This window comes from Schistosoma haematobium, chromosome 4 (genome assembly GCF_000699445.3).
Source record: "Schistosoma haematobium chromosome 4, whole genome shotgun sequence".
Lineage (NCBI taxonomy): Eukaryota > Metazoa > Platyhelminthes > Trematoda > Strigeidida > Schistosomatidae > Schistosoma > Schistosoma haematobium.
This window is the reverse complement of record NC_067199.1, coordinates 38,614,079-38,664,841: the sequence shown is the minus strand read 5'-3', so window position 1 is coordinate 38,664,841 and position 50,763 is coordinate 38,614,079. Positions and strand designations below refer to the sequence as shown.

General features: G+C 36.4%; 2 protein-coding genes across 3 annotated transcripts; one reads left to right on the top strand and one right to left on the bottom strand.

Annotated features, from left to right (window-relative positions):
* Nucleotides 1-1,905: 1,905 nt before the first annotated feature.
* MS3_00008021 (uncharacterized protein) lies at nt 1,906-14,137 on the bottom strand. The gene is made up of 5 exons (XM_051216358.1): nt 14,082-14,137; nt 10,550-10,767; nt 9,090-10,501; nt 4,822-4,927; nt 1,906-2,194 (listed from the first exon to the last, which is right to left on the bottom strand). Exons 3-5 carry the CDS (start codon nt 9,168-9,170, stop codon nt 2,064-2,066), a joined length of 318 nt encoding a protein of 105 aa, XP_051066938.1. The 5' UTR covers nt 9,171-10,501; nt 10,550-10,767; nt 14,082-14,137; the 3' UTR covers nt 1,906-2,063.
* Nucleotides 14,138-28,720: 14,583 nt separating this feature from the next.
* ACVR1C_1 (Activin receptor type-1C) lies at nt 28,721-48,164 on the top strand. 2 transcript variants are annotated; one of them, XM_051216356.1, is made up of 6 exons: nt 28,721-29,023; nt 29,055-29,281; nt 30,581-31,118; nt 38,306-38,546; nt 39,649-39,975; nt 46,312-48,164. In XM_051216356.1, the coding sequence occupies exons 1-6, from the start codon at nt 28,761-28,763 to the stop codon at nt 47,083-47,085; spliced, it is 2,370 nt and encodes a 789-aa protein (XP_051066936.1). In that variant the 5' UTR covers nt 28,721-28,760; the 3' UTR covers nt 47,086-48,164. The 2 variants fall into 2 exon arrangements, with proteins under 2 accessions (XP_051066936.1, XP_051066937.1); XM_051216357.1 differs by lacking the exons at nt 39,649-39,975; nt 46,312-48,164 and adding an exon at nt 40,646-40,771 and having other exon boundaries at nt 38,306-39,539.
* The last annotated feature ends 2,599 nt before the right edge of the window (nt 48,165-50,763 follow it).

Genomic DNA, 50,763 nt, shown 5'->3' with positions numbered 1-50,763 from the left:
AGTTAAAATTAGTATTGGCTATTAATTCCAATAAGTTTCTTAACAATTCACAAACAAACCATACAAGTTTTGATGACAAGAGTTTAACAAAAATCAATGGAATCTCTTATTTATTCATAAGAATTTAAACAGGCTAATCAGAGAGTAATCATTATTATGAACTGACTTCATTCCATAGAGAAATCATCACCATGTGGGTTTTTGTTTCTCTTAGAATTAGGATAAAACAGTCTCTCTAGCTTTCAACCTCCTACATCAGTAAACATAGCGTGTCGAGGTAGAACATATTCGCCTGACCCTTGAGGATAAAGAGTGAATTAAGTTCCTCTTCCTACTCGGTGGGACCCAGCTGTGGAAATTCGTGCATTGCCAATTCCAGGTTGACTTCCTATATATATACCCCTGTAAAAAACCATCCACCCTTATTTCCAATCGGACATCAAGACAATGAAATTCCTCGTTTGCCTCTGATTCTAAGGTGAATTGAATTGAGGAGTGACAATTATTGAAACTATTCAAAATTTCAGTCAGCTTCATATCTTCTTCACAAATAATAAATGTATCAAACATTTGTCTCTTATATAAATGAAATCTTTCAATTATTGGTCGAAGTACGGAATTTTCTAGATTGGCCATGAAACAATCAGCCAATGGAGAACCCATTGCAAGTCCATCTGTTTGTTTATAGAAATCATCATTAAATCTAAATTGCACGTTGACAGTACATCGTAGAAGTGACTCTTTTAGATAATGTTTTGGGATACACATTAAGGTTATTGTTTTCAATATAGTCACATAAAAAACATATAGTTTCTGTGAGAGGGACATTTGTAAAAAGAGAAGTGACATCTAATGAGATCATTCTCCTACCATTTATATTGATATTTCTATTTGAGTCGACAAAGTCAAAGGAATCAAGAGAGTTGCATGTATTGATATGGTTTTTAACGGGTTGTAAAATATCAGAAACGATCCGTCCAATCTCTCATTGTTCCTTGACCCTAATTTCCTTTATCACTATGTTTCGGGTTTTTCTCCTTTCTTCCTCACTTTTATTTGATTATTATTGATTTTTTAAAATCATAGTTTTACAATTTTAGTCTCTAATCAGTTATTATTATTACCTCACAGAGGTTTGCCTGATTATTATTATTATTATGCCATTTATGTTTGTCGTTTCTTTATATCTGTCAATTGAACCTATTACCTGGACCCATAAACGATTTTCTTCCTTACCCCTTGATTATTACGTAACCTCATTTGATATTTAGTCTCTAACCAATTTATGATATAATCTTTCCTATCCTCCTATAGACATACATTTCCCATATAGCTACATATATACGAATGTACAGCTTAAGTGAATGATTACGTCGAAAAGAAAATTTTCTTCGCTGAATTCTCTTTTTCTTATTCAACAGGATTGATTAATTCAGTTTGAATTGCTAATTGAAAATTGAACAAAACCCTAAGATTCCTAAACTTAACAATCAATAGACTATGAATGACAGTATTCATGAATTAGAGATCTCGTTAACATAAATTTCAATGCTATCAATAATCTTTAACATTTTAGAAGTAATGAACATATTATCTTGAATCATTGTAATAATTACCAATTTGCTTTGAATATTTCCATGTTGTTTTATTTGTTTCTCTCCGGTGAACTTGATGATAATATAAGCAAATTTATATGAATTTTGACTTGAATTGATCAGTGATAACATCTCAAACAATTAAACTGGATGATGCGGATCTGAAACCCTAACCTGAAGATAGCAAGTACGCCATGTCTGTCAAATGTCAAATAACATGAGACCTAGGTCAATCAGTGTTTCTTGTCGATATTACTATCAACTATGTAACATAGAAACTAGATATTATAAGTGGAATGACAATAAAATATACAACGATAGTACTTTTCTTTGTATTTATGAAAAAGCAACAAAACAATACAAAAACAAAATAATAACGATAATAATTTAAACCCTGAGTGAAAGTAGAGCAAAATAGGATAAGTAAATCAATAGCAGATAGGTAGGTAGGTAGGTGTATATAATCAATTAGAAATTACTGATATTGTTTAACGTATGTTGATTAGATGATTTCCCTTCCAATTTAGTCACTGTACCATTCAAATTACCAATATAAATTCTACTTGTCATATTGATAAACAGGCCAGTATCAACAATACCTTAATAATAATAATAATAAAATTGGAATGTAGTTAAATATTAATGATATTTGATGAATAAGGAATTAATGAACATAAAACGTTTGATTCTTTCTAACTTATGAAATTCTATTGAATAATAAACTGTATTTTAGTAATAGTGTATAGGTAGGTTAATAATTAAAATATTCACTAACTGAAATTTATCTTGAATATAAAGTGATTATTTGATCTGTCAATATTCAAGAACATGTGTGAAGTTGTCATCTAAAAAGAACATGTCGGTGGATGTTGTTAATCCTGTTTCTAGATGAAGCAGAGTACTCAATTTCATTGGACCAGTGAACTAGGTCAGTCAGTCAGCTACAACGTAGGACTAGGCACATATATGCATCGGTTCAAGTTGCCATACCTCATTAACACAACAAGATGGACACCGGATTCATAAAAGTAGTTAATTCAGAAGTGGTAATATATAAAAGAAACATTGCAATAAGGATATAGCACAGGAAGAAAGAATTAGTTCATAGAAAGATATGAAGCGATTTTAATCTCTTAGTTTAAGGGAAGACAGAGAGCGTATACACCGATGCCATTGTGATCGATTCCAAGCCATGTCACCAAGAGTCCCCAACCATTGGTTACGATAGTCACGCGGACCCCAACCAAGTAGTCTGCATCTACCAACATGGCTCAGATTAGAAGTTAGTGACTTCTAGCACTGATGCCACGTTTTGGTTTGGCCGCCCCTAAATTTCTTCCAACCATCCCGAACACCGGTTAGCATTGGACGTCGTGGTAATCGGTGTTCGGGCATACGTAACACGTAGCCCAACCATCTCAGTCGATGAAGATTCACAACCTCATCAACTGATTTACCATCATTCCCTAATACCCTGCGTCTAACCTCACTATTACTTACACGGCACTTCTCCCCCTCTAAATACAAGCTGCTACTTCAGGACTGGTCTGCGTCAACACCTGAACTAAGGATAGGGAGTGAAGTAGTCGAACGCGTTGACAACTTCACTTATCTTGGAAGTCTGATCAGCCCTAATGGGTTGGTGTCTGACGAAATCTCAGCACGGATTCAGAAAGCTCGCTTAGCTTTTGCCAACTTACGGCACCTATGGTGAACTAGGTGCATGATTCAAGACAGAAATCATTGGACAGTAAGGTAATCAGAAAAGATAAGGATATTAACATGACAATGAAAAAGTAGCATGTTCAAATCAAGAATAGATGGGGATCAGTCATTGTGGAATTCACCAATGAAAATCCTTTACTCTATTTAACATGAAAAGGCGCCAGCTATGGTTGATAATGAGATGGTGGAGAAGATTTGTAGCTCAGGTGGATGATTTTGATAGAGCTTTGTTCTCTGAGCTGAATGGTTTGGTCGTGGAGCTTTCATCGTTCTTCTGAACATCATCAAGTAGAAGTGAAGTGTTCGAATTTCTCCACATATAGCTCACAGCTTGTCCTGTAGACTTCAATGTTGATTGGTTCTTGTTGACTTTAAACCTGTCATTGTTTACATTGTTTTGATTTTATCATTCATTGGTTTGATCTTTGGTAAACACCAGTGGGGACAATCGAATGTGTTTAACACAAAATTACAGGAGTTGTTAATAAAATCTAACAATCATAAAGTAAATGCTTAATTTGCAAAATGTCCATCAATTGTCTCATAATGACTCAGACTTCATTGTTCTTGCATTTTCATACAAATTACATTCTGTTTCCATTATTTACTGTCCGATCCTCTTGTCTCTCTGCTGCCAGACCTTCTGTTCACGACTAACATCATATACTACTTATGTCAGTATAAGTAGCACACACCACACTATGTTTGTCCCTGATTTTCCTGATTGGTTGACAAATTAGATCGATTTCAATGTGTTTGTTGATTGCTGATTGACCTGAGTGCTCCACGACCAAATCATTCAGTTCAGAGAACGAAACTCCATCAAAATATGGTTGATCCTAAGCTGTAGCCAAAGAGTGAAAATTCATCATAATTAACCGGTTTATTATTTAAAATAGACAGAATTGTGGTTAACTGTAAAATCCAGTGCGCATTTCGTCCTACTCGAGACTCGACAACTGGATTTACCTGCACTTCGTTACCGAAGTTCACACTGGGATTCGAACCTAGTACCTTTTGCTCCACTGGGCTACCTGAGTCCCACCCACTTATGCAACAGATATTTTATTTCAGTCATTGTTTAGAAACATTAAAATTATCTCGTTGATACTGTTGACTTAATTCTGATCAGTCTTTGTTGGCATATATGCATCTCGTGCACGTTTTGAATTTCACTGTTATTCACAAATTCATCTGTTTTACAGTAACTTGGGAAAAATGACTATATAGGGGCATTCCGCAAGGCATACACATATAATAAAACTGATCAGAATTTAGCCAAGATTTCTTTCGACATCCTATCATACGTTTCGAGTCCCATCTCACTTAATACTGTAGTTTCTACAGCTGGGTAGCAACACAACCCTCACATATAAAGTGCGGTTTAAAGCCAATCGAGCAGAATCAACTTATATAATGAAAATATATGATAATGGAATGAGCAGTTCACTTTACTAAAATGACAAACTAAGTAAAAATTAAATTAGAAAACAAATTTTACCAGGTATTTGTGACAGTTGAACATTTACATCTGGCCAATAATATTGTTTATTTGTGTCGAATTTCCAGTCTAATAAAAAGTTTCCATTATCTGTTACAACTGGACCCTGTCATAATTATTTAATGAAAGGAGAATACAAGAATATAAAATAAATTAAAATATTTTGAAATATATGCATACAACAATAAATTTCTTTAAAATAGCTAGGTAAAACGATTAATCATTTGCCCTTGTTTTCTTCTCCATCATGTGCTTGTCGATGAATTTCATAGGGTACCCATTCATACTAAGTAAGTTATGATACCTACCGTCCCTAGAAAGTACTGTTCATAAAATTACAATTCATAAACGACATCACTGAAGAAATCGTGACTTAGAAACTAAGAAGAGCTGTACAAAAACCATTTAATGCAGTCAGATTAAATGCTATCTTATACAACCACCCCAAAATAAGAATTACCAATAAAGACAGACTGCCTGAATTCGCCAAATCCATGTGTATCTATCGGTTCAGCCTCTCCTGTGGAGCCAGTTATATAGGGCGTACAATTCGGCAAGTTCGTCATCATATTACAGAGCATCATCCATCGTGGTTAAGCAAAGAACAGGTAAAAGTGATTAAAAGCTCTATTATCTCTCTCTCACTTGGTTGACACAGGTCATCAAGTTGAATTGAATAAAGCTTTTAAGGTTATCTACCATGTCCCATCAAATTTGTCACATGTTTCACGAGTGCACCTTTTGCACATTGCGGAAGCCATCGCAATCCATGTTCACAAACCTAACCTTTGCATTCATATATATATATATATATGATTTGCAATAATGATATAATACTCATCCAGTGGATACGTTACGTAACAATTACATAGTGACATTTAAATTAAGATTGAGTAATTGGAAGAGGATGATGAAAAACTAATTGAAAATAAATCTCTTCGCTCGATTCGTTCCTTCTTTATTTACCGAATAACAATATATTAAATAAATTTATTCATCACACTCTAAGTGTGATGTTTAATAATACTGGTTATTCAAACCGAAGTAGATGGAGTGAGGTTCGAATCCGATACGCAGTAGCTAGTAGGTAGTAATTAAAATGAAAGCTTTTGATTACATTCAGTAAGTGAATTGAAATATAAACACCTTAATTCGATATACTCTGATACACTGTACATTCTACACAGCTAAAATGATCAAAAATAATCAGGTGCCTATACTAACGACTAACTTCAAAAAGGACTTTTTTGAAGTTCAAATGAGAAATAGTGATATACTCATTTATAAATGGATTTTACTGTTATACATAATTAAAGATAATCAGAATGTTATGCTTGAAATTAATACAGAGAATACTGAGTTTTATCCTGAATAAATACCACACTGAATTGAAACTTATTTTTCCCGTCTTAACACAATGGATTCAAACTTAGTGGTCTAAGATTTTATAGCCATTAACATATTTGATAACCCAGTGTCAGGTTTATGGTATTTTTAACGAATCCGGAACCTGGGATAAGCAGCTGTTCATAAATTCTTAAAGTTCCAATATTCTTTTAACTAATATCAGTCTGTAATGAAAACTAAGCTCAACATAGAATAGTTCTGTTATGACCTTGCGTCTCCCAATTATTTTGTTTTTGCCAAAATCCCCGTCGCCAATTGTTATGACCTTGGATGTCTGACTTTTCGATCACACGACTTATCTACCAATCCGAATACGACTTATACGAATCTTCGCACTAGGCCAACCAATGACGTTCAACCGGTGTGGGCAGTTTAGTGTCCTTATTGGTCCTATGTCCTACGAGCCCTTCCACTTGAGTCCAGAACAAGATACCAGCTTCCGAATCAGAGCAGATCATTTATTTCAGACATACTTGGTTTATATATCAATCAGACAAACCGCAACGTACCATAAAATAGGAAATAATATTGTACACAAATAAGCCCAAAAAGTGGCTGTGAATGTGGGAGGCAGTAGTTAGTAAACTGAACATAACTTAAGAACCGTAAATCGTACAATAATAAATTATAGGCCAAAATAAAGCTTGTCATAAGAGGGATATAAATATACATAGTGTAATTGTTGAGTAGTTATACAATAAGAATATCAGTCCATGAATAGTCCTCGGAAGTTACCTGTAACTTAATCTCCACTCGGATATAACACCTCCCCCTTTTTTTTTTTTTGAAAATTCCAACTTTAGATTCTGATTAAAAAAAAGAATTATGTGACTTTAAATTCCTCGACATTCTCCTCCTCCTCGAAATAATGTTGGGTCCTTATGGCTCCAAATTACAACTAGTAGGACTTTATTTAAACCATGTTTCTTGTATTGACTGGAGAATCCACTAAAAATGACTAGATGATGATGAACGACCTTTGATCTGAGTTCATTATTTTCAAATTCACTATGAATCTCGTTAGCAGATAACGAGTCATTAAGAAAGTCAACGTCTAACAGAATTAAATTAGATTTTTGGCCATCATTCGACTCAGCTGACATATTTCCCTCATTGTTATAAGAAGTTTCATCAAAATCATATGCATTATTCTGAGAATCAATATCTGGCACACTGTCATTAGAAATGGGATAGGTTGACTCAATATAAAATTCTGTCTTCCGGTGATTTTGAGTAACATCTGGTACAATTTGGTTCATCGTGTTGCTCCAGTTATTTTCTGAATACGAGTCACCATAGCTTTTTCGACTAATAGCACGTGGACCACAATTTTGTTCGAGCTGACGTTTATTTTCGCAGCTAGACAGTACCAGTAGTGTTTCATTTGATTCTGGACTCTGGGCATCATCTACAGGATCTGGCTTCTGATCATCTGGTATTGTCACAACTTCATGTGCATTTAACACAATATTTTCTTGCTCTGAGCTGGACACGTTACCAATATTACGTTTCCCTTCTGGTATAGAGGGATTTGAATCCTGCACAGGATATGCTTCTGAAATGTCCATTACTGCACCATTATCTGCATGATACATAGATTTCTTATTTTCTGCTTGAATGCAAAGTCTGCCCAAAACTGTTATAAATAGCTCTTGTTGCAAGGCAAACATCTTCTGCTGGTGCTGTAATATTAACCGCAACTGTTCGAAAGAAATCGACATTTTTTTTTTGCCAATAATATTAGCTCCAAAAATCACCGGCAATTATACAGCTAATTTATTTCCAAAATCTGAGTCACCACTTGTATTATTATTATTTCTTTGTTGCCAAAATCCCCGTCGCCAGTTGTTATGACCTTGAAGTTGAGGGTTCAAAACTTTTCTCCACCCCGTCGCCAATTGTTATGACCTTGGATGTCTGACTTTTCGATCACACGACTTATCTACCAATCCGAATACGACTTATACGAATCTTCGCACTAGGCCAACCAATGACGTTCAACCGGTGTGGGCAGTTTAGTGTCCTTATTGGTCCTATGTCCTACGAGCCCTTCCGCTTGAGTCCAGAACAAGATACCAGCTTCCGAATCAGAGCAGATCATTTATTTCAGACATACTTGGTTTATATATCAATCAGACAAACCGCAACGTACCATAAAATAGGAAATAATATTGTACACAAATAAGCCCAAAAAGTGGCTGTGAATGTGGGAGGCAGTAGTTAGTAAACTGAACATAACTTAAGAACCGTAAATCGTACAATAATAAATTATAGGCCAAAATAAAGCTTGTCATAAGAGGGATATAAATATACATAGTGTAATTGTTGAGTAGTTATACAATAAGAATATCAGTCCATGAATAGTCCTCGGAAGTTACCTGTAACTTAATCTCCACTCGGATATAACAAGTTCTAAAATAGTCTGGGTTGAAAAGTTTTTATGGAGATTGGTTAGATTCATCACAGACTGATCCTAATCGCGCCATCACTTAGAAGGAATTGCTAGACAGCTTCTTTATCTCATCATGGGACTCTCCAACACTCACGACTCCACTAGGGCTCGAACCTAGGATCTCCAGGGTTGTAAGTAAATACTTAACCATTAGGACCACCGAACCGTTGTCCCATGATACAATTTGAGTTTCAATCATCTTATAATACGGTGGGCTGATCATCTGATGTCGATAGTTGAAGACTGACTTGTTACGTTATAAACATTGATTATTATACTTAATTGTTACTGTTGCAAAACCGCGCAAAAAAAACAAAGAAACCTAGTCTTTTGAAAACCTAAGGGATCCAACTAAATCAGCACCGATGGTGAGTAACTTGACTAACTGGCTAAAGAAACAAACACTTACCATCTTTGAAACAGCTTCTCGTAGAATCGCTTGTCCACCAAATAATTTCTGTATTCTTGTTTGTACCGGTTTGAAAGCCATTGGAACTACCTCGATTGGTAAGCCTTTAGTCCAATATGAACCTAGTCTCTTTGAGTGTTTCCTACATTATCCACAAAAGTTGTAATATATAAGAAAGAGAAATTATTATTTACATCCCTCTGAAATATTAATTGCCTGAAGATAAACATTGTAAACTGAATTTCCACAAACTTAATATCGACAAGATCCGATCAAATATTTCAGAATATTATGGTTAAGGTTAAGAACTTGTATATCATTGGATCCCAGCTCAGTTGTCCACAGGTTAAGCATCCACGTGAGAGACTGATGCTGGGTTCGATCCCCAACCCCAGGGTCGTGGGTAGGCATTAGGACCGAACGGTCATTCTGCGCCTCTAGGTTTTTAATGGTTGTCTAACGTACATCGTTTGGTGACCTCAATAGAATTAAAAAATCTCCACAACTACAACTGAACTTAGCTGGACAACTATCGAAAATCACGAAGCAGTAGACAACTGCCCCGTTCTAGTATGGGACGCCCTAGCAGTACTTGTCTACGACCCCACTATATATATATATATATATCGATAATTAAGACGGAAAACTCAACGACTTATAATTTAAGTTAGAGCATATATATTAAGTAGGTAAACTTGCCGTTCATCGACAATAGCTATAAAATCTTTAGTACAAGAAGCGACAATTTTTTCCTGGAGTAAACAGCCACCGCCGCCTTTGATTAAATGAAGATGTTCATCTACTTCATCTGCCCCGTCAAAAGTTACATCAATCTAATTTTTTGAATAAAGAAGCTAGATATAAATGAAACAAGATATTTTACCTGTTCACATACATCAAGGTCTGTCACTGGCAATTTATGGTTGATCAGAAGTTGTCTGGCCTGTAAAAGACAACTGATTTTTCAAATAAGATAATGAATAGTTTTATCATATAATCATATGCTTTGAAAAACATAAACCTTATGAATCGTATTTAGAATGAATGGATTGCAGCTAACAGTAAAATCTAGGACGCGCACCTCATCTCATTTGAGACATGTTAGCTGGATGTGTCTGCACCTCAGTAATCTGAATTCGATCCCTAAGAGTTTAAAAAAATGACTTATGTTTTCAGTATTTTTTATAGACTCGAGGTTCAACTATTCATTGCCTTGGTTTTTAATATGTTACTATATAATATCGAATCGAACAAATTCCGAACGACCATACATTAGTTAACAACTTACCGAGACCGAAATAGAACCAGAAAATTATTAAGATACAAATGTGTAAATCCCATGTATTAATGGCATACCTGAAATGAAGTTGGTATACACTGAATCTGTAGGTTTTCTTTTTTCACTTTGTCAGCTAAAAAATAGAGCAATTTCAGATTAATTTATATTTGATCAAAATTACCAATATACTCAACAGCGTATTTGATTGTTGTGCCACTTCCAAGTCCAATAATCTGATTATCCTAATAACAAAATATTGGTAGATAAAATTTTTTAAGAAAGTTAATGTTAACCACTTTAAGCCAATCAGAAATAGCTGAGTTACAAGCTATCTGTTTCGCAGATTCTAAAGCATCTGACTTGGTCATTGTTAAACTTTACTGTTCTGAAAATTACGGGCTAAAATTATTGAAAATCAAAAAGATAGGGAATCTAATAAGTTCCAGTAAACACAAACACAAAATATTATTCATATCGTTTAATGGGAAATAAACTCATAATTATGCAACAAGAATGATAGAACCCATAACTATACAATACTTGTTATTCGTTAACGAACGTATTAATTACTGATGAGTTAGTTCACTTCTGCGACAATTATTACATTCAATGCACACTGTAAGTTTACGATCGTTTATGTATTCAATATAAAACTAACCATGGAGTAATCCACAGTTTAAAGTTCTCATCGAAGAACCTGAATCAACTTTTAAAGGCGACTTCTAATTAAATTTGTAAGGTAACTTGATAACGAAGTACAAGTTCATGTACACTTAGAGTAGCATGTTTTGTATGAGTTGACAGCAGTACATGTCTGTTCAAACTGACATGCGATCCAGTGGTTGCAAGTTGACTGTTAATGACACTGATTGTTGAACTGAGTTGTTTGGTCGACACCAATAAGCCAGTTGGAGTCCATGAAATGACTGCAATCAGTTGTTGCGGATGTTAGGTAACATAGCTTAAAATTGGTCATAGCAGTGAAAATGTATTCGCTTTTAGTTTTCCCTTAGTTTTTCTGGGCTTCAATATTATTTTCTTCCTTAAAATCACTTTTTTATTTCAAACCGCATTATCCAATGTTTAGTCTTTCTCATCATCAATAGTGCTACCATTACTTTAACTCCTATATTTTTGTTGAATTTGTGCCACGATCTACCTTATGACTGACCGTTAATGTTCACCCGACTTAAACTTTTGAGAACTATAGATACATACAGAGGAACATAAAAAGCAGACGGAATAGTTCGATATCTGATATTTTAAAATTTATTTCATCTTGAATTTATGTCTAATATGAAAATCTAATGATTTCTTAACCAACAACTACTATAAATTAAATGACCACTGGTTTTTTACTATAGGATAATGGTAGGAACCGGACAAAAAACAAGAAACTTCAGTCTTCAGAAAAACCTTGGATAATACACAATAGTATTAGCCTTCAACTGAAGTGTCAGGGAAGTGTATATTTAGATGTACGTAATGGTGTATTGATTACGTCCCAATTAACAAAAGCATGTAAATTGCAGAATATTGTTATATTAGTAAATGTTTACCACCCCCAAATGCCCTGGTACGTCGAGAGTGGGGAGAGTTCGCTTTTCCTCTCGAAATGCTCTCACATGGCCACGCGTATATAGCCTCTACCAGGGAAGTCCTACTCACTGCCTTCACGTGGCGACGGTGTTGTTTACGGAATTGAGAGGACAAAAAGCGAATGTCCGGCGCTTTAACCGGGTTGGTGGATACGGAGAGTTCACATAGGGGAATCGGAAAACCCTGATTCCAGACCAATGGTGCACATGGGATCTAATATCCTGAGGGAACAAATGGTGTATGAAACAATCGTCGGTCACCGGCTACCATGGGACGGCATCTCTTTATGTTGCTCCACTGCCTTGTGGATCAGACCTGCGGGCCCATGGCTCCGGGTGTGGCCCCCTAAGAACACCACTTGCTTCGGTCTGGGCACACGGGCAGTATCACAGCCCTTACACATATCAAATGAGAATTGTGTGGCGCATATGTATTTGGTGCCTTCTTGTACCAATATCTTTGTGTTAAAATAAATAAATAAAGATGTTTGTCACTAGGCGAAATAGATAGCACAGGACTTACTGTTTTGAAATCAATTGTTTACTCAATCTGAAGCAATGGTTTATTTTTCTAAGCACTCAACTTCCGTTTTAAACTTCTATTTTTTTCGCGTATTCAGAGATTTGGTTTATATTTAATCTCAAGGAAAAAGTACTCGACTATGAATTGCAAATTTTGTTTGTAAATAGTACGACTGTCACTATATAACACTACAATTTAAGGTGGGTGGGGTGAAACTCAAGTTTAAGAACCATATTATACCAAACCTACTTAAGATATGCTTCATTTCTTTATATTTACCCTTATCGTTTTTACAACGGAAATACTCAGTGACCAGTTTACGATGAAATAATTTTCATCGCTTAAGTTCCAGGGCGGTTAATAATAATAACTTAACGGTTTCTATCAGAGAGCAGAATATTTTTACAAGTTTCAGTAAAGTTATCAGGAACACAGGTAAATACTGAATTTCGTCATCAAAACATACTTATAACTAATACACAAAAAGACAAGCGCAAAAATAATTTTTGTAGGACTTTAGTCACATTATTTTGGATCTGTGAATACAGAAGTTGGAGACTTAAATTTAAGTTGGTAGTTTACGCATCTGTAAACACATGAGCAGAAAGTATTGTGTAACACACAGCCACGAAGACTTAGGTTAGTCATTTTACTGTTGGGAATGATTAGCTAACTAGGATTAGATATCTTGAACTGGCAATTGATATTAAAGTTTTTCAGGATCTCGCAAAATCACATGTCATGAGGGGAAGAAACGCAACAAAGTTGTCTCAAGATGCAGGTCCGCCGCCTATTGTTAAAAAGAGACGAACCCACAATAAAGGGTGTTATCAGGCCTAGAAGCTTACAGCAGACAAACAAGAGGCCCTCTGGAGACATTACCTTATCATCAAGAAGCCATTGTTTTGACAGAATTTTAAATAGATTTTGTGGAACAACGTATTTTGGACAGCTATCAAAATAGTGGCCTATGACAGTTTGCAGGTAGCAGGAATTTATCTAATACGTGTTTTGTGGAACCACCTATCGAAGTTATCGCATTACATCCTATACCTGGAAGTTTCATGTTATCCTACAACAACAATTACTATGGAAGGATCTTTAACGCTATAAATATGAGAACCTATATGTAAAGCCAACCAAAAAATGAAAGAGAAAACCCTTCAGTAGAAAGACGAAAAGTCAAACCCTCCTGAAAAAAGACCAAAAATAGATCAACTTTAACCAACGGCATACAGAGTAACACTTGATGAGTAAAACGGAACGAAAACTGTACGAATAAAAAACGTGAAGAAATAGTACTTCCAAAAAATGAGAGTTTAAAGTGGTATGTAGCTTTTGATTTGGATAATCACACGTAGATGGTATAGAGCTGGTAGGAAGACAAAAAAACGTCGAGCACTATTTTTAACTGAACTAAAAGACGATTCCAGAAGTATTTCTTTGTCGAGCTGCTTAACATCACAAACTCATCTAGCCACCACCTAAAGAACTGATAGGCCAAGAATGGTTGCCGAAATGTCTTTCCTGGTGTGAGTTATTAATCAGAACAATAAACATAACTATTCGCCATAGACACCTATGAAACATACCAGACGTCAGGAGACAACATAACGAATACGAATGACGGAGTACATCTACATTCTGTAACGGCCGCTACACTTGAGACCAATCTCCAATGTCTAATATCTGATATTTTTATTATGATCTAGTGTAATCCAGATAGTTTTTTTACCTTTGTTTCCAACTTTTTAGATACAGCTTCTGGTCTTTTCGATGATATAGCAACCTGATTGCAACAGCTTTCAAAAGTGAATTGTTTTGGTGAATTTGCATTTTCAGAAATTTTGAGTAAATCAGTCTTATCCCTGTGTAATGTGGTTTCCTAGAACAATAGGCTTCCATATTACTTAGAAGAACGTTACTTGTTGACAGCATTAGATATGGGAAACTTTCGATCGGAATAATTGGGTCTGTATTTGCTCTTTGAAATGCGACTTTTCAGTGAAGAGGGAATTATTGACTGTTCTCTGCGATTTTCAAATCCATCTGCAAACCAAGAGTGATAGGTGGCTAGGTAGCTTGTTTTCCTCCTCTTGATTTGGATCCTCAATGTGATTTACCTTTTTAATCCATCGTCAGATAGCCTTAACCACTTGTATCCCAGTGGTTAGTGATTTACTGAGAAAGTCGGTAGCCAATTTATAAGTGACTGATTTTGATGTTGTGAACATTTTGGCGTTTCGTCATTAGTCTTCTGTTCTGGGAAATAAGAAAAAGGGGAGCTTGTCAGATGTAAACCTATTATTAGGCAGTTTGAAGAGTATTGTTAGGTTACCTCTGTTCCTTCTATTTGACGTTCGGGAATATATTTAGTTTATCTCTACTCCCAACATAAAGAGACTCAAAGATTCCAAAAATCAATTTAGTTGCGGCTCTTTAAACCTTCTTTGACGTCCTGATGATTTGTAGATACTTGGCGTTCGAATGCATCTGAAAACTTTTATCAGCCATCATACGATAATTCTGTGGTTTCTAATCCCTGACTGATAATGACTCCCAGGTCACTAGTTTTCTGAACAGTGAGTAGATCAGCATTGCTGACTGTGTATGTATCTGTACCTTGATGGTCAATGTCCATCATAATGCACTTGAAAAAACTCAATACCAGTCACCGAATTCTAGACCGCTTTACAGACTTCTGCATTTTTTCATGAAGCTCTGGACAGTTTTTTGTCTTGTGTTAGGAGCATATGACACAAACAATGACGACACAGCACTAGTAGGATTATTTACGTGACAGAGCAACTGCACCGATCACAAGACTACATTCTGCAGCACTCTGAAGAACTCCACTATCAGCCAGATAGCACTCAATTTTCTGAAGATCAGACCTATAAGGTTTTTGTGATTCGTTTACGTTAACCAAACCTTACATTCTGATCAAAAGAAACTTTGGGTAGTAATTCCTGGGGTTAAACTAATGGAGTATGTGCTTCTGTGAATAGTCTCCTTAAATCTGTGAGCAATGTGTTTGTACTGCTGAATACCTCGTACTTCCAATGCCTCTAAACTAAGGATCTCAAGAAGTGCTGCTTTGAAAGGGGTGTTATTCGAGGGACTCTGCAGTTGACTGGTCCGGAAGACATACTTTATGACTCTTAGAGTTCGGAGTTCCTAAAATGTTTTTCCGATCTCAAAGATGTTGAGGTTTGTGAAGTGATTCAACTTTTCAAGGAATAATCCGGTTGCTAGACATCAATGAACTAAGTCAACCCTCTATTTATCATAAGTAGAGGCTCCCACCACTTAGGTATTCTTGACATATAAATGTTGGATATTTATTTGCATTCATATGCACCCAATCAGTTTTTTGACAGTGGAACCTGGGATAGTGGGAACTGGCGAACTGCGAGATGAAAAATAGTAAGGGAACGGGAGCTGCTCAACCTAAAGTCTATCTATAGGTCGATTTTGGGCTTAGTAATTTAAAGATCTTATGTGGTTGATACGTGGACAAAAATTCTTGCACCTCGTAACACGTTTCTAAAACCTATTCTTCAAACTGGTAAGAGTACGGAGAACCAATGATTTTACAAGGAATTCAAGGTTTATTTCCAATAACCATAGGATACATCCTTTCCACAAATAATATGTCACAGGAAGTCCACAATTTGTTCTCATTAATTAATAATATGAAAACGTTCAGGTATTGTTTAACTTCAATCAAGACCAACGTAACCCGGAACAGAACAACTCAACGAAATGGAGCAACATGCCTTATAAATCTAGATCCGATATGAATGAACAACTGTAAGGAGTTTCAACACTGCATCTTCATCAACAAATTACATGAAACAAGGAGTCCTTTGCAAAGTTTATTAAATACAAGTCATTTGTCCATGCTTCATAAATCTAGTCCACCTGAAAAGATGGATGAACTACGCAAAATAACGACAGGATTAGAACTAATTTTACGGACAAACAAAACATGAACATCCTCTTAGTTTACTAGCCAGGAACTGACCATATCGAGCGTATCCCTGTTTCGTCATGACTAAAAAGCTAGAGCAAGAATTAGTGTGGCTCTTTACATCCTCACTCTCAATCGGTGAATTTTGAAATTTTTTTGAGGTTAACCAGGGTCGATAATGCCCAATGTGAATCATACAATTAATTTGACATCCGTGCTCTCAAGAACCATGGAAAAAATCATCCACAAACAGCTATTATCATTTTTACTTTCGGCTAGTCTGATCAGCCCATCCCAACACGGGTTTATGACTAAACGCTCATGTTTCACATCGCACCTGGAGTTTTTTGATCAAATTACCCAGAAAAGAGATGTTGGTCAGTCAGTGATAATTCTTTACTTCGATTTTAGTAAGGCTTTCGACAGTGTCTCACACAAACTTCTTTTAAAACTCTCTTCATTTGGCACACAGAATCCCCTTTTATCTTGGCTCAAATCTCTTTCAGAAGAACGTAGCCAAATCGTTCGCTTTGGATCTTGCTACTCTAAACCTGTGAATGTAATCAGTGGGGTTATACAAGGAAGTGTGGTTGGTCCATAACTCTTTCTCCTTTTTATCAATGACGTGTGTTCCCTTTTTCAGTATGGTAAGCCTTTCCTTTTTGCTGATGACCTGAAAGTAGTTTATTCATTCTCTTCTCCCACTAAAGGAAGCTATATTTCAGCGGTAATCCAAGAGGAAATAAACAAGTTGTACGAATGGACTGTTTCGTGGAATTTGCCACTTAATGTTGACAACAGTGGATTTATTCACATTGGTCGCTGCCTTAACTTAAATCTGACTGTACACACACATACATTCAAACCTCTCGACACTGTTCGTGACCTGGGTTTAAGATATAGCAACAGTCTGAACTTTTCTGAGCACATTATATCTCAAGTATCCGAAGCTAGAAAGCTGATCGGATTGATAATGCTAAACTTTAAGAATATCGAATCGAGATTGTTATTATACAGAAAATGTATCTTACCCATTCTTGAATATGGTATTTTAGTTTACAGTAATTGCAGACATAATGACCTGATTAAAATTGAAGGTGTTCAAAGAAAGTTCACCAAAGCTGTTCTGGGATATTCTGATAACAAAGACTATCACCGAAGATGTCAACAACTTAACTTAGAACCTCTTTGGATCCGACGTATCAAATTAAATCTTGTCTTTATCTACTGGCTTATTAACGGTATTTCCTACTCTTCGGCATCCCCTCCTTCATACCTTATGATATCATCCCACAATCTACGCAATAAGGAGAATATTCCAGCGATTCCAAGAGCCCAAACAAACTTACGTCAGAATTTTTTCCTTATTCGCTACTCAACGATGTGGAACAGACTGCCAGTGAACCTCTGTTGCAGTGAAACTACAACCCGGTTCAAAAGTCTCCTTGATGATTTTCTTTCCGAAAGTGGATTATTTCACCTATTGAATATCAATGTATTCAACAATGATTTATACAAACAAGGTCCGTCATCCATTTAATTGCCTGAAAAGCAAAATAAAACCTTTAAATCTTTTCACGTCTATTTTGTTTTATTTCTATTTATCTTAATATATGAAGTCTGCTTATGTTCATATCTATAATTATTACTGTTATTAATATCATTATTGTTCCCCCGACACATTAGGTATTCCTTTCATATCTTCTTATCCTTCTTAACATATTTAATTCCTGACTGTCCTTTGAAATTAATTGTGACTTTCATAGCACCATTCTTAATTATTATTGCACAAATATTTATACTAATATCCGGTTTCACTCTGTATACTATTACATAAATCTAAACGTATTCATCCGAGTGCATTAAAGGATTTTTATTTTATTTTTCTCAATTGTTGGTTTCCTTCTGAGGTTGATATTCATTACGCAATTATTAATCTTATCATGGATGAAACTTTTCACTAGGTGTTCACTTCTTTTCTTTCTTCTTTCCCTCTAAATAAATATTCTTAAGATTACGAAGTTTGTAATTAAGACAATAACTTGTGTTACATTTAAATTAACATCTCAGATTCGTTTTATCTTCACTATGCATATATGACTCATACATATTGATATTTCATTATCCTTTTCACTTAATTGAGACTTTCATCACATCACTCCAAACTATGACTGCACAAACATTTATTCTAGCGTCACATCTTACTACAATAATAAGTTGCTTTTTCTTAATTATTTTTTGTTACTAATTTGACGATATATACATAGTCGTTTGTTCTTATTTTATGCTCATAAACACGCCAGTAAACTGTTTGCGTATTTCACGTCTCCCTTATTTTCTCCATTTCCTTCTTTAAACTCAATTCAATATTCTTCTCAATTACACAGACCCGATTTATTATTATTAATATTCTACTATTATTACTCTAATTTTTTAAATATGGCAAGTATAATGCTGACATTATTGAAAATTGTGTATTATGGCATTTTTTGAAGAAACCCGAAATGGTTTCTTCACAACACTTATGTACCCATAAGATGTTTGTGAATAATAATAATAATAATAATACAATTGATATCTCATGCAACGAAAACCTTGCTCTATCAGTACCACGATATATTGATCTTAAACCCATGTCATTGCTGATTGTCGACAACAACCTTCATACTTAAACGTAAGTGCATCTGATTTCCATACACAACTGTTGACCAAATGACCCAGTTATTTCCGTCTCCTCCAGATTTACTTGCACACGCTTTTCTACATAATCGTATTGTACCCCTACGCCAGAAGTGGGCCTACAAAAGGCCGAAAGTCACATATTGAGGTCGACATGAGAAACAGTCTGATTTTACTTCGTTTGGGTAGTTTATTCTTTCCATTCTCATTCAAGTAAATTAACTTTGAGAGAGTACGTTTGTTCTTTAAACCTATATCAAAGAGTATGATAAAATGGCTACGAAGTTAAGATGAGCCAGGTAAGAAAGCTAGTAGACTGCTTAGTAAAAAAGACTTCACGTAGCTGAAATATTTCGAGGGAATTCGAAACATTTTGAGACAGAGACTAAAAGCATACATTGAGAAAATATGCCATACTACTAAACATGAGTGTACTTTGAACAATGAAACCAGTGGTTTCACATAGATCTAAACGTGAACCACTATATCACGTCTCATTAACTCATCAGTTACCATGAATATATGAACAAACAAATAGAGATGGGTAATCAGGCAACACAGCCAATAGTCATGACACGTGCCTACTTGATCTCAAAATCTGCCAATTTCGAATGTTCCGAATAAAACAAGATATAGAAAGTCATGTTCATCGATAAAAAGCGTGGTCAACAAGAGCCGTGAAAGAAGGTTAGAATACAAGTCAAGGAGAAGAAACAAACAAATGACAGTACTGTTAAATAAAATATTGCGGAGTGATTTTCAGCGATTTTTTCCGCTACAATGGCCAGCAAACTCCCTTCAGCTACGTAGAGACACCTGTGAATACACTCAGTCATGGCTCTCCTAGTTAACTACTCTGTGTCGTTCGGAAGCACAGAACTTACAACAGTACGCCTGTACACCTATAAAACTAACGTACAGTTTGCTTTTATTCGAATCTATCCAGAAGATAAGGTTTCCACAGCTTCTCCATCCGTTTTCTTTTAAATTAAGACTAGTACATTACGTTTGGGCACGTCTAATTCATCAAACGTCAGACAGTCTACGCTTAAGGGCTTGCCTTAGTTGTGGCAGCGTTTGATGGGTATATATATATCACATATCTCATGAGCCATGATACAGCTTCAATCGGTTTTATCCAATTCGAGTGCTATAACAGAAGCCGACTAAAGTTATGTTTTACCGTGCATGTGTTGATTATGTGAACTTTCTTAAATTCGACATTTTCAGGAGACGTTTTCCAGATAAGCCTCAGTATTTTTTCAAACTCTCCATCCCTTAAGAAGGACCTTCAGTTCATGTTTTTAGATCTGATTCCCTCCGTTTAACTCATGGCGTACAGTCGGTAGGATTTTCAATGTATCTAACGTGTTCTCACTGGCTCACAAACGTTAACTGGCGGATAGCGTCCAGACTATTGGCCACAAATGTGCAATACTTGCTCTCCGTATTTCACGCGTACTACCGGACTATCTTAGAATCCGTTCAGAAGTGAGTCCTATCAAATTTGTGCGGAAGATTTCTACTCAAAAACCCACCTATTCCGGCTGTTAATCCCAATCTAGGCACAGCTGCAGGTTTTATAAGCGCAACCTTTAACCTTATAATAGAGCGAAACACTGTCCGGAGGTTTCTGCTTGAAGATGTTTCACGAGTAGACCACTTCATTATAACCTATTGCGGATGCATTACGAAACAGATGTAACTCAATCGTCCCAAAGTTCTCTGTTCTCATGTCTAATACCTAGGGTAATGCTTACCGTCCCGAGTTTCTGCACGAATTAAACTTACAAATGTTCCGTAGAAGTTGCTTAGCTTTCCGACGAATTCGTGTGTGTATGACTTACGCCCGTTACCCCTCATGGAGGAGCACAAGCCGTTCACTAGCATACAACTGGTGGTCGAGAATAGGTCCATGTAAAGTTAAGGGCGTCCAAGAACCGCAGCCTTATATCGCTCTGGAATATCTGAGACTTTTATGATGGTTCAGGACGAAGTCACTCGTTCCATATCGGTTTCGTTGGCATAACGCAATGGGGCTGAAAAGGAGTACAAGAAAAAGAAAGGACGAAAAGCGGAGCAGAAAACGTTCATGAAGCAATAGTTAAGGTATGACTACTCAGTCTAATTCTCTTTTATTAAGGTATTTGTTAAGCAAGAGCATTCTAATATGTTAGAGAAAATAAGTGTAAACAAGGCATGAGTGGATGAACAATTGACAAATGGAGGCGGTTGTGAAAGAAGCTGAGAGTATGGGATTATGTGTGGTTATAAAATATAGGGCTAACAAACAGTATTATGATTCACAAATAACCGTCTCTTTTTTTGTCAAAGCTATTGGAGCCCTTTTTAAGATTTTATGCGGTCTTTAGTAGGCTTCGTTTTTAGTGAATTGTCTAGTTGGCTTATAACAGTATTACTGTGTAGGAAGTGAAACCAATTCAACGTTCCAAACACTATTTAATGAGGAATTTTGCATCAATACCATTGGTTCGTGACATTCCACTAGACCATAAGGAGCCGTTTTTAAACAAAATGTTCTGCCCTACAGACATAGGTGAACTGAAGTTATCTCCCCACCATCACGTTTGCTGTTCAGTAACCCCACCCTCCCTCCTTTTGTAATGGTAAACCTTCTTACGTTTGTGGTAAGAATGAATATTGCTTAAATTAAAGCCCATGGTTGGAATGAACTATCTCTTCTATTTCCGTGTTACAAGCAAATTAGATGGCTGAAGCATTTGTATTATAGGTTAGACATGCATTTGGTATATTACACTGTTATGAAGATAACTAATGGCAAAAGTAAACAAACAGGTCTGATTATATGTGGTTTAAAGTTGGTAAGGACTAATAGCAAATCAAAGGATATGAAGTAGTATAAGATTGTAAAATTTTCAGGGTAAGAAAAATAAAACAATGAGCAACTCACAAGGATTTAAGACATTTTGAGCTTCTTATGACCGGCCATGCACGACTTTATAGCGTAGTCCGTCGTATGAATTCCATATAATATTGACGATTTTCTCAAGTATACCATTATGTCAAAGGTTTTATATCATTCTTCTACCCACCCTGTCAAATGCTTTCTCATAGTCAAGGAAGTTAGTGTATAATGATGCGTTCCATTCAGTTGATTGTTCAACGACTATCCGTGGTGTCCCAATCCGGGCTGTGCACGAACGATCCACTTGTAACCCTTCTAGTGTTACTGCCGGTCTCAATATCGGGTAAAGGAGGAGTGTTGAGCATTTGATCAGCAACCCCATTCTGTAGAAAACAACCTTGCTAGAGACTACTAGCCAGAAAGAACAATTTCAGACAATTATTCGATGCTTATTCTATAGAACGATATACATCAATCACTGTGTAACACTAAGCCACTCATGAACTCTGCTTTTGAGATGACTTTATTAACTGATGATGTTTGGTGAAAGCAGACTATGATAGTTGCCTAACTGAACCAGATTTAACACAAACAGGAAAATTACTATGAAAGCTGAGCGTGTTTACTTCAGTGACATGAGTGAAATTCATGTGATGCTCCATATATGTTGTCCACAACAGTTTGGTAAAAGAATGTCAGGTTGCTCCTGACTATTTGTCACCATACACTCTGATAAATGGATAAACACAAAACACTGTGAAATAACATTTTCTTCGCGAACAAGTACTGGTCGGTTCGTCAGTGGGAATAAGTTCGATCAAACGCTCAAGGAATTACGTAATATCAATACTGGTAAATCCGTCACACCAAATGAACTATTATTACTATTATTATTCACAGACATCTTATGGGTACATAAGTGTTGTGAGGAAAACATTTCGGGTTTCTTCACAGATAATACACAAGTTTCAATAATGTTAGTATTATATTTGCCATATTTGAGAAAGAGAATAATAACAATATATTGGGTTCTGTGTAATTGAGAAAAATGTTGCACTGAGTTTAAAGAAGGAAAGGAAGAAAATAAGGGAAGAGAAGTAAACGAGGTGTGAAATACGCAAATAGTCTAATAAACGTGTTTATGAACACAGAACAAGAGTAAACAACTATGTAAGTGTCGTCAAATTAGTAAGAAAAATAAAATAGAAAATAATTAAGAAAAAATAACTTATTATTGCAGTAAGATATGACACTAGAATAAATGTTCGTGCAGTCATAGTTCGGATCGATGCCATGAAAGTCTCAATTAAGTGAAAAGGATAATGAAATATCAATATGTATGAGTCATATATGCATAGTGAAGATAAAACGAGTCTGAGATGTTAATTTAAATGTAACACAAGTTATTGTCTTAAACATAAAATTCGTAATCTTAAGGATAACATTTATTTACAAAAAAATAGGAAAGAAGTGGACACCTAGTAAAAGGGCTCAACCATGATAATAATAATTGTATAATGAAAATCGACCTCTGAAGTAAACCGACGATCTAGAAAAATAAAATAAATCCTTGAGTGCACTCGGATAAATACATGTAGTTGTAATACATGTAATACATGTGGTTGTAATAAGAACTAGAGAATTGTCAGCTTTCATATTATGAGCTTCACAATGTATATGTATGTTGATAAAAAAGAAGGACTGATCAATTCGCTTGTATATTTAATTTATAAAAGTCTAAGGAGCGTGTAGAATTATCGACTTAGTCGGTACTAATTGTATTTATCGTTGCCACTGGAATAACACACCTAATCCCAAAATTGTAGATTTTTCATGATGTCAATACCTAATCTCTAAGATCTTACATAAAATTCACATTATTGCCTATAGTGAATCGTTCTACGTGACAGTCGGCAATATACTGTCCAGGGCTCTTTAAGAACACATTTGGTCTGGGAAGAGAACAATATGTATAACCTGAAGTGCAAGAGATTACATAGGTGACCTTATATGCATGGCCGAACAATGGTGATGTAATTGTATTAATTTGTAGCCATATGATCGTTGAAGTCGACCAAATAATTAATCAGAAGATTTACATTTCATATGGAACACTTGGGGAAGGTTAGAGACGGTGAACGCTGGAACGGTCGATCAAAATGGTATGGCTCTGTCGTGGAGGCGTAGTCGCTCTATGTAACCTCTTGCTTTTTGTATCAAGTACATCACACTCTTCTCACCCAAATGTCTTCTTCAGATGTGCTAGACATCATATTGCCGAATGTCACGATGGGACGAGTTAGTGATATAACTTGTGATATAACTTACACGTAAGATCTTACAAATTAGATGGTCACGCCATGACCAATCTACAATATTAGATTAGGTCTCTTATTATAGTAACAAAGATAAACGTACTGATATCGAACTAGACCATAGATAAACGGAGTTTCAAGTAAGCATTCCTGCGCTCAACATTTCCGACCTTCTCAAAATGTTAGATATTGAACGTAAATCTCCTCAGCTATCGTGCGTCCGACTTCAAAGACCGTGTGATCTAGAACCAATATCACTATAAATACTATAGAAGACAGATTACTGCACGTTGAATGATATGTTGAACCGAATCAATTCATTGCTGGTTGACGTCAGTTCATCGTTCAGTAACATTGTTCGAACACGTGCAATAGTGTAGTCTCAGTCTGTGTACATCAAATCTGGTTAGTATGTTCTACTTAATAATTGATTTTATTGATGGGGTCCCATATGTTCCATTACAGCACTAAGAAAGGAGAATAACGCAGCAACACAATTTTCCCATCGTGAGACCTTAGCTTGAGAATAAGCATTTTAAGCAGCCATATTTTTTTGTCCAATTTCAATGAATTCGAGCGAAAAAATATAAGTAATTGAACAACAATGATCACGATTACTGAAACACTTCATTTGTGGTGAAGGCCTGAGCCACCTAAACTCTCTTGTCTAATCTAGTATAGGTATTGTCATAAAAGATAAATGCGTGACCTGAGACTGACGGTGTTCTTCTAATCGTGACTGAGACTGGATATCTCATAAGAAATTAGGCGATAAACTCATCCTAAGATCCAAACCAACTATGATAAACTATCAAACTCTTTTGGTCATGTCTATAGAAAGTAACTGTCTTATTTGTACATCTGTACGGATGAAGAACACTTCTCACACTTTCTATTCTGCATAAATAATAGTCCGTTGATCTGACTCCAGTTTGATTGTATGATGATACTGGTGAAACCTATATGCCACCGACCCTCTTATATAATCGACTTAGTTCGTGTCAGATAATAATGGAGTAAAATAAGTCAAATGCGAGAATGAATTTTGAAAAGGTATGTTTCATACACTTGTTGGTCCAGACTGGAAATATGAGGAATGAGGCGGAGAAGCAGACCGGAGAATGTACACATGCCAAATCTCCATGTTATTCATTACAAGCGTTAATATAACATAAAGTAGATATTGTTTAGTATGATGAAGAGACAAGAATTAGGTAAAATAGGGAATGACAGACAAATATATGTGAGTACACACATGGCCCATAAGCGAAGAAATCCAAGATCATGAAAATAGGACATATATGTGAGCTAAAACCCGCGTTATCCTACGGAAACAGTAGTTATCATTAAAACGAATACAACCCAGTGCAACATTCTGTGTGAATTATTAAGGTCTGCACAATGGCTAGAATGAATCCTGTATTTGAGTATTGGTACTGGACATTATGAGACTATAAAGTTGTTCAGCAAGAAAGACACATCTAGCTACTCAGACTCAGTCAAATAATTACCTACAGACATTGTAGAACAATGTCTGGTTTGGTATTAGTACCATTCTAATAATAGACCTAATCATAAAATTGTAGATTTGTCACGATGCAATTGCCTAATCTATGAGATCTTACGTGGACATCTCATCATTTCCTACATTAACTCGTCATATCGTTAGAATCAGTAATATAACGTCCAGCACTTTTGAAGAACACATTTGGGCTCAAGATAGAATAGTATATTTAATGTGGTGAAAGATAAGTTATACAGAATGACTGAGGCTGAGCCATGCCACCCGATCGAATGAATGTTCCCGCATCCACCATTGTTTAATTTCCTTCTGTGTTGCGTTTTGGATATAAATGGTATGCTCGGCTTCAGAGATCGTGTGGTTAGGAACCAATGCCACTACGACATCCGCCCTGATGAACGATGAGTCGTAGGAATTCTATTCTGTGAATTCAATCCATCTGCATTTACAAATTTGCAGAAAGTCTGGTGGAAAGTTCTAAGGAAATTGTCAGGCTTATCCTGCCTTCTATTCTCTACTAGTGTTCAGTTGTCGAGGGTAAACCACATGTTTTCAGTAGAAAAATTTCGTAGTCACATCCACACATGATGTGTCTAACATGTAGAAAGCTTCCGATCACAGATTAATTATTGCAAACCGTCTGACTGTCTGGAACAACTGGAGACTATGAAGGGATCATAACCATCAGATTCATGTATATCTCTGACGTTTCTTAAGGAATTCTGTAGGTTTTTTTATTGAATTTTGTGAGGGTAATGTTAGTGAGCTAAACATTATCAGGTACGGGACTGCTGTAAGGAAATAAGACAAGTTACCAGAGCTCACGTTGGGCTCACCAGATTTGTGGTGGGTCCCAGCAAAAGAGCTTATTAAAGATAAAACAATACGCAAGGTTACCAATTATATACCAAAAACAGTTAACTTTACAAACTTAGGTTTGAGAGACTAAAGGGTTTCCTGCAATTTATAGAGGATTTACAATATCAGGACTATCTATCTCTCGTGGTCTGGAGACATATTCAAGGAGTCAGCATCAGTGTCGAAAACTGACAGAAATATTTACTCTGAGGATTTATTCGCCGCTACAAAAGGGATCTTCGATGAACAATGGGTTAGAACTTAACCTGTCAAATTTTCATCTCATGGATATTCTGCTCCGTTTGACACAATCAACTTACACTCTTTATGAAGATCTGTAGAATTATGGTCTGCTATGATATTAGTACTGCTCTAGTAATAGACCTAATCCTAAAATTATAGACTTGTCATGATATAACTGCCTGATCTATAAGATTTTACGTGGAAGTCACATCATCGTCTACACCAACTCATTGCATCATAACAATTACCAATACATGATGGAGAACAAGCTTAGGCTAGAGATAGGACAATATATTTAATATGGTTAAAAGATATAAAATAACAGGGATCACGCCTGCATGGCCGAGCCATGCCATTCGATCGACTCCAACTCATTCAATTCCTTGCCTGCGCCTTCTCCATCGTTAGGTATTTCTCTGCGTTAAATATTGAATATCTATTTTCCGAGTAATTTCGTATTCAGCTTTGAGGATTGTGTAGTTATGGTCCAATGCCACTACAGATCCACTCTTGGTTGTCTCTTAAGAGCGTAATCTAGGATCACTAATCCCCAAGAGCTTGAGCATCAACTCAAACGACGTCAAGGATGCATTCAACGCAAATGCAATTCTTCGCTCCGTATCGACAGGTAATCGCCTTTGAATTGTTTTTGGCACTGTTTAAAAAGTGATCGTGGCCACAAATCGAAGTCCAAAACGTTTCTGGGCCCCCTGTCTTTAAAAGAGGCATAAATCTCAGACCAAGTGTAGAGACGGGTAGCTAAGTAGATGATAGGGTTCAAAAAATATTACGAAGACAGACTTCGGTACGTGAGATTATTCTTGCTGTGCTGTAGAAAAATAAGATGGGGTCCGATGGTGGCACATAGTATACTAAGTTTCCAAGTAATCTCAATACAAACATTCTACCAGAATACTAGCGCTACACTACCACAGGCAGCTCCCGAAGAAATGCAAATCAAAGTGTCACTATCCTAAAAGCCTCCCACTTTCATCATTGCGAGTTGTCTGAACTCCGAATGTTTTCCCAGACAAAGTGGCTACAGCCCCCTAGTGGATATCTTCAAGAAGAGACTTGATAAACACACACTCACTAGGGATTGATATTTTCCGCTTGGAATAGCTATGCTTGATACCTGTTATCGTTATCACATATGGTTAACTCCCCACTACCTTGTTTCTTATCATGTCCATTTTCCACTTTAACTTTACATTTTGGTTCAAGCCCATCGTTTGCATTACCAATTAATTGACTTGTTTTTTACTCTTCAGATGGCCGTTTTCTCTTAGTTTGCAAATTTTCTCTTCATCATTTCTCACACCCCAACCGATCAACCTTCTCCCTGAAAATATAATAGCCGCTAGTATGTAGAATTCCAACTGTCATGAAAAAACACACACTCAAATCACATGATATACAAACTCACAAGTAACTAATGGCAAAATGACTAAAACCCGTTCGATCAAGCGTTTAAACTATATCCCGTTGGATGTTACCGAATACCTGGGACCGTAATGAAATAACAAGACGCTAGAGCATGGAAATCAGTCTGTTTAAACAAGCTCGCTACAACTATAATGGACATTATATCTCTCCAAAAGAAGGCAATGCATGTGCCTTAGTTTCGGTGGAAATTAGAGCGCCGTTTCATCGCTCAGACGAGTCTTTCGAGGAACTAACTGTTCATAATACGAGTCCAGTAATTTTTGATGTTTGTAGTTTGAAAGTTTGAATGTCTCAATACTCAGGGTCATCAGTGTGCCGCTAAGTGATGCTTGTTCTTTTGTCTTGTTAATGGAGTGTATGCTTTTGCTGTGTCCTGCAGCTAATCAGTCAGATTGTCGGCCTTGTAGCCCACTCTCCAAGGAACACCAGAAAAACTGGAACAAATATATTGACTTATTGCTGTCGAATTGGGAAGACAAGCTTCACCTTCCTACCTATTATCGCGAATTGAAAACACACCCATTTTGTTGTACCCCAGGTCCAGGCTATTCATGTCGTCTAAATCTTATTCACGAACCTCGCAAAGAACCTCGGCAGTTCTATGATCTCACGTAAGTTCGCTAAATGTTGATTATTCCACAGGTGTGCGAAAGATGACTTCTTTACTCCCATTAAGTGTCAGCAAGACAATGACATTAGATGTTGTTCTGAAAAGCATTGTAATGTTCCTTCTTCGGAGGAACTCATGCTGCTTGTCAAGGACAATCCTTCGAACTTATATCTTGTCGCTATATCTTTGTTAACCATACTATGCATCATCCTTTGTATTGTATCAGGGACTTTCTACTTCCTCTTGAGAAGAAAATCAGGTGAGTTACTTTTTCCTAACATAGATATAGTTGATGTTCAGTATCCTAACTTGCATTCCTCATTACTGACATTTTCCCGTTTTATTAAGCTGATTTGGCTTTCTTAAGAGTAATTAATTTGGAAATGTCTATACGGTAATAATATTGATACTGCGTCAATAGTTTTCGTGTTCCCTAAAGGGTTTTAAAAAGTTCACTTGTTATGTATTGTTTACGAAACAAACTGCTGGTACAGTAGCTCGTTACGACAAAAAATTACTACTGATCAGAATTAAAACAAGAAGGTGACCAACAATTGGTTGATACGCCATTTGTTCCCTCAGGATACTGGATCCCATGTGCACCATTGGTTTGGAATCAGGGTTTTCCGATTTCCCTAGGTGAACTCTCCGTATCCACCAACCCTGTCTAAGGATCGGATATTCGCTTTTCGTTCTCTCAACTCCGTAAACAACACCGTCGCCAAGAGAGGACAGTGAGTGGGACTTCCCTGGTAGAGGCTATATACGCGTGGCCATGTGAGAGCATTTCGAGAGGAAAAGCGAACTCTCCCCACTCTCGACGTACCAGGGCATTTGGGAGCAAAGCCTGGAAACACTGGGCGGCCGTTTCGTAATATTGTAGGGTTCCTCAGCAGTGCGTATCCACGATCTCGCCTCGCGAGATTCTAACCAAGGACCTATCAGTCTCGCGCGCGAAAGCTTAACCGCTAGACCACTGAGCCGGCCAAGAGTATGCATATGACCCATTCAAGGTTTAAATTGAATGTATATTGTAGTAGCTACCCGACTTTAATATGAGCAAATAATATCTGACTAAGTAAATTACTCAATTGTCCTAAAATCATCACTAAAATAGAAATTACAAGTTATTATCTATAATCAAAAATAAAGTCTCTTTGTAAATTATCTTATTCCAATGTTCACAAAGCGATTCTCACTTTTCTGATGAAAAATTGCCACTTCATTATCAATGCAGTTTGTATTTAATGTAGTTTGCACAATTTTTCTCAGTATTAACTTTCTAGTCGTTTTTTCACTATTTTAAAATATAATTTGTCAGCTTCCCATATAAATTGCTTGCTTGCACAAAATTCATAGCGTTAAAGGGTATATTTGCTGGAAACATAGTCACGAATCTGCTACACTAAACTTCTTTTTCAGAGGCTGATTCCATTTTTTAGGCAAACGTTTTCTCATATGACATTTATCTTTGTAAATACCTATTTTTTTCGTGTCAGTAATTATAACCAACTCATCAAAATCGTTGTTCTCTTCTATGATTGTGCAAACTAAGTAGCCCGGCAAAAACAGATCACTTCTCAGAATGGTATTACATCTGATCATCTATGGACATCAGATAATATTGATAACCAATACTTGAAGGGACCTGTGCAAGTACCAGACGCTTTAACTGTAAATAATACTTGTCCTGAAAATGCAAGAGTATTTTCCAATGATCCTTCTGCTGTTTCTGCCGGAATAACTAGTCGTGGCGCTAGTAGTTTGAGCCATTTTGGCAGTAGCGCTTTGGGAGCCACTCCTGGAAATATTAATTCATGTTCGAATTCCCCTACTGGGGCTATGACCATCACTAGTTCGGGATCAAATTCTGCCATGCCTACAACAGGTACTATTCCTGCAGATTTGATGGACCACACCTGCAGTGGATCAGGTTCCGGAAAACCTTTACTGGTTCAGCGAACAGTCGCTAGGCAAGTTCAGTTGGAAGAACGTATCGGTGAAGGTCGTTATGGTGTTGTATGGCGAGGTGTTTGGCAAGGTGATCTAGTAGCAGCTAAAATCTTTTCTAGTCGGGATGAACGCTCCTGGTTCCGGTAAGTTTGTATTTCATTTGATTGCAATATTGATTATATCTATATGACTTCATCATAGACCGACTGCTGGAACTAACGTTCTCGTCGACTGAATTTTCAGGAATTGATCTGCCAGGAGGTCCACCTATCGACTTAGAATACGCAGATAATATACTCCTGTTTAGTGAAAACGCTGATAAGATGCAGAGCCTTTTGGTGGCACTGAGCAACAATGCAAGGATGTTTGAGATCCGTTTCTCCCACTCTAAATGTAAATTGTTGCTTCCGGAGTGGACTGCGTCATGCCTGAACTAAGGATAGGGAGTGAAGTAGGCGAACGCGTCGATAACTTCACTTATCAGCCCTAATGGGTTGGTGTCTGAGGAAATCTCAGCACGGATTTAGAAAGCTCGTTTGGCTTTTCCTAACGGCGTGATATCCGTCTATCAATTAAGGGACGAGTATGCTGCGTAGCAGTTCGTTTTGTTTTACTTTACGGCTGCGAAACGTGGGCATTAAGGGTAGAGGATACTCGTAAGCTACTAGTATTTAATCACAGATATCTTGGAAATATTGCCATTATCTGCTGGGGTTACCGGGTAAATAATGATGGGGTTAGACGAAGGGTTTTAAGGAATGGTGGTAAATTAGTTGGTGAGGTTGTAAATCTACACCGGCTGAGATGTTTGGGTCACGTATCACGCATGCCCAATCACCGATCACCACGACGCTCAATGCTGACTAGTGTTGGAGACGATTGGAAGGAAGTTAGGGGCGGTCAAACCAAAAACGTGGCATCAGTGCTTGAAGTCGCTAACTTTCAGTCTTAGCCATGTTGGTAGATGCAGACTACTTGGTTGGGGTCCGCGTGACTATCGTAACCAATGGCTGAAGACTCTGAGTGACATGGCTTGGAATCGATCACAATGGCGTCGGTGTATACACTTTGTCTTCCTTTAAACTATGAGATTCAGTCAGTCAGTCAGTAACAACGTAGAACTTCGTACGTACGTACATCAGTTCGAGTTGCCACACCACATTGGCACAGAGATGCAGTGGTCGATTCAAATCCCGTAGTGGTAGAGGTAGCAAGAGTATAAGCAGTAATCGGGAAGATTAGGGTTTGGAGATGTTATTTAAAGAGTATAATCCAGTGAAATAAATTTGGAAAGAGGAAAAAAGGGACATGGAGAATTCAGAAGATTAGAATCTGGGAGAACACAAAGAGTGTATGCACCTGCGCCATTGCAAACGATTTTGAGCCATGTCATTCAGGGTCTCTAACCATCGGTTGCTATCATCTCATGGTCCCCAACCAGGTAGTCTACACCTACCAACATGACTCAGTCCACTTGTCAGTGACTTCATGGACTTGTGCCATGTTTTGGTCTGGCCGCCCCTAGCTTTCTTCCAACCTACTCCTATACCACTGAACATAGCACGTCGAGGTAGTCGGTCGTTGGGCATACGTAACACGTGTCCCAGCCATCTCAACTGATGAAGTTTCACTACTTCATCAATTGATTTGCCATCCTTACCTAGTACCCGTTTCCTAACAACTGTGTTACTTACTCGATGGTCCCATGATATACGAGCAATGTTTCGAAGACACCTATGATCGAATACTAGTAACCTACGAATATCCTCTACTCTTACCGGCCATATTTCACTGCCATAAAGTAGGACGGGACGAACTGCTGCGCAGTAAACATGTCCTTTGGTTGATAGACGGATATCTCGCCTACGCCATAAATGACGCAAGTTGGCAAAAGCTAGTCGAGCCTTCTGTATCCGCGCTGAGATTTCGTCACACACCAGACCACAAGGGCTGATAAGGCTTTCAAGATAAGTGAAGCGATCGACACGCTCAATTACTTCACTCCCTATCATTAGTTCGGGTGTCAATGCAACCCAATACTGAAGCAACATTTTGCATTTCGAGGGGGAGAATCACATCCCGAACATGCTTGCATTGTTGCTTAGAGTGGTTATAAGACTCTGCATTTTGTCAGCGTCTTCACCAAATAGAACTATGTCATCAGCATATTCTAAGTCAACAAGTGAACCTCCCGGTAGAAGTTCAACCCCTGGAAATTTAGATGAGGAAAGTGTTATCTCTAAAAGTACGTCGACGACAAAGTTGAACAAGAATGGGGAAAGTGGACAGCCCTGACGAACACCACTTGAGGTAATCAATTCTGATGACAGTTCGCCATAAGCTCTCACTCGACCAGTTGTGTTCGAGTAGAGAGCCTTTATAAAGTTAATGTACTTCTTTGGTACTCCTTTCAGTGACAAACACTGCCATAGAACCTTACGATCGACAGAGTCGAATGCTGCTTTAAGGTCGATAAATACTACGGTTGTGGGGCGTCTGAACGTGTGTCTGTGTTCTAGAACCTGACGTAGTGTGAATATCTGATCTATACAACCACGTCCAGGTCGAAAACCAGCCTGGTTTTCTCTAATCTGCTCTTCACGAGCTTTAGTTAGGCGTCGAAGTATTATTGAAGCTAATATTTTAGACACTATATTAGTCAAACTGATTCCTCTGTGATTGTCACAAGAGGACTTTTGTCCTTTCTTATAGACTGGAACAATCAGTGATTGAGACCAGTCAGATGGGATTACGTCCAGTTCCCAAATTCTACCTAAGACCTCAGTTATTCTCATTGCTAATACTGGACCACCATCCTTAAAGATCTCAGGAGTAAACCTGTCAGGACCTGCTGCTCTCCCTCGCTTCAGATTTCCTATGGCTTTTTCAACTTCGTAAAGAGTCGGAGGACCTACATTAACTTGCCATTCAGGTTGACCAGAGATCATGGGAAACCGAAGCGTGGCTGAAGGCCAGTTGAACTGATCCCTAAAGTGTTCTTCCCATCGATCCAATCTCCTGGATTGAGAATGAATAATATGTCCATCTTTCTCTGAGAGTGTTTCGCTAACGGTCGGATTCTTAATTCCGGTTTCCTTAACGAGTCTGAACAATTGTCTGCTATTACCTATTGCCGCTGCCTTTTCCATCTCTCTTGCTTTCGCTACCCACCACTGTTCACGATCATTGCGTAGACTTCTTGTCAGCTTGCGCTTAAGCTGACTCCGCTCCTCATTATGTTCAGAGCCAGGTGGAATGAGTTTCCGAGCGTCTATCAGTGCGATAGATGCTACTGAGATCCAGTGTTGCTCCCTAACCTTACGGGTTACCGTACTAGCGGATATCACTGCTGTTTTCACAGCTTTTCGGATATCATTCCATGCTGCCTCGGGGTGGGCATCACATACATGGCTGCCTAACTGTTTTTCTAGTTGTTCCTGAAATATACTCTTAGCTTGACTATCATTAAGTAGGGCCCTAAGAGGTTTACTTACAGCGTCTTTCCTACGTCCAGTAAGACGCAGACAGATACGCGCTCGTACTAGAGCATGATCTGAATCTAAGCATGTGCTCCAGAATGAGCGACAGTCTTCTATCGAGCCCCTCCACCGGTGGCTGATAGCGATGTGATCTATTTGGGTCCAACGTTGGGACGAATTAGGGGGTCGCCATGTTAAAAGATGTTTTTCCTTATGCTTAAAGTTAGTATTTGCAAGGAACAGGCGGTTATCTGAGCATAGCTGCAACAGACGGTCGCCATTATCTGTTCTTTGAGCCATGATGCTATAAGATCCACCCAGGTGTCTTTCCCCATCGCTTAGTTTACCTACTTGAGCATTAAAGTCACCGGCCATTATTACTACATCCGAGCGCCTAGCTTTTCGGAGAAGGTAGAAGAGCTTTCTGTAAAACTCATCTTTTACATCATCTGCGCTGCAGTCAGTGGGAGAATAGGTAGAGACGAGTATCCCTATCTTTTCGGATCCTTACTGTTCCGTTTAGTCGGACAGCGCCCAAACGACTGTCTACTGGGATCCACTCTAAGAGAGCTAGTTCTGCCCTAGGACTCAGTGCTATGCCTACGCCGGCGAGGCCACGGAAAGCAGAATCAGGGCTTCCAGATACATGAAGCGTAAATCGAGTCGATTCTTTATTTTGGCATGGTGAGGTCAAATGAATGACGCTACTCGGATCCTGTATGCGCGTTTCAGAGACGCAGCACACATCGATGGCACGAGATTCTAAGGTCCTAGCTAAGGAAGCCTGCTGTCCTATTTGGCAAAGTGTTCGTACGTTAAAAGCTCCTACGTGTAGTTTAGAGCGTGGTTTCAGGAGACCAGGAATAGCGTTCCACGTACTCGAATCGTTTGCCCTAGCGGTGCGAGGTGATAAAGAGACATGAGGAGGGTTAGTCATGGAGATAAGAGAGGTATTAGGAAGTGTAGGGAGGATTTGAATGTGACCAACTTGGTCTCGTGTGCTGTTACGGGTATGAGGGCTGATGTCACTTCCCGGCTGCCCACACCATGGAAGAGTATTTCTTGAGGAACCTAAAAAGGAAATTGGATTAGTGTTGGTCTTAGCGACCTGGGAACGTGACCACAGAGCCCAGGGGACAACTGCTTGAGGCCGGTCGCGCACGGCCTTTTTGTGGGAGGTTTTTGACGTGTTAGCTCCGTTCTTCAAAGGGCCTTACCGCCGGAGACGGAAATCCGTGAGGTAAGATGAGGTGTGACATTTTTAGGGTCGACCTTTTCTAACCCCTTCCTTCCTTGTGAGAAGGCAGCATCGCTGTAGATGCTGGTTGTCCGAGGGAAACACCTTACTGCTGTCACACCTCTCTACAGTCAGCAGTACGACTTCGCCCTCAGATCTTGAGTTGCTGCTTTTAGTCTTACTGTTCTCCAATCGACCTGCCTGGCATGGTAGAACCTACAGGAACATATGTTCCAGCCAATATAGCTCGGTTGGGTCATCATGATAGGCAAGCCCGACCACCGCGTCAAGGTAGCAGCCACGGTCGGGAACTATGAGACTAAAATCGCTTCATATCTTTCTACGAACTAATTTTTTCTTCCCGTACTATGTCCTTATATACAATCTTTCTTTTATATATTACCACCATTGAAGTGACCACTTCTATGAATTTGGTGTTCATCTTGTTGTGCTACTGAGGTATGGCAACTTGGACCGATGCACATATGTGCCTGTTCCTACGTTGTAGCTGACTGACTGATAAAATAACAAGCAATTCTCATACTTTAAAGTTAGACTCCTTTCATTCCGAAGTAATCTTTCGTGAATATGATTATGAAATAATGACCCAATGTCAGCTTTCCGTTGTTACTCTTAAGGTCAACAGCGACTTCAAAACCAGCTTCATCCTTTTATATTATTCTTTATGATGACTTGTCGCTAGTACAGTGGACTAATCCTACTTTTCCAAATACATTCAAGTTTGTATATTAAATCGCCAGTTAGTTAGTGTATATGAGCTAATAAAATTAATTCACCGTTCAGTATATGGAGAATAACTAGTTAATATGACGTTTGAAAACACAGTACTTTGACTTGAAATATGAAAACATTTTAACAATTTTTTTCTCTAAAACATAATACAAATAGACAGTTGGCAAATTACATTGTTTAATTCTTTTAAAGAAGCTGAAGGGTAAAGTTGAGTGTTGTAATGTTGTGATTGATTTCACACTATCACTCACATATCCCATCAACAGCACTTTCTTCTATCTTTAAAACCTCAGTAAACACAAAGGGATTGCCGGAATCTCTGATGACAATAGTGGATTAATCGTCTAGTAATAGTTGTATTTGTTATGGTTTCTTCGAAATTTATACCGCATACATGTTCGACCTTAAGTTTCACGCCGGTACATGTTTTTACATCGAGTTGCTCAGCTGCATAGCTTTGTTTACTCCTTAAGAACTGTGACCCCAGTAGTTAAGGCATTCGATTCTCAACTTCTTAGTTGAAGGTTGAAACTCCGCTTCATCCACTTTGGTTTAACCCCATGAAGTAATATTACTGGCTACTGAAGCCAAGCACATGGTTGATAGGCTGATAACAATAGTAACGTTTTTTTCTTAAAAATCAAGATAAATCAGTTTAAAATTACCTCATCTACGAATACTTAGGATTTTATTTTAAACTTTACCCTACTATCTGAAACAATGCAAGATTTAAGGTTAAGCGTTCGCGCGCGAGACCGATAGGTCGTGGGTTCGAATCTCGTGGGGCGGGGTCGTGGATGAACAATGCTGAGGAGTCCCACAATAGGACGAAACGGCCGCCCAGTGCTCCCAGGTTTTCAATGGTGGTCTAGCTTCAATTGACTCATGATCCCAATTATTGGAAATAAAAGGAATTTAAATAACTCAAATAGATTCATTTTATTTCGTCAGGTTATCAATAGTTTTTAAGACGTGTAATAATTCGAAATGACAATTGGTGCTTTACATATTTATCGAAAAGAAGTTATTGTGAACACGTATCAACATGATATAGCGAATGACCAAGTAAGGTTAAAAAGGAACTAAATGAAATGTTAAAAATAAACTATATGCAAAAGGATTTTCTGAAACCCAGCCAACATGTAGGCTTAGTCATAACGAGTGATGTGGTTGATTTATCTTGCAAGTTTCACCAACCTTAGTATCTGACGGAATCTCGGTAGGAAATCCAAAATCCCGCCACCATACGGTCACATCTGTTTAGCTTTTTTTTTGAAAACTTATACAATTTACTCCGTTGCTAATCAAGCTCGTATACATATTTCTTCTAGCCCACTATCCAATCAGAAGACGTACCCAATTCTGTTATCACTCAAAATCCATGCAATAATATATTTAAGGTGCCTGACCACACAGCACACTAAATAAGAAATCACACAATCATACCATAAATGGTAGAAGTCGGAGCAAGCATGTAATGACAAGTTTTTATATTAGATATTCTCAAGTCTTTGTAGTACTTTCCACCCGACGTTTACAATAAAGCAGGAACCTCGTATACTTAATAAAAAAATCAATCAATACATATGTCTATGTATAGAAAACCTACGTAGAACAGATAATCGACAAACTTTCACAATTGAGCTTCAGTAACAAAAAAACAATTTCATTCTTTCTCTATCTCCATATTATCGTAAAACTCATTCATTAAACCACTTAGAAGGTAAATTATTCATTTTATAGCTTTGGAAATTCGCTCATTGTGTATAGGAAATCTTCCATAGAATCATTTGCGTATGTATTATTCAGTAGTTATTTTATTAAATTACCTTCAAATTTTGACTTATTTAATACTTTTCAGAGAGACAGACATTTATCAGACGGTGATGCTACGTCATGCAAATATTCTAGGTTTTATTGCAGCTGATAATAAGGATACAGGACTGTCTACCCAATTATGGCTTATAACTGACTATCATCCACTAGGATCATTATATGAATTTCTACAACAACATTGTCTGACACCGTTTGCTCTTTTACGGGCCGTTGCATCAATTACTAATGGTTTGGCACATTTACACATGGAAATTACTGGGACACAGGTAATGATTTTTTGTTGTATGCACTTGACTCTGTAGTAAAAATGATATTTTTTAAACAGTAACTATACTTTAATACTATTATCTGCCTAAACTCATTAAGTTTGTTTTTGTGTAATAGAGGCATGTTGTTTACGGAGATGTTATTTTACTCAGGTGATGCATTAACCGTGTTTCACTGAATGTGATTACATGGAAACAAAACTAACAGCTACTAGAAGTTTATTCTGTTAGTTTCAATAAAATTCGTCTGGTGTCATGGTGCTGTAGTGATAGAGAATTGTTTGTTCTGGACAAAATATCTATAAAATATAACCACCGGTGGGATCAGTTTTTTGCTTTATTGTCTAAATTCTCCAGTCGTTGATTTATATCATACTAAGAAGCCCATAGATTTTAGTTATCATGACTCTTGATATATATATATATATTCTTGACTTCAGGCTAAGCTTCTTAGAAATCAGTATCTTCAGCTAATAGCGCTTACCAGGCTGGAAAATTTTCAATTCTGCACAATTATACCATTCCGTTCAGTTTCTTGACAATAGTTCACTTTCAGCTTTTAATTGAAACTACCCATTTGATTTCAGTGCCGTTCACTCAGTACTTGTATCAGGTAGGATTGATATCGTGAATGTGCCACAGCCTAGTTCTACTGGTCATGTTTCACCGTCAGTCCCCAAATGCCTGGTACTACCGATGGTGGGGACAGTCAGCTCTCCCTCTCGAAATAGTGCAGATTAATGACCACTAAATATATTCTTTGCACCTTTTTTACTGAAAGTATATTTGGTCTATAGTTTTATAATTTTACATAAATTTTAACAATTTATCATATCAGAAGGGGTTTTGTGTAGATTGTAGTAATTTCAGTAGTTGATATCATGGGTCAATTGAAGCTAGACCACCATGGAAAACCTGGCAGCACTTGGCGGCCGTTTCTTCCTATTATTGGACTCCTCATCAGTGCGCATCCACGCCGTTCAGTGCTTCCAGGTTTTCCATGGTGGTTTAGCTTCAATTGACTCATGATCTCAACTATTGAAATTTATCATCTGTTATCTACAAACAACTTCTATTTAATTGTAATATTTTGTAAATTTAGGGTAAACCTGCTATAGCTCATCGTGATCTGAAGTCTAGAAATATCTTAGTTAAAATGGATGGTGAATGTTGTATTGGAGATTTGGGTTTTGCTCTTAAATTGGACTCATCTATGAATACTGCATTAGAAATTAATTCAAACTCAGATCGTGTTGGAACCAAACGTTATATGGCTCCTGAAGTGTTAGATAATACAATACGTTTAACAAGTCCAGAAGCATTTAAACAAGCTGATATGTACAGTTTAGGTTTGGTATTTTGGGAGGTTACAAGACGGTGCTATGTTCGTAATTTATTCGGACCAGATGAATATCAACTACCTTATCAAGTAAGTATACTTAATATTTTGTTCAGCTTTAATTTAAGTAACGTTCTCATGAAAACATTTTCTTACTAAAATGATATATCATGTTAGATTGTTACCTGTTTTCATCGTAGTCAGTAGTTAATTCCTACACAAAACTGGATTTTACTTCCATTCTATTTTCATGAATGATTATAGGAGACTAAAGTTAATCATATGTGATGATGTATTCTGATATATTTACACATTTGTTCATCTTCTTTTATCATAGTTCATTGTGAATTGCAAAAATTCTACTCCAGTAGTTGTAATGTAATATAATTTTTTTTAAATAAAGAAGATTAGTTCAACAAAATGATCTGCTTTCAGGTATTCCATGGTGATCTAACTTCAATTGATTCATGATTTCAACCATGTGATGATTATTGTTAATGCAGATTAATGACCACTAAATATATTCTTTGCACCTTTTTTACTGAAAGTATATTTGGTCTATAGTTTTATAATTTTACATAAATTTTAACAATTTATCATATCAGAAGGGGTTTTGTGTAGATTGTAGTAATTTCAGTAGTTGATATCATGGGTCAATTGAAGCTAGACCACCATGGAAAACCTGGCAGCACTTGGCGGCCGTTTCTTCCTATTATTGGACTCCTCATCAGTGCGCATCCACGCCGTTCAGTGCTTCCAGGTATTCCATGGTGATCTAACTTCAATTGATTCATGATTTCAACCATTGAAATTACTATAATATCCACAAGAACCTCTTCTGATATGAAAATGATCTGTTTTCAACAAATTCACTCTTAAAGCGCGGTATAACTTGAAGAAAAAAAACTTTTTTTTCATCATGAAAACTGATGACCTGTTATCGTTGTTGATAATAATAATAATAATAATAATAATAATAATAAAGTTACCAAACTTATGTAATAGAAGAGTGAACTAAACAATTCTCATTAAGAAAATTAAAAAATGTATTTCTTAATAAAGATCAGTCACTCGTTGAGAATATCATTAAAGTTAGATCAAGATTAATAATTACAAAAAATGAAGGTTATATAACTATGTGATAAGATAAATTATAAAATGGTAATGAGATATTAGCGGAAAATAAATCAAATAGATGAATGTTGTATCCTCTAACTATGTTAGTTTACTCGATTCTTCTTCATAATTAGAATAAAAGTTTTAAGAGAACATTATACATATCAGTCAGTCAAACCCACAACGTAGAACCTAGCACCTATGAACATCGCTTCAATTTGTCATATTTCATTAGTATAGTGAGGTAAAATTGTCATGGGGAATCCCAGGGTAGTAGATTTAGTGACAGTATTGATGAAAAAATGGAAAGGATTAGGCATCGAATACACTTCGAGAAAATTGGGGTCTGAAGAAAGACAAAAAGTGCCATTGCAAATGACCTTGAGCCGTATCATACAAAGTCTCTAATCATTAATTACGTTAATCATGCGAACCTTAAACCAATCATTCTGTACCTACCTACATGGCTCAGTCCAGCAGGCAGTGTCTTAATGAAATGATGTCATTTCTTCCAACCTACTTCTACATCAGGCATCATCGCATGTCAATATATTTCATTGTTGGGGATATACTACATGTGTCCTAACCATTTCAGCCGATAAAGACCCACTATCTCATCAGTCGATTGGCCATACTTAATATTTGTATCTCACCTCAAAATTACTAACTTGATGGTCTCAAAATACATGAACAATCGTTCGAAGACACCTTATATATATGATATAAACCGAGTTCATGTCGATTTCACATAGGAGTCATCTAACCTCTCAACACATTCGCTACCTCTGATTAGTAATTAAAAGTGAGCCAATCAACTTATTCCGATTTGATCCTGGTTAGAGCATGCAACAATAGAGCTCTATCATGTTAATAGTTAACGAGAGGATAATCAGTCAGTCGAGTAAAGTTTATGTTAACGTATTTGTATGAGTTGTTTGAACCTACCCATCGACGTTTAGCACTGTGTTTAAACAATCTCTTTGTCCTTTTATACAAGCCAATGTCTATCTAATCTCAGAAGCTATGTGGATAACGCATTGTGTTTGAAGTAAACGGTACTGAGTTCGAGTCCCGGAATGAATGTGAACTCTGGGGCTCAGGTATACCCAGCTGACGAGTCCAAAATGGGGCGAAATGCATGTCCTGGATTATGCTGCTAACCACCATCCATCTCTGCGTATAATGTTTGTGTTAACGATAAAACAGGTCTTGAGTATGTTTCATTGAGAATGGTTTTACGAAATATGAAGGGGAATGTCACTTCCGGGCCTCCCACATCTGCAGCGTTACTGCAGATGCTAGTTGTCTAAATGAGGCACCTCACTATCATCAAGCCTCCTATACAGCCAGCATCTGAACTTCACCCTCCGACCATCAGTTGGTAATCCTAGGTGTATTTCTTAAAAAATATTAGTCATGTAATATAACTGAATGATTCAATACAAGTTCATAGATATGGCTTTAAGTTACAGTTAATAATAATAACTGGTTGTCCAGTCCGATGTAAATGACGAAAGGTAATTCAAACCTACTGACACAAGTTTTTACGTCACTTTAGCGACCAATGTTCGGATTAAATATCGTACGATTTTATTGACCCTGTCGCCATTGTAACCATAACATCTCACTTTAAAGTGAGCAGCAGTAAGCAATATTTGCTCTATATCCATTGATTAGTTCAATTCTCCCTAATGGATTGTAGTCCTACGTCATTCAGCTTCACAGCTTGAAACGTTACCGCTGAGCCTATATTCGATAGTATCAGTTCCTTCAAGGTTACAGTTACAGTTTACGGATGAGGACCAGGTATCAGGAAACTTAGATCAAGCGGAGTTTTCTAACTACATCCAAGTATTTAACATCTCTATATAGTAATAATGCACGGGATATCAGGTCAGTTAGATTTTAGTGATCACTTTGCAACTTGATCGATAGAATTCAATCGGCACCAAAGCACTAGACAAACATAACATTGGTCGCCAATCAATGATCAATTATCAGAATGAGTTTTGTGGAGATTTTAGTAAATTTCACAGGTTGAAATCATGAGTCAGTTGAAGCTAGACCACCATTGAAAACCTGGAAGCACTGGACGGCCGTTTCGTCCTAGTATGGGACTCCTCAGCAGTGCGCATCTAGCTATCTATTTATTATTCCCATGGGTTTTAGTTCTATAGTTGTGTTCCATGTCCAACCATATATCATGTTGAACTTATATACTAAGATTACAATGTTGTTCGTAATTTTGTTTATTTGCTTGTTTACTTATTTTTATCTAGTCGACTTCTCTCTGTTTTTCCATGTCAGTTGCGTAAAATATTACAATTCTTGAACGATTCAAAATTGTAGGGCAATATTATGTAACGCTGTCATCCATCACTTGTTCACTCCGCCTTTGAGACATATATGTATATATTTAAATTTACGTTGATAAATAAACAACGTGCATGGAATACTGTTGTCTACCTTCAATATGACTTTTCTGTTTTCATATAATTCGATTGGTTAATTACTTGATAAGGAAAAATCTAGTTTACATATGTATATGTTGGTTGAGGGACAGTTGTATCGGTCACGTATACATGTGATTATGTTTGTTCTACCGTTGTCATTATGTATTATATATATAATTAGCTGTGTTTATATTTCATGTGTTATTATTAATGTCATAGATCATTGGCTTGTACGTATATATTATGTGTGTGTATGCCTAGTTGTCTGGTTTGCAAAGAGAAGAATCTCACTTCTCCATTTTCTTTATTGCCATGGTGTACTAGTATAGTGTGTGCTGTACATATATGTACATCTTCGGTACATTGATACACATGCACACTCGTGCGTCTGTCAAAATAACTAGTAGGCGCAAGAATTTGTGATGTGATTGTGGTGGTGGTGGTGGTAGTGGTTTATAATGTACAACATCTCGTGTATTCTGTCCTCTCTGTGTGTTTATCCTGTTTTTATTGTTACTATTTGAAAAGTTGTATTCTATTGTTGTTCTACTTTTTATTACTTGGATAAAATTTGTTTGGATAATTTTTAATTGATCTCATCTACTTGGATATTATTCCCCCAAGTAAAAATAACAGTAGTTGAGTAGTTCATTTCTAGGTATGTATACGTATTAAGGTGTATGTAGCTCAGCACTAATTATCATGGTGACATATTTAGTATTTTCCTCGTTCATTCATTCAGTATATGTTGTTATATTTTATTCTTTTAAAATGTGATCTCCATATTCTGTTATGAATTTAATAATTAAGGTGTTTGTGGAGATTGTAGAATTTTCACAGTCTAAGTCATAAACTAATCTTAGTTAGACAATATCATTGAGAACCAAGAAGTACTGGACAACCGTTTTGTCCGAGTGTGGGACTCATACATATCCACAACCCCTCCGTCGGGTATCGAACACAGGACTCGGTCTCGTGTGCAAATGTTTAATCTCTAAATCACTGCGACCCAATAGTATCAATGTCCAACTTCAATCAATTTACGACGTTGTTTTCCCCTAAACACTGAGATTATAATTACTTTATACCGTTCTTTCTGCGAACTAATCCTTTCTTCCTGTATTACATACTTATATTCAATCTTTCTTTTATATATGACTTCTGTGAATTTGGTGTTCATCTTGTTGTGCTAATGAGGTGTGGTAACTTGGACCGATGCATATATTTGCCTGATCCTACGTTGTAACTAACTAACTGTGCTACCATCTTCCGTTACCTGAGATAGATAACGGCCTCACTTGACATAGTTGAACTCCATGAAATTATTTACTCAATCATTCTCTTACTTCAGTTTGGTAAATTATTGTTTAAATCAATATTTAATTTTAGTAAAACGTTATGTCTAGATTATGACGTAGAAGTGAAAAATCGTGCAATAATGTTTTGTGCTAAAAAAAATCTGGCATCAGTGGGTTAAACCATTATTTACAATTTAGTGCAGCTAACATATATGTACTGAGGTGGATGGGAACTTCTCTATTTAAGTTCCTCATTGTAAATTATGATGGAAGTATTTAAGGTTTGTTTCAATGCTTACAGAGAGAAACCCTATTTTGTAAGTAGTTGAGTCAATCTAAGAAGTTACGTTGTAGTGATAAAATTTAGTAAATGTATTTAACCTTAGATGATTAAAATGAAGTTTGCAGTCAAAATTACAATCTGATGATGCCCCAGCTTTGACACGCTAAATGAACAGAAAATGTTAGATATCATGCTTTCATTAAACATCGAAAAAAAGGTTGGTTATTCTCTGTTATGGTTTGTATATAACATGATTTCAGAATTTCTGAAAATAACTTGTTTTACGATTTAAGACCAAAGAATTATCTGCATAACAATTCATCAATATAACTACAATAGCAATCGCTTACACTTATCCAACTCTAACTTTTCCCCACATTTTGTTTTCACTTCCCAATGAGCTTAGTTATTTTAGTAGTCGCTAAAGATCGTCGGTAAACTATACTTTCACCTAGGCTTCCATTATTCACAGTATTATCAGTAGTACAAGCAAAGAATGTAGAAAACTGTTTTAAAACGTATTTCAGATGTCAGTATATAATTGTCTACAGCCATTATTGAATCCATTTTAAGTTATTATTGGTATACTATCTGTTAAAGTTATCGTAAATTTGCTACATAATTTTTGAAGAAAAAATAGGTAATTTGCACAAATAACCTCCTTTGACTTCAGCTTATTATCATAGAATTATCAGTAGCGTCAGTTTGACTTCCAATCTCTAGTTTTTACACCATTTTACACTGATTTATGTGTGTCGGTTCATTATCACTTGAAACGTTTAGCTTTCATCTGTCAGTTTACTATTTTAAATTTCAATTTATCTATTTTGGTTCAGGCTGTTGGATGTCATTAACCGTGACCAGAGTTCAAGAATATACAAATTATAGCGTAGTAAATGTATTGGATAAATCTAATTTGAAAATTTCAGTTTTTTAGTGGCTGTATTCTTTACAGTTTACTATCCAGTTGGGTTACCATTGGAAACGGGTTCCACTGATATTAAGCGTTCACCACGGAACCTGAATGTCATGGGTTCAATCCCTAGTGAAGTTGTGAGGGTAGCCTCGTATTTGAACGAAACAGTTGTTCAGTCCTCCTTGGTTTTTAATTGTATCCCAATTAAGACTAATTTATGATTAATGTAAACCCACCAACTGTTTGGAACCAAATTCCATCAAACCCCTTCAACTAAATGCCGATTTTTGTTTGTATTTATCGTGGTTTATTTGTACTTACCTTGAAATTGTTCTTTTTTTACTCTTTTTCCCCCCATAGGATCTTGTGTCTGCAGATCCTTCAGTAGAAGAAATGAAGTCTGTTGTTTGTGAACAAGGTCTACGACCAGGTCTACCAGCTATATGGTCGAAACATGAAATTATCCGAGCACTACAAGATATAATGAGTGAATGTTGGTATGCTAGTCCATCGGCTAGACTATCAGCTATGCGTGTTAAAAAATCACTAGCTGGTGTACGTAAACAATTAGATACTAATCCAGCATTGTCAGATTTTTCACATACTAATTATCTACCTCCAGAAGCTACTGATAAGCTTCCTTTTGGCATAATTCGTTGTCCATCTGTGCCACGTAATACTATGAATAACACTAATACTAATACTACTAATAATAAACAAATAAATTTATTACCAAATCTTACAAGTACCAATTCTATTGGTACTACAGTTGGCAATAAATTACTCATCTCAGGCAGTCATAACAATACAACTTATAATGATAGTAATAATCCTTTATTAACCACTACCATCACTATCACACCTCCAACAATGCTTGATAGTAATATTCATCATAGAAATTGTCAATGTAATGATGATAATAATATTTTATATTCATCATTATTATATAACAATGGAAATATTTCCTCATATTGGTCAAATTGTGAATATGATAAATTATTATTATTCAATATACATAATAATAGTAATAATAATAATAATAATGCCAATCCTCCTCCTCCTCCTCCTCATCATCATCATCATCATCATGAAAAATCCAATAATAATAATGATAATAATTCAAAGCATTTATAGTCATCAATCGATCTTCCTCCATTATATTAAAGAAGAAAACAAAACTTGATTATTGTAAATAGATGGGGAAAAATAAAGGATAATTGCACACTTATTATTATAGTCTTATATACTTTCTCAGCTTGTATTTTACTATACTGAACTCTATCCTATGCATATATAATATGCATTTTCTCATTCTTTGTTGTTGTTGTTTCTTTTTTTTTCTGTCAATGTGTAAATGCTTGTATTATTACTATCACTATATCGTGTATTGTCATTATTACTGAGCTGTTGTGTATTGTTTCATATTTGTTGCTGTTTGTTATTATTTAACGCTTTGTAGATTACTACTAAAGACATGTGTATATGATATTTTCATTCGATTTTGATTTTACTTTCAGAAAAAAAATCAGCTATTTTGTTGTTATGATAAGTATGTATGTATGTGTAATTGTAATTTGTGTGTACAGTTCCACAGATTGTTTATGCTCACATGTGCAATCTTTATTTCTTTCTTTTATCGCACCACGACTCAACAGTCTTCTCGTATTAACTTTCACTTTATCTATATATTGATATTATTATCATCAATAATCTATTCCTAAGTTGATCAGGTGTGTTTCTTTGTTTTATGTATTTCTTTATCTCGGCACTCTTGGAATGTCTTTCTTCGGGTTGCACACATACACTATCTCTTCATTAAAATCACCCTCAATACACTAGTTTATATTTTAGTTTTATCCTATATCTGTCCTACCAACTTGAATTGCACATATACATATAAAACTTTTCCCTTGGCTTCATTTAGCTTAGTTTATGTGTACTATGTAAATTTGTGTTTCATTAATGAAATATCAGGAACATTTTAAAAGTCGTACATTAGTTGAATAAGAATAGATTCGCTAATTATGCTGATGAAGTAGATACGATAATGTTGATAATGATAGTAAAATCTAGTTGTTACTATTACTATTGTTAATTACGTATTTACACTGCATTATGCTTTTGTTTGTTAACATTCTATTTCGGTTTACCACAAACAAGATGAAACAATTCAGCATATATATATATATATATATCCATATTTGTTTAAAAAATTAACTGCCATGTGATTCTCTTATATATATATATATATATATATATATATATATATATATATATATATATATATATATATATATATATATGTACGTAATCTGACATTTTATTTTCACCGGTTTTATTCCTCTCATGTTTTGGATTGTCATCGACACTGTGTATCCTGGTTTTATTTTCTTTAACAAATGCCGGTTATTGTTACCCACTATTATTATTATTGTTGTCATCATTGTTTCATATATTGATGCCTTTTCTTCACTTCTTTTATTACTATTTTAACTTGATAACTTACCTATGACGTAACACTATGCTTCAGAAGTGAGTAGTTATTTGAGATTCCACTGTTGTTGTTGTTGTTTTCTTTCTTTCTTTTATTCTCTTTTTCAAATTACTGGTGGTATTTTGGAATTGTTTTCTTTCTTTTCTTTTTTTTTAATTTATTTTATTTATCACAAAATAAATTTATTTTTCTTATGTAAAATGTAAATCTGTGTATGTATACACAAAAGAGAAAGTGCATTATGATTAATTATTGTTTTGATTGATTCACAATGGATAACCTTTAACTATGATGGATTCATTAAATAATCGATATAGTCTTTCATCAAAGTATGAAAGTCAGTTTACTAGTGAATTCATAATGTTCTTGAAGATTTCATCAGTTGTTATTAGTAGAGTGAAATAGTGATCATAGAAGTTGGAATTGTACCATTGGATCCTAATCCATTAGTTTCGATAGTTAAGTGTTCAGTATCAAAAGTTAAAGTCCTAGATGTGATTCATATTGAGTTCGTATGTGCACACAATTTAGATTTCACATGCCAAAATGTAGAAGCTGCCCAATGTTTCTTGGTTTACAATAGTATTTCAACTGAGATCATTCTATAGTGAATACAATATACAAATTAAATCAGTCCCCGATTTGTACAGAGTCATGGGAAGTTTCAGGTGCTTTCGTACTATTAGGTAACCTGGTGTTGAATCAGTTTTCGCTAGTATCTAAGATATTCTAATTTTCAGTTGCAAAGTGAATTAGTTAATAAGGTGTAAAATATGATATTGAATGGAAATTGCGCTATTCTTTCATTGATTGACTCAAGTTAAAAGCACGTACTGCGGGATGACAGCTTCATTTTTACCAAGAATCCTGAGCATCTTTGGTACAAAATCTGAGTTGATTCATGTACACAATACTAGTGAGTCCTTGAGTGTGTCGTGAAACAATGCCTCCTAGGTTCCAGTGCTTATATATTGAATATGAACTACGCGCTACAGGTTAGGTAGTATCTTCGAAGGATTGCTCGGATATCGTGAGATGACCGACTGAGCAGTTCTCAAGTTAGGGATAGAGTACCAAGCAAAAATAGCTAATCGGTTAATGAGTTTGTAAACCTTCATCTGCTGCGGGAATTCAAGTTTAACTACCGCGTACTTCAACGCGCGACGTTTTATGGTGCAGGAATGAGCTGGAAGAAAGCTAAGGGTGACCAAACCATGTTGTAGGATCAGTCCATGAAGTCATTAACTATTGGATTAAACCAAATCGGGATCAGTGCAATAATGCCGATCAGTGAATGGTTAACGTCCCAGAAACATTTATGGTGGCCCAAATACACTTACTTTTTGTCTTCATCTTGGGTTCCAGTATTATTTCTTATTATCATAGTTACTACATTACTTTCATTCTTCACATTTCAACTCGTAATGCTAATATGGTACAACAACCTGAGTTAATACACATTTATTCCAGGCTATACGTTGGTTCTGACTAATATCAGCTATCGATTCGTGATGAAAATAATTTACAAATAATGTTAACGCTAATATTACAACTAGTAAGAATTACGGCATAACTGTTTTTGATGTGACTTTACGTCCGGCTAGTTACCACGTGATTTATTCACTAATCGGAATATGACTTATTCAATATTAGTAATGCGCCTAAACCAATCACGTTCTACCGGTATGAACAGACTAACGTCCTTATTGATCATTTGTTCACCTAACCCTTCCAGTTGAACCCGGAACATCAATAACAACTACCACTATGTAAAATCATTTATTTCAAACAATACTTGGTTTATATACCAGCCAAATTGGTCGCACCACACCATGAAATAGGAAATAACATTTAAACAAGATCAAGTCAAAAGTGACTGTGAACGTGGAAGACTCGAATCAATAAATTGAACATAACTGAAGAATAGTAGGGATATAGATAAACACAATCCAATTGCTGAATAGTCAATTGATAGTTCTCACTATGAATAATTTGATATTATTGTTGTCATAATTAAGTTCAGTAGTGTTAGATAAAAATTGATCTTGTTTACTCAAATTTTTGAGTCATCTGCTTTGTAAGTATGTAACTTCAATGTTGCGTCTCAGTAAACACCCAGATTAGACTTAATTAATTAATTGTGTTGGGGAAATCCAGAAAACTCCTCCAAAAAAACAAGAAAGGCTCTGAAGACGCTGGGAAGCATCTTATCCAATCAGCATTCAATAAAAGTTTTGCCAGAAACATCTAGAAAGTGAAAAGTCACATGTCTAGTTTCTAATTGGATGATTATCTATACTTCTACTATGCTTAGTAGC

Excerpts from the sequence above, each read along its gene's own strand:
- ACVR1C_1 (XM_051216356.1), top strand. The coding sequence starts at position 28,761 with ATGGAGTGTATGCTTTTGCTGTGTCCTGCAGCTAATCAGTCAGATTGT. Across the intron at positions 29,024-29,054 it reads CGGCAGTTCTATGATCTCAC|GTGTGCGAAAGATGACTTCT; the intron begins GTAAGTTCGCTA and ends ATTATTCCACAG. Across the intron at positions 39,976-46,311 it reads AATATCAACTACCTTATCAA|GATCTTGTGTCTGCAGATCC; the intron begins GTAAGTATACTT and ends TTCCCCCCATAG.
- MS3_00008021 (XM_051216358.1), bottom strand. The coding sequence starts at position 9,170 with ATGGCTTTCAAACCGGTACAAACAAGAATACAGAAATTATTTGGTGGA. Across the intron at positions 4,928-9,089 it reads GAGAAGCTGTTTCAAAGATG|GGTCCAGTTGTAACAGATAA; the intron begins GTAAGTGTTTGT and ends TAATTATGACAG. Across the intron at positions 2,195-4,821 it reads TCAACTGTCACAAATACCTG|GTATTGTTGATACTGGCCTG; the intron begins GTAAAATTTGTT and ends ATTATTATTAAG.